Below are 63,914 nucleotides of genomic sequence, written 5' to 3' on the forward strand. Positions count from 1 at the left end.
ACCACGGGAGCAACTATCACAATCAGAAAACAACATCATTTACTAATCAGGAATATATCAGGCTCAAACAAATGCCGGACACCTTTCATGTTCAACCATCTAACAAGTTCTCATGACACACACACTGAAAATTAATAGGATTACCTGGCAATAGTAACGAGCCACATTCTGAGCTCTCAGAAACAGGAAGGAGGGACAGACAGGCCAAATCTTTGGATTCAGTCCCCACAAGTCTTTCTCCCAGTGGAATGGAAGTGTTCTGTACAAATTCAACCAGCAGCTGCAACCGAACAGAATACAAAGCTCAATGTGGAGAATAAAAACGGTAATAAACACAGCGGAGAGAGACGATCTAATGAGGGACGGGGGGAGAGACGATCTAAGGGGGGGGGAGAGGTGATCTAAGGAGGGGAGGGGGGAGATCTAGGGGGGGAGAGGCGATCTAATAAGGGGGAGATCTAATAAGGGGGAGAGGAGAGGGGAGATCTAATAAGGGGGTGAGAGGGAGATCTAATAAGGGGGTGAGGGGGATCTAATAAGGGGGTGAGAGGGGGATCTAATAAGGGGGTGAGAGGGGGATCTAATAAGGGGGTGAGGGGGATCTAATAAGGGGGTGAGAGGGGGATCTAATAAGGGGGTGAGAGGGGGATCTATTAAGGGGGTGAGAGGGGGATCTATTAAGGGGGTGAGGGGGATCTAATAAGGGGGTGAGAGGGGGATCTAATAAGGGGGTGAGAGGGGGATCTATTAAGGGGGTGAGAGGGGGATCTATTAAGGGGGTGAGGGGGATCTATTAAGGGGGTGAGGGGGATCTAATAAGGGGGTAGAGGGGGATCTAATAAGGGGGTAGAGGGGCATCTAATAAGGGGGTAGAGGGGCATCTAATAAGGGGGTAGAGGGGCATCTAATAAGGGGTAGAGGGGAATCTAATAAGGGGGGGGCGAGGGGAGAACTAATAAGGGGGGGCGAGGGGAGAACTAATAAGGGGGGGCGAGGGGAGAACTAATAAGGGGGGGCGAGGGGAGAACTAATAAGGGGGGGCGAGGGGAGAACTAATAAGGGGGGCGAGGGGAGAACTAATAAGGGAGGGCGAGGGGAGAACTAATAAGGGAGGGCGAGGGGAGAACTAATAAGGGAGGGCGAGGGGAGAACTAATAAGGGAGGGCGAGGGGAGAACTAATAAGGGAGGGCGAGGGGAGAACTAATAAGGGGGGGCGAGGGGAGAACTAATAAGGGGGGGCGAGGGGAGAACTAATAAGGGGGGGCGAGGGGAGAACTAATAAGGGGGGGCGAGGGGAGAACTAATAAGGGGGGGCGAGGGGAGAACTAATAAGGGGGGGCGAGGGGAGAACTAATAAGGGGGGGCGAGGGGAGAACTAATAAGGGGGGGCGAGGGGAGAACTAATAAGGGGGGGCGAGGGGAGAACTAATAAGGGGGGGCGAGGGGAGAACTAATAAGGGGGGGCGAGGGGAGAACTAATAAGGGGGGAGAGGGGAGAACTAATAAGGGGGGAGAGGGGAGATCTAATAAGGGGGGGAGAGGGGAGATCTAATAAGGGGGGGGAGAGGGGAGATCTAATAAGGGGGGGGAGAGGGGAGATCTAATAAGGGGGGGAGAGGGGAGATCTAATAAGGGGGGGGAGAGGGAAGATCTAATAAGGGGGGGGGGAGAGGGGAGATCGAATAAGGGGGGGGAGAGGGAAGATCTAATAAGGGGGGGGGGAGAGGGGAGATCGAATAAGGGGGGGAGAGGGGAGATCGAATAAGGGGGGGGGGGAGAGGGGAGATCTAATAAAAATGCATGTGGCAGAATGCAGCACTTACCTCTGGTTTGGACTGCAGCTCATCTGATAACATTGGCACAGCTCCGGCACACAGCAGATCATACAGCGGATCCCACAGATTACCTGATCCAGAAAAGGGAGAGGAATCACAGGAACCGAACGGAGATCGGCCAGTGTTACCCGCCCCCTCCGGGGCACCGGCCCCGTGTTACCCGCCCCCTCCGGGGCACCGGCCCCGTGTTACCCGCCCCCTCCGGGGCACCGGCCCCGTGTTATCCGCCCCTCAAACACACCTCAGCTGTAGGTACAGTGAGTAACCCCCGCCTGGTTCCGGGTCTTCCGTTACTGGCTTCACACTGACTATTTACATCGGCCCCGGCTGCAAACTTCTTATCTACGGAAGCCGGGAGAAGACAATCTTATCCTGCCTGTTTGTACGGAGACCGGAAGGCGACACTTCTCGTCTGTTGCTACGGCGGCCGGGGAGGGCCAGGTTTCCCTTTGCGTTCCGTACGGAAGCAGTCCTGTCCCGGGTGACTTTGCCGCGGTCACCATGCGCCTGTTCCCCGGTCTCCTTATCGCGCACGGCAGGGTCACCCGGCGGATCGGCCTCGGGCCCCGCTCCAGGCTGGATCTCCTGCGGAACCTGCTCACAGGGTTAGTCCGGCACGAGAGGATCGAGACCACGTGGGCCCGGGCGGACGAGCTGCAGGTGTATGCAGAGAAGGTAGGTGTGTGTGTCTCTGTCTGTAGAGAAGGTGTGTGTGTGTGTGTGTGTGTGTGTGTGTGTGTGTGTGTGTGTGTGTGTGTGTATATATATATATATATATATATGTGTATGCAGAGAAGGTAGGTGTGTGTGTCTCTGTCTGTAGAGAAGGGGTGTGTGTGTGTGTGTGTGTGTGCAGAGAAAGTGTGTGTGTGTGTGTGTGTGTGTGTGTGTGTGTATATATATATATATATATATATATATATATGTATATGTGTATGCAGAGAAGGTAGGTGTGTGTGTCTCTGTATGTATAGAAGGTGTGTTTGTGTGTGTGTGTGTGTGTGTGTGTATGCAGAGAAGGTAGGTGTGTGTGTCTGTCTGTAGAGAAGGGGTGTGTGTGTGTATGCAGAGAAGGTAGTGTGTGTGTGTATGTATTTGTATGCAGAGAAGGTGTGTGTATATCTCTATAGAGAAGGTGAGTGTGTATATCTATAGAGAAGGTGAGTGTGTGTATCTATAGAGAAGGTGAGTGTGTGTGTGTCTATAGAGAAGGTGAGTGTGTATGCAGAGAAGGTGTGTGTCTGTCTAAAGAGGTGTGTATGTGTGTCTATAGAGACAATCATGAACTAAAAGCCTATGTGACTACAGACCGCGGATACAGATACCGAATGATGGTTAAAACTTGTCCCCTAATGGAAACTTTCACTACTATTGTCACTCAGACAGGAGGCCCTAATGTGCAAAACTGCAGGATTACTGTTTGATACCGTACATTTAGAGTTTGAGTGCCTGTGTCCTGTTGCCAATACAGCTTTCATTGCAGCTGTAGGATGCCACTGCAAGGTGTTTTATAGTCCAAACATCTTGATGTCATTGACCCGAACTCAGTCTTCTGCTCCCTGCATTACCGTGTTCTGGCTATTTTCATACTGGGGGGAGTTATGCATGACCATAGACACTATGTATGTTGTCCCTATTCCATATATCGTACATGCAGCTACACACACTGTGCATATATTCTATACATACACCACGTGCGCACACATACATAAACTATATATCTCTATACATTACATTCATTACATACATGCATTATTTACACACATATACACGAGAGACACATGATTAGATGGTGTATGTGCTGTTGGGATTCCACCCCAGAGGTGGCTGCTGCTGACAATTGTAAAGTGCATTAGACTTGAAAGGTCCTTTGTTTTACTTAAACAGGAAGCTGTCCACATATTTGTAACTAGGCAAAAATGGGACATGCACCCCAAACTAGTGCTGAAGTACTGCTGGCACAATAAAGTCTTTAGATCCTTAAAAAAAATCAATTAGATGAGACAGAACAGAAAAGCTATATTTTCATATCAATAACCAAGTCCCATATGTTGGTGTGGACATGCAAACAGGCTGGGGGGAGGGGTAATAGATGAAGGAGGGAAATGGAGACACTGAAGTGCCCACCGTAAGTGAGGAGTCTAGTAAACCCCCACCCTCCCTACAATCCAAGCGCACTGACGCGTTTCGTTCCGATAGGAACTTTGTCAAATACGCTTTGACAAATTTCCTATCGGAACGAAACGCGTCAGTGCGCCTGGTTATTATACTTCAGTTTTTATAATTAAATTGCTTATTTTTAATTTTTTTTACAAGTTGCGTTTGGTAATTTGAATTAGCAGCGCGCCGCCTTCCGAGCGGTTTTGCCACATATTTGTAAGGATTACAATTTTATTTATAGCAATATATCATTTCTGCGACACCTGCCGACTTGTTCCCTATAGATTCTGCCTGTCCTGGCAGCTGCCCCTTCCACACCCGGCTCATACGGATCAGAAGCTGCTTTCTCTAGCGCTTGCTGCACCAGACGTAGGGTTACCAGATGCCCCGTTTTATCCACACATACTTTGTAGGGGCTGTGACGCCATCCCGGTGGATTTCTGACGAACAGGCTGGGGGTGCTCTCTCGCAGGCCCCGTTTAGGGGCATCTTCAGTAGTACTGTGAGGGAAGGTACTCTTTTCCCCACCCAAAGAGAAGTGCGGACGGGCTGCATCCTGCTTGGCTCCCTGTCTGTGAGATCGCTATGGAGGGAAGGAAAAGTCACCCAGGGTTGGGGATGTTTGAATGGGGACTCTGTGTGAGGGAGGGGTATGTTACAGAGTGGGAGGGGGGCTGAACTCCAAAAATGACCCCATTTGTTTGTGGGAGAAAATGCTGCTATGGAGCATATTCGGCCAATTCAACAACTACCTCAAATGTAACATGCCCATGTGGACGGGCCTCCCACCACTTGTCCCGATGGGGCCTTGTTCATATAAACTTCACTCGCCTCTCTCTGTGCCGCCATTGGTTATCAGAATGTTGGTACAAGGAATCTCTCCTCCTCCTTTGCTCCATGCTGAGCAATGAATGATAACTCCTCCTGGCTTCAGCATTTATAGTTCACCAACATTCAGCGTATTATGATGCCTTGGTGAGCTCACGTGATCTCACACTGCTGTGGTCCGCTGCCTGGCTATCTAAAGGCTGGCTGTGTTTTGGCCAATGTGTGTTGGCTACTCCACGCGAATGGCAGCAGGTGCAACTTAGCCACACCCTCCCATTCTGATGTCACTGATGATTTCACAATGTTCTGCTCGGTTGAATTCCTACTGTATTAATTAAATAGAAATAGCCGTGTTAGTCCAGTCCCGATAGTGCAGACTAAATGAGTGCGCCAGTATTGGGTGATGCCAATCGTTAATCCAAATAAGAGGTATCACCTTATACTGAAGTTCTCCTTTTCTGGACTATTCCTACATTAATAACACGGAGCCTGGGGGCTCTTGCAGGTGTCTGTATAAAGGGTTTTCTAAATAGACACAAGGTGGCTAGTTAGATAAATAAGAGGAGGGTAAGATGGTATTATTACCACAATACAAACCCCAATGGGGAATCCACAGTATTGCAAAGAGTGTAAGTAAACAAATCAGATAAACGGAGCCATTCCATGTTGGATATTTATAGCGTTTATTTGTAAAAATTAAAAATACCTTTTCATAGAGAAGGTAATAAACATAGAAAGGATAAAAAATACCTGAAGAGAAAATAAGTAAATGAACAAGTTACACAGTTGCGTGGACTAATAATAAGTCATGAAGCGGGTAGGTTGGCACCAAGCTGAGTAGTATTTTGTAGTAATCTTTACATATGATCAGTCTCGGTGTTGATTCACATACACACCATAGGCTGTTATTTCCGCGTAACGCCGCCTCCTGTGCCATCTGATTACTAGTACCTGTGGTTCAGCATTAACCTGTACAAGCGGTGTTCATGAATACACCAAGCTGACCACATACAGTTTCATTGCACAGCCAAGGAGTTTATTAATACACCTGGTAACTTCTCAACTAAGGTGCTCATAAAGACACCAGGTATTGACCGTGTAACTGCCAGCTGCCTATCCATGTGGCTATTTCGCTTTGGGTTTTAATAGCAACTTTAGTGCTTATTAACACCACGCTGACTATCTCAGCTGTTAACCCCTCAAGCCCTGGTGTCAATATACACACCCGTGCAGCTACCAAGAAAGTGCGACCTATCATTTAAATTGCCAGCTTTACTATCGTATTAAGCGACACGAAGCCATGCTGCTTGTTCCACGGTTTTATTAAAACTCTCGGGTAGGGGGTAAAACGGGCACCTCCACGGCGCTCCTGTGTTCACTTCTATGGACTTTACCATTCACTTACCTGGTAACGTTCTAGGTTAAGCAAACCATCGGTGTGTCTGTACAAGCTTTGGTACACCCGGAGCTGCCTAACCTACCAGGTTCCCTGTATGCAGACACGATCTCCCCCTGCGGCGAGTCTGGTCCTCGCTGGACATATTGGATTCACCGTTCACTGCTCATACACCCGTCTGGTACACAGACACTCGCCATAGTCGGGCCTATTAACCCTGTGCATACATCCTGGGTAGCCGACATTGTATAGCTGCCACTACCTTTACCTACCCCCATCTCTGGATAGAAGCCTGTCATGTATACCAATATATCCTGTACCAGAGTGAGAGTACCAGTTTAATCATCGTTTTATTACACATCACTCTACCAGGGATTAATCGTCCATGTGCTGTTTGTTATTTTGTTTTGTCCACTTATATTTTATCCCACATTAACCATTAAAAGTTGCGTTTCAACGTGCTCATATTTACATGTTGGCGAGTGCTGTACCACAGGGGCCTTTTTACTTGCTTTGGCAAGTTGTTTTGTTCCTCATATCTATACCACCGGCACCAGAAACTTGGCACAGAGCAAGAGCTCTCCCCTCCTCCCCCCCCCTCCTACTCCCCCTCCCCAACTCCCCCCCCCCCCCAACTCCCCCCTCCTTCATTAACACAATGTCAAGTCACGCCTGAAATCTCCCTCCTCAGCAGAGCGCTTGGTTAAGTAAGGCTGGGGCCATAGAGGGGTTGTCAGTGCTGGACCGCGCTGACGCTGAGGCTCGCCTGCTGAAATCTGCGCGATTTCATGCCCATGCAGGCGAGCCAGCGGGCGCGATCGGGAGACTGAGGGAGGCGGGGCAGTGACGTCGCTGGGCCAATGGCCCGCGACGCACCGACGTCAACGTCACGGCGCCGTGACGTTGACGCTGCTCCGCGCTGATTGGATGTTTTCAGCCGACAGCACTCTGAAAAACAGTTTGGCTGTCGGCTGAAAAATCCAGCGCCCCAGCACGCCTGCGGACGCTCGCGTGAGCCCCCTCTAAAGACATCCTCATGGAGGATGCAGGGGCTCAGCGCGGAGCGTCCGCACTGCTCAGCGCGGCTTGTCCTTCTATGGCCCCAGCCTTAGACTTGAGGCTTCTGCTCACCCTCCTGATCTATTTACTTGCGCCGTCAAATATGTTCTATACTGTACTCGCTCCTTTGGTTTCTATACGTGTCCTGTTACTCCATTTGGATTGTAAGCTCCGTAGATCAGGGACTCTATAATGCCTATTGTTTAACTTCCTGTTTAACGCACTTGTGAACCTTTTTGTATAGTATCTCCCTGTATTATAATTCTTTGAAGTGCTGCACACACGGTGGGGGTTTGTACATAGACACGCATGCACACACGGTGGGGGTTTGTACATAGACACGCATGCACACACGATGGGGGTTTGTACACGCATGCACACACGATGGGGGTTTGTACATAGACACGCATGCACACACGATGGGGGTTTGTACATGCATGCACACACGATGGGGGTTTGTACACGCATGCACACACGATGGGGGTTTGTACACGCATGCAGACACGATGGGGGTTTGTACATAGACACGCATGCACACACGGTGGGGGTTTGTACATAGACACTTATGCACACACGATGGGGGTTTGTACATAGACACTTATTCACACACGATGGGGGTTTGTACATAGACACTCATGCACACACGATGGGGGTTTGTACATAGACACGCATGCACACACGATGGGGGTTTGTACATAGACACGCATGCACACACGTGGGGGTTTGTACATAGACACGCATGCACACACGTGGGGGTTTGTACATAGACACGCATGCACACACGTGGGGGGTTGTACATAGACACGCATGCACACACGGTGGGGCTTTCTGCATTGTGTCTGTGGAGCATCTCTGACAATCTGCACAATTTGTATCTCTTCCAGATAATTGATTATGGGAAGAGCGGAGATACCAACGAGAAAGCGATGAGGATGGCTGACTTCTGGCTGACTGTATGTGGGAACGCCATTTATTAAGGACATTTGAGGAAATGCTTCTTGGCCAACACATCGTCATATACTAATTCCAGTTACCTTATTTAAAATGAATTAATCGTACATGCATGCGTACATACATACATAGTAATACCTTTTTATATGACCAGAGAGCGCCTCATACACTGAATTCCCATTCTAGTCACTACGAAAGCCCTATATTCTGTAACTCGTTGTTTAGGAGATATCAGTATAATGTTAAATAATCATGCCGTTCAATGTTGAATTACTTTATACATACACCTCCTTTTATAAATGCTATAAACCTTATTTCAGAAAACTATTCAGGGGTGTCAATCTCCAGTCCCCAAGGGCCACCAAGAGGCGGGGTTTTTGGGATATCCCTGCTTCAGCACAGGTGATTGAATCACTGACTGAGGCACCTGTGCTGAAGCAGGGATATCCCTAACACCTGACCTGATGGTGGCCCGTGAGGACTGGAGTTGGCCACCGCTGCTGTAATTATTCTCTCTTTCCAGAAACCGAAATTAACCCTTCATGGTACAGCTGAGCATCTTGTCATTTTTCTTCCAGGAGAAAGATCTGATTTACAAGCTCTTCCAGACGCTGGCGCCCCGCTTCAGTTCCCACACCCGTAATTACACCCGCATGTATCGGATACCCAACAGAGAGAATCTGGACCGCGCCAAGATGGCGGTGATTGAATACAAGGGGAATCCGTTACCCCCGCTAGTAGTCCGGAAGAGGGATAATGACAACACCCTCTTAAATCAGCTACTTAAGGGTTACAGTTTGGAAAAGGCCACCCAGGCCTCCCCAAAAACAGACGGTGGGACCCCAATCTGAATGTCTTCCAGAGAATACACGGACCCTGCTTCATGTATGTTACATGTAGCTGTACCTGAGATTGTGTCATTAGATCAGTGTTTCCCAAACCTCTGCTCGGACCCGCGACCACACCAGGTGTCTGAGACAACCGCCTGGCATTCTACTAATATGCGAGGGCGTTGGTCCTTCCCCAGACCCGGTGTCTGCGGCACGAGGAGAGGTTTGGGAAACGCTGCATTAGACTTTGGTTTCTGTCCGATTCTCCGGTATATTTTTTCCTTTGCACGCTTTGTTCTGCGTGACGGACCCTGGTAACCGCGCCGCAATCTTTGGCCGAGATCCGCAAAAATTGTACTTTGACTTTTGTACAATAACGTCGCTGGGCGTCCGGTGTGTGGTGTTTTTTATAATTCCCAATAAAGTATGTTACATGAAAGAAATGCATCTCCTCTTCCAGCAGCCTGTGCGTCCTGTGCAGCCTGTGCAGCCTGTGCATCCTGTGCATCCTGTGCGGCCTGTGCGGCCTGTGCATCCTGTGCATCCTGTGCATCCTGTGCGGGCTGTGCATCCTGTGCGTCCTGTGCATCCTGTGCGGCCTGCGCATCCTGTGCGGCCTGCGCATCCTGTGCGGCCTGCGCGGCCTGTGCATCCTGCGCGGCCTGTGCATCCTGCGCTGCCTGTGCATCCTGCGCGGCCTGTGCATCCTGCGCGGCCTGTGCGGCCTGTGCATCCTGTGCGGCCTGTGCGGCCTGTGCATCCTGTGCGGCCTGTGCGGCCTGTGCATCCTGTGCGGCCTGTGCGGCCTGTGCATCCTGTGCGGCCTGTGCATCCTGTGCGGCCTGTGCATCCTGTGCGGCCTGTGCATCCTGTGCGGCCTGAGCATCCTGTGCGGCCTGAGCATCCTGTGCGGCCTGTGCATCCTGTGCGGCCTGTGCGGCCTGTGCATCCTGTGCGGCCTGTGCGGCCTGTGCATCCTGTGCGGCCTGAGCATCCTGTGCAGCCTGTGCAGCCTGTGCATCCTCACTAATGTTTCAGGAGGACGCTATTCCTAAACCCTAATATGCAGCAGCAGAGAACCCAAACACTCGATGGAAAGGAAAGGTATAAAATCAGCACCGATGGGGGCGTGTAACCCGAGGACCCTCACCTTGCGTCTACTGCGCGGTTTGGGGCAATTGTAAAGTACATGGAAACAATGCTAGCGGTTCTGGATACCGACATGGGATCGAAACAACCACACATAGATAAATCAGATAGACAGAGAGATCACACCAACTTCTAATCTATCTGAAGAATGAATTGCAAATCGGTCTTAAAGGAGCAATCCAAGCAATGCCCTACATCTGTTTTATTTATTTGTTTTTTTTAATAAATCCGTTCTGTAGTATTAGGTAATACTGGCTACGTTAAAAAAAAAAACCTCTGCCATTTTTAATGAGGTTTAATATACTGAGCATCCTTTGATTTCTATGGCAGGCTTTACCCACCTCCCCAGCGGTGCAAGATCTTTGCAACACTTTCCTGTTTGTGATAATTTGTTGCCAATATTCCCAACAGTTTCAGCTGCAAACTGTAACAATAGATAATGTTCTCTTAGTAATAAGTTAGTCTGACTGAAGGATTAATTTGAAACTGAAAGTCGGCCATTTAGTGGACCCTGGCAAGCAGGATCTTTGCTGATGGATCACAGGAGAAGGAATCGATCAGTAGCTTGGGTAATTAGATTTCAAAAAAGGTAATCAAAGGCTGCATATATTGAAAAAACATATTTTTTAAAGTGCGGCTTTGATGGCGTCTTTAAATTCTAACCCATCCTTAATGAATGCTTTAGGTTTGAAAACACCCTCAGCAGTAAATTCCCTGGCCAAAGCACACAGGAAGTAACCGTGCAGGGTGGAGCTATAGACCTCGCCTATAGAAATGTAAATGAAACATTTTGTTGTTTTTTTTTTCTTTTAGGTTATAAAACATTTATTTTAAGGACCGGTTGCTATCATTCTGTCACTGCGGCACTCCTAATCTATCCGCAGCTCATTCAATCTCGAGCCTTTCTCCGGATACACCCTGGACCTGCCTAAGCACAGCTTCAGCATGCTGCTGTTCCCACACTGCACCACATAAAGGGGGCCTCTACTTTTCACACTCTGGACTTGCCCAAAGCAGTCTTGAGAGGCCCCCCACTGCACAGGGCCAGCAGAGCAGCATGCATAGGGTTAAGTCACACTGCCTGGATTAGTCAGCCCCCCAGCCACAAACTTGTTTTTCTCTCACATCTTTGGTAAATACATGGTTATAAATACATAGTTACATGAAGTGAGCAGAGTTATACATTATATACATTGCATGTGAGACAGCTTTTGTTTTGAAAGAACGTAGACTGGTGGCGTCTCCGGTAGACTGTTCCAGTTGTGAAGAGCAGATATTTTGTGGTGACATTACCAAACCCTGGTCCTACACATGACTACCATCACCTGCCCCAGAAGCACCTACATACCCTCGCACTTCCAACCAGTCTAACCTTATTCACATCCCCCGCCTCCCTTCCATTCTCCTGCTCACTATGAAATACCCGCTCTCTGCAATAAACACTGCTATTCACACCTGTTTTCTCTAACTCAACCTACTAGCCATTACTGAGATATGGCTCGCCTCCTCAAACTCCCTCGCCTACGGCACTGTCCTATGGTGGCATCTCCACTAGTCATGGCAGAGAAGTAGACAGTCTGCTTTCTACTCGGTTTACTTTTCAAGCTATACACCCTTGTCCCTCCCTCTCATTTGAAGCACACACTATCTGTATTTTATCTATCGTGCCCCATCACTTTACCCACCAATGGGGATTTGGCCCCTCCTACTTTGGGATAGGACCAGCCTTCCACCTTTTTAAAAATGCTTTGGTGGCCCTATCACCTGGGTTATTTTGGTCCTAGCTGCCTCGGTAACATGGTGCTACCTGTCTGGATGCCCCATAAGATGTCTCTTTCGAGTCACTCGCACAGCCGCCTGGTCTGTTCCCGGGGGCCACACTGCTGGTAGCTGGGGGAACGCTGCTGTGCTGGGCACATGGGGGTCACTACATGCTGGTGGGATTTCTTACTCTGCGAGGGCCTGCCAGGCGTGCGCGTGGATGGAGATTTAGGCCTCGCTTGGCCAAACCAGAAGTGCGGGGCCGTGCCCGGAAGTTCCTTCAGTGCCTTCAGCAGGAGAAGCTGAAAGTATTTATTTGGCTCGAGGGGTTCACCAAATTCTGTAGTTGTAAGGATTAAACCCTGAAAAGCTGTAAGTAAAACTGAGAACTGCAGCAGTTTTACCCTTTTTGTGATGGACAATTGCCCCCTAATTTACTCCAGGAAAGCATGTCCTGGTTGTGTAAAGAATATTTGGCACTACAATAGCGTGAGGTCTACCAAGAAACTATAATATTAAAACAAAATTATTATCGGGTAAGGGCTTAGGGTAGGGTAGGGGTGCACAAAGTTTTTGACCTGCGCCCCCCCCCCTGCCTCGCAGCCCCAGTGTTCGTGCCCCCCTCTCCTATGACTCAGTGTCAAATGACGCTGCGGGTCATGTCACGTGACCCGCAGCGTCATTTGACGTGCGTTGCCATGGCGATGCGTCGCTGATGACCCGGCTGGCAGCAAGTAAGGGATGTTACAGAGACATCCCCGGCATTTAATTTGAATGGCGCGGGGGCCTCTGTAACTGCCGCGCCCCCCCCTAGAAAATCTTGCGCCCCCCTAGTTTGCGCACCCAGGGGGTAGAGGGTTATAAGGTAAAGCAGTGGTGCGCAAACTGAGGGGCGGGAGATTTATCTGGGGGGCGCAGGCGGTTGCAGAGGTACCACGCTCCTCCCCAAGGCATTTACATAAAATGTCGGGGGACCGCGAGGGACCTCTGCAACAAAAAAACCTTACCGGTGACGCGTCTCCTTGGCAACGCGGCATCATGTGACGTAACAGGCGTCATGTAACCTGCTGATTCTCGGACAAGAAAAGGAGAATTCACGCTACAGGAGGCCCGGCAGATAAATGTTCCTATCAAAGATAAGCACGTGGAGATCAGTTCAAGGTCCAGTGATTATGCAACACTGACCCCCCTACTGATCGGAAACGATCTGTTCATGGAATAGATGAATAATGGAGATAAACTTCATGGTCAACAGCGACATCTACAGGAGTTTGTCTGCAAACAATATTGCTGACATCGAATAACCAATGTTGACTTGATTGGCTGCGACTGCTCTTGGGGTGTGAGCTCGGTGCAGCAGAAAATGTATGATTACCATAGATTTCAGTCTGTTATGTAGGTACACGTGTGTAAGAAGGCTGGTGTACGCACACAGTGCAGCATATATTCTGTGAGGCCTTACTAGCTGAAGGTTCTTTCCAAGACCCTATGGATCCCAGAATGGAAGGTGCTCTTAAAATACAGTATTCTAGTATTGGGTCAGCCTAAGGCCTGCATGTCCAGCGCCTTGAACATTTCAATGTCCAAAATTGAGGAGCACTTAGGCAGGAGGCATCAGGTAAAGGCTCCTGAAGGATTTCAACCCTAGAAGGGAAGTCAGAGATTTCCAGTCCGATGCGTCTTTTGATGCCATCCGACTTATGGCCAGGTCTACCGCCATCCGACTTATGGCCAGGTCTACCGCCATCCGACTTATGGCCAGGTCTACCGCCATCCGACTTATGGCCAGGTCTACCGCCATCCGACTTATGGCCAGGTCTACCGCCATCCGACTTATGGCCAGGTCTACCGCCATCCGACTTATGGCCAGGTCTACCGCCATCCGACTTATGGCCAGGTCTACCGCCATCCGACTTATGGCCAGGTCTACCGCGTTATCGGTGGGACATACTTGAAAACGGGTGGCAACTCTCAATGTATTAATGCCTGGTAAAACATGTTATAAATAAATCCAGGAGATCCCTATGGGCCTGTGATGCAGACGCAGCGTTCACAATAAGATAGTGTCGCTTCTTTTGTCAAGTGAAAATATGTTCGGTGCAGCACCTGACACCAATAAACACACACACACCACACACACCACACACCACACACATATAATCTAATAATCTATCAATCAGGTTCGAAGAACAACAGGCATCCAAAAGAAACCCATGTCCACCGCTCAGACCTGTTTTGCAATAAAAAAAAATGGGGTGTGTGCCGAGCACGGGCATATTAAGGGAAACTTCTTTGTCTTCTGTAAGTGAAATTGTGTGTTGATTTTAAAGTATGTAAATGCCATTACGTGTGTGTGTCCCAGTACCGAGAGAGAGAGAGAGAGAGAGTGTTTGTTTGAGAGAGGGGGTGTTTGAGAGAGAGAGAGTGTTAGAGAGAGAGAGGGTGTGTGAGAGAGAGAGAGAGAGAATCATCATTATGATCAAATGTGTGTGAGTGTGTGTATGTGTGAGAGAGAGAGGGTGTTTGAGAGAGAGAGAGAGTGTGTGTGTTAGAGAGAGAGTGTGTGTGTTAGAGAGAGAGAGAGAGAGAGAGGGTGTTTGAGAGAGTGTTAGAGAGAGAGAGAGAGAGAGAGAGAATCATCAATATCATATGTGTGTGAGTGTGAGTATGTGAGAGAGAGAGAGAGAGAGAGAGAGAGAGAGGGTGTTTGAGAGAGAGAGAGAGAGTGTGTTTGAGAGAGAGGGTGTGTGTGTGTGTGAGAGAGAGGATGTTTGAAAGAGAGAGGATGTTTGAGAGAGAGAGAGTGTGTTAGAGAGAGAGAGAGAGAGAGAGAGAGAGTTTGAGAGAGAGAGTGTTAGAGAGAGAGATGGTGTGTGAGAGAGAATCATCAATATCATGTGTGTGAGTGTGGGTGTGTGAGAGGGAGAGAGGGAGTGTTTAGTGTGTGTGTGTGGTATTTATCATATCATGGTGTGTGTGTGTGTGTGTGTGTGAGGGAGTGTTTAGTGTATGTGCGCGTGTGTGGTATTTATTATATCATGGTGTGTGTGTGTGTGTGTGTGTGTGTGTGAGAGAGAGGGTGTTTATCATGTGTGTGTTTATCATATCGTGTGTGTGTGTGTGTGTGTGTGTGTGTGTGTGTGTGTGTGTGTGTGTGTGTGTGTGTGTGTGTGTGTGTGTGTGTGTGTGTGTGTGTGTGTGTGTGTGTGTGTGTGTGTGTGTGTGTTTATCGTGTGTGTGTGTGGTTGTTTATAATTATAATTAATAATAACTACATATATGTGTGTTTATCATCATGGTGTGTGTGAGAGAGAGGGGGTGTTTATAATAATTATTATAATTAATACAGTAATTATTACATGTGTGTGTGTTTATCATATCATGGTGTGTGTGTGTGTGTGTGTGTGTGTTTATCATAGGTATGTGTGTTTATCATATCATTGTATGTGTGTGTGTGTTTATAATAATTATTATAATTAATAATAATTACATATGTGTGTGTTTATTATATCATGGTGTGTGTGTATCATAGGTGTGTGTTTGTTTATCATATCATTGTGTGTGTGTTTTGTTTTTTCTGCCATACTTTTGAAGCTGGGAAACTCTGTTAAACATAGGAGCGGCTCAGTGAGTAAAGAGCCTGGCTCTGATAACAATGACACTAAGTGTGACACAGGGGAACCTGGTTCAATTCCCGGTGACAGCGCTGTGTGACCTCGGGCAAGTCACTTTATCTCCCTGTGCCTCAGGCACCAAAAACATAGATTATAATCTCACCTGGGCCTATACACTCCTATGCGCTGCGCGCTGCGTCTGATTGGGAGAAAAGCGCTATATGGAATAAAGTTATTATTATTATTATAGACCCCAAGGCCTTTAAAGTAGGTGCAAAACCATCAACTTCAAACATTCGGAGTCTGGAACGTAGGGCCGCCAGGTGTCCTGTATTGAACTGGACTGTCCTGTATTAGGACACTGTGTCGAGTAAATAATGAGAGTTAATACTGGGTGTGTATGTGTCCGGTATTACCTCTCTGTGCGTGTATGTGTATACCGGTATTACCTCTCTGGGCGTGTATGTGTATACCGGTATTACCTCTCTGGGTGTGTATGTGTATACCGGTATTACCTCTCTGGGCGTGTATGTGTATACCGGTATTACCTCTCTGGGCATGTATGTGTATACCGGTATTACCTCTCTGGCGTGTATGTGTATACCGGTATTACCTCTCTGGGCGTGTATGTGTATACCGGTATTACCTCTCTGGGCGTGTATGAGTATACCGGTATTACCTCTCTGGCGTGTATGTGTATACCGGTATTACCTCTCTGGGCGTGTATGTGTATACCGGTATTACCTCTCTGGGCGTGTATGAGTATACCGGTATTACCTCTCTGGGCGTTTATGTGTATAGCGGTATTACCTCTCTGGGCGTGTATGTGTATACCGGTATTACCTCTCTGGGCGTGTATGTGTATGTGTATACTGGTATTACCTCTCTGGGCGTGTATGTGTATACCGGTATTACCTCTCTGGGCGTGTATGTGTATACCAGTATTACCTCTCTGGGTGTGTATGTGTGTACCGGTATTACCTCTCTGGGCGTGTATGTGTATACCGGTATTACCTCTCTGGGAGTGTATGGGTATACCGGTATTACCTCTCTGGGCGTGTATGTGTATACCGGTATTACCTCTCTGGGCGTGTATGTGTATACCGGTATTACCTCTCTGGGCGTGTATGTGTATACCGGTATTACCTCTCTGGGCGTGTATGTGTATACCGGTATTACCTCTCTGGGTGTGTACGTGTATACCGGTATTACCTCTCTGGGCGTGTATGTGTATACCGGTATTACCTCTCTGGGTGTGTACGTGTATACCGGTATTACCTCTCTGGGTGTGTACGTGTATACCGGTATTACCTCTCTGGGCGTGTATGTGTATACCGGTATTACCTCTCTGGGCGTGTATGAGTATACCGGTATTACCTCTCTGGGCGTGGCGTGTATGTGTATACCGGTATTACCTCTCTGGGCGTGTATGTGTATGTGTATACTGGTATTACCTCTCTGGGCGTGTATGTGTATACCGGTATTACCTCTCTGGGCGTGTATGTGTATACCGGTATTACCTCTCTGGGCGTGTATGTGTATACCGGTATTACCTCTCTGGGCGTGTATGTGTATACCGGTATTACCTCTCTGGGCGTGTATGTGTATACCGGTATTACCTCTCTGGGCGTGTATGTGTATACCGGTATTACCTCTCTGGGCGTGTATGTGTATACCGGTATTACCTCTCTGGGCGTGTATGTGTATACCGGTATTACCTCTCTGGGCGTGTATGTGTATACCGGTATTACTTCTCTGGGCGTGTATGTGTATACCGGTATTACCTCTCTGGGCGTGTATGTGTATACCGGTATTACTTCTCTGGGCGTGTATGTGTATACCGGTATTACCTCTCTGGACATAGTGACTGACTGGCTTGGGGGGTGCCGCAGGTTTCCCCGAGCTGTGAGAGAGGGGGGCTAGACAGCTTCCTCCATCCTGATTGGCTGCTGTGGGTAATGCAGCCAATCAGGAGGAGGTGTCAGGTGCCTGGGGGTGAGGTAAAGGAGAGGAGGAAACAGCATGGAGGTGAGAGGGGTGTGTGTGTCTCGAGCGCGTCACACTTTTCATCATTGTGCCCAGTATTTGTGGAGACCCGCCTGGCACCCTATGCACAGGGTGCAAACCTGTTTTAGTCTCTCAAAAATAATTTGAGGATAAAACAAAACAAAAAATCCAAAGAGGCAGTTTTCTGCTTTTTCTTTTTTTCTCTCTCAATGTAAAATCCACAACATGTAATTATGTACAGAAGTGTTTTTATTCTGCACGTGAGACGCCCCCACTCTTCTGCGGGGGAGACATTACGTACTTGTAGGCTGTAAATCAGACCGGTGGGAGTTCCCTGTACTGTGGGCGCCATTGGAATCTATGAGACTGCCTGTTGGTTTGTGAGACTAGCGGCAAGTCTGTGAGACTCACAGAAAATCAGTGAGTTGGCTCTTTGTACAGCAACGAACAGCCTGTGTATAGTGTGACTGCAGAAAGCACCCCCCCCCCCCCCATTCAACTGGTGGACATTGCATGTTGGGACGGTGTGGGTGTGGCCCGCTATTCATCCAGTAAAACCTGGCAGCGAATACGCTGAATGAGTCACACAGAGCAATGCGCTGAAAGGCAAGAAGTGCTTTTAAAGGAGAAATTCATACGCGGTTTTATTTATCTTTTTTTCGCATAGCGTTGAAGCAGGGGGTCTTCAGAGCTGAACCCCGACAATTTCAGCTCCGGGGACCCCCTGCTTCCCGAGATACTCACCTTCAAAGGGGCAGCAGGTATGTCAGCAAAGTTTAAAGCTCCCGCGTCACGCGGTCCAGTAGGAAGCCGCACCTGATGATGTCACGGCTTCCTATTGGCCCGCAGGACGCGTGAGCTTGGAAACGCTGCCATTACGTGAACCCTGCTAGCAGAGTGGCTGCCGGCACCCCCTTTGGGGGCAGGTATCTCCAGAAACAGGGGGTCCCCGGAGCTGAAATTAGCGGGGTTTCGTTCCGAAGACCGCCGGCTCCAATCCTATGTTATAATAATACAAATATAATGCTTGGATTGCTTTTTTTTTTAACTACATGTACATCAAACCATGGTCAGTATTTTTTATTTCAGTGGACTTGATGTGACATTTTATGAAGTCACAGTTGTGTTGTGCTGTGTTAATTCCCTCATAGCGTCCCAAATCAACAAGCAAACGGCCCCTCTGTGTGTCAGTACAGACTAACGGTGTGAGACTCGTTTCCTTAGTTCCAAAGTGGCAGATATTTGGCAGAAATCTCCCAGGAGCTGAACCATGCGAAGTTTTATTTGTTGCTCTGCACAAAAAGTTATTTATTTCCAGTCGGTTACCAAAAGTGAACTTCTGCAAGAGCATAAAAGTTGTGCCTATAACTGTTCTCTAAACAACCCCCAGAGTTACGTTGATACGACACTTCGTACAATAATCCTCTTCTAAGGTGTCGGTAGTTTTAGCAGAAAGGAAGGTACTTTTTTTACATTCATTATTATTCCTCACTATTATTAATTGTAGTTTATTTCAGTGTAGTTTACCTGCAGAACAGATAGGGTTTCCAAGCCGTCTTCAGCACTAACGATTCTTTATATTCCGTCACGAAAGGGAAGGTGTTACACGCATGGAGGAAAAACCACACTGCTGCTATCACCTTACGCCAGGGGTTCTCAAGACCCCCAACAGGCCAGGTGTTCTGGGTAGCTCTGCTTCAACACAAGTGGCTCAAACGGCCCCTGCTTCAGCACAGGTTGCTTCAATCAGTCCCTGCTTCAGCACAGTTGGCTCAATCACTGATTGAGCCAATTGTGCTGAAGCAGGGATATCCTTAAACCTGACCTGTTGGGGGGTCTTGAGATCTGGAGTTAAGGACCTCTGCCTTGCGCGTTTTGCAACATCATGTCGCTTCATCAGGGGTAGGGAGGGGGGTTGGCTAACCTTATTATAGTTTACCCGTATATACAATAACACTATTGTAATTCCAAATGGATAAGTCTTATCATATAGAACATAAAGGGCGATTTGGTACCTTACCTAATACCCACATACATGCATGCATAAGAGTAAATACTGAATTATATATGTACAAAACATATGTAATAAATACTGTGCTATTATTAAGAATATACAGTAATATAAGTGCAGCAATTAATATCGTTTTATAACAAAGGCACCCTTGTTCCTTGCATAAATGTGTTACGTGACGTGTATTCTTAATGAAGTACATTTTTACAACATAAAAACATTTTTATATATATATATTTTACCATGCATGCTGATAATATGCTTCAAGCAGCAACACGTGAAATCTTATGGTGGTTTTTTTTTTTTTTAATAAATCAGTTCCGTAGTATTTGATAATAGTGACAGTATTTAACAAAAATTATTATTCAAATTAATGCCATTTGTAATGAGTTTTAAAGCATCCTTTGATTTCTTAGGCTGCGCTTATAGTTCCGGCGACAGCGACGCGACATGGCGGTAAAACAAATGCATTGCCGTTGTTGCGTGCGCTTATAGTAAGCGCGACGCGACGGAGCGACGGATTGGTCGCGATTGCTGGAAGTCATCTCAATTTGATTTTCCAGCGACTGTCGCGTCGACGTCACCGGCACTATAAACGCAGCCTAAAGCAGGTTTTAACCACCTCCCCAGCAGTGCAAGATCTTTGCAACACTTTCCTGCTGGTGATAATTTGTTGCCAATGTTCCCAGCAGTTTGAGCTGCAGTATAAACTGTAATAATAATAAGAATGTTACCTTAGTAAAATCAGGCTACATTCCCACCAAGTGTGAGTACTTACACCTCAAGATACATTGTAGCTGTTGAGTTACACTGACTGAAGCAGCCATTACGTTAGTCACACAATCGGAATTTTGACAGATTTATAGCAGGGGCAGCGACCGCCAGCGTAGGTAAGAATGCAGAATGATGCATTGCCACAATGTCATGTACAATGCTTAAAAATAGTTTAAAAGAGATTATTATTGACGTTGAGATAATAACAATAACTTTTAGTCACATTATTCATCCCCAAAGGTTTTCGTACATTCAAATTGAAGATCCATTAAGACCGGTTTGAGATTGTGTCCCATCTCCCGTGTCCCGCGTCCAGCGTCCCATGTCCCAGTCCCGCGTCTCGCATCCCGCGTCCCAGTCCCGTGTCCAGCGTCCAGCCCCGCGTCCCGTGTCCAGCGTCCCAGTCCCGTGTCCAGTGTCTCAGTCCCGTGTCCCAGTCCCGCGCCCCGTGTCCCAGTCCCGCGTCCCAGTCCCGCGTCCCGTGTCCCAGGCTCGCGTCACAGTCCCGTGTCTCGCATTCCGCATCCAGCGTCCCAGGTCCCACGTCCAGCGTCCCAGTCCCGCGTCCCGTGTCTCGCATCCCAGGTCTGCGTCCCGTGTCTCGCATCCCGTGTCCCGCGTCCCAGTCCCGCGTCCCAGTCCCGCGTCCCGTGTCTCGCATCCCGCGTCCCAGGTCTGCGTCCCGTGTCTCGCATCCCGCGTCCCAGGTCTGCGTCCCGTGTCTCGCATCCCGTGTCTCGCATCCCGTGTCCCGCGTCCCAGTCCCGTGTCCCGCGTCTCGCATCCAGCGTCCCAGTCCCGTGTCCCGCGTCCCGTACAAAAGGGCCTATCGCAGTTGTGACCTTTTTTTAACCTCTGACTCACCAGTTTTACGATTTAACACTTCACATTTTCCTTCTGCCGGCCCTTCTGGCAGTGAAGGGGTTACCGCCTTTATCCCCCACCGCAGGGATCGCTGTCGGTTACCAACAACACTGTTTACTTTCCGTGCCACGCCCAGCGTTATTTTGGACCGGGGTTTAGATGAAACCAAACTTCTCTGTTCTGTTCCGGTTACGTAGAAGCTTCGGAGGGTCCCCCTAGGCTGGCGCAGTGTCACCCTGTGACGCGGCACAGTGTCACCCTGTGACGCGGAGCAGTGTCACCCTGTGATGCGGCGCAATGTCACCCTGTGATGCGGCGCAGTGTCACTCTGTGATGCGGCGCAATGTCACCCTGTGATGCGGCGCAGTGTCACCCTGTGATGCGGCTCAGTGTCACCCTGTGATGCGGCGCAGTGTCACCCTGTGATGCGGCACAGTGTCACCCTGTGATGCGGCGCAGTGTCACCCTGTGATGCGGCGCAGTGTCACCCTGTGATGCGGCGCAGTGTCACTCTGTGATGCGGCGCAGTGTCACCCTGTGACGCGGCGCAGTGTCACCCTGTGACGCGGCGCAGTGTCACCCTGTGACGCGGCGCAGTGTCACTCTGTGACGCGGCGCAGTGTCACCCTGTGACGCGGCGCAGTGTCACTCTGTGACGCGGCGCAGTGTCACTCTGTGACGCGCTTCAGTGTCACCCTGTGACGCGCTGCAGTGTCACTCTGTGACGCGGCGCAGTGTCACTCTGTGACGCGGCGCAGTGTCACCCTGTGACGCGGCGCAGTGTCACTCTGTGACGCGGCGCAGTGTCACTCTGTGATGCGGAGCAATGTCACTCTGTGATGCGCTGCAGTGTCACTCTGTGATGCGGCGCAGTGTCACTCTGTGATGCGCTGCAGTGTCACTCTGTGACGCGGCGCAGTGTCATTCTGTGACGCGGCGCAGTGTCACTCTGTGACGCGGCGCAGTGTCACTCTGTGACGCGGCGCAGTGTCACTCTGTGACGCGCTGCAGTGTCACTCTGTGATGCGCTGCAGTGAACGCGTCAGAGGTTTCATAGTCCACTTCTTGACTGGAAGGAGCCTGGGGAAGGGAGCTCAGCTCCTGTCCTGAAGCATATGAATAGCACTGTGGATTATACTGGACACATGACACATAAAGCTTGGCTCCTGCAGACGCACTTACCAGAACTCCCTCCTGCTGTCTCTGTACGTTCTCCCTACCAACCAATTAGATTGTAAGCTCCTCGGGGCAGGGACTCCTCTTCCTTAATGTTACTTTTATGTCTGAAGCACTTATTCCCATGATCTGTTATTTATATTATCTGTTATTTATTTGATTACTCCGTGTATTCCTACTGTGAAGCGCTGTGTACATTAATGGCGCTATATAAATAAAGAGATACAATACAATACCCCAGCAGGTCAGGTTTACAGGATATCCCTGCTTCAGCACAGGTGGCGCAGTCAAAGAGGGAGCCACTGATTGTGCCACCTGTGCTGAAGCAGGGATATCCTGTAAACCTGACCTGCTGAGGGGGTGTCTTGAGGACTGGATTTGAGAACCTCAGCCTTAGGGCAATGTATGAGATATAAGCCTCCCTGGCAGTCAAGAGGTTAAAAAACAGCAACCTTAAAACCTCCTTTCCTCCCATTAGAAGAATGTGAGGGGAGCAGCTTTCGGGCTCATCCAATGTCTGCCATTTGACAGTAGGGGCGTGGGTTGCTGATCAGGTTCTGCAGAGTGAGTTGCTGTAGGTGTGACACGGATGGGTGTGTGTGCTGCCCAGTGCCAGCTATCAAAGCAGCCTTGTTATCAGCTGACATTCTAGGGCTACCTTTCTGCAGACCAGCTCCTTCTCTCTTGTGGCGCCTGTCCCCATTCCCCCGTAAGTATTCTCTCTCTTCCTTCTCCCTTTCCCTAAGTATAGCGAGTAGGAGCATTTCCATGTCACCCATCGCTCCTGCGTCTGAATGTCTTGTTGTCTCGAATGTTTAAACTGGTTTTTTTTGTAGTGTTTATCGCTTGGCGGAGGCGTCCCCCTTTCTTATTATTTATTATTAATATCGCACTTTTTTTTATTGAGGGAAATCGGGTAACGCAGTTTTGTGCACGTGGAAAAAGTTTGGTTGGTGTTGCGTAGATTGCAATTGTGGGCACCCCCCCCCCCCCCCGATTACCCAGGAGAGCCACACTAACAATCTCCAAATGTAGCCACAGCTAGTGGGCTATTTTGGCGCCCGTACCGGTACTATTCACGGTTCAGGCTGGGTTGCGTGATCTCTGCGCCAACACAGGGGCTCATATCAACGCACAAAGTATTTTATTGAGCAGTAGCAGCCGGCAGCCGATTCCCCCGGCCTCCAACGACCAGGGGACAGGCTTGTGTTGGGGTGCGCTCATCAGGAGCAACACCGGCCTTTGGTGCAGGTGGACTAGGGCAGGGGTGGTCAACTACAGTCCTCAAGGGCCACCAACAGGCCAGGTATTGGGAATATATCCCTGCTTCAGCACAGGTGGCTCAGTGAGTCACCTGTGCTGAAGCAGGGATATCCTTAAAATCTAGCCTGTTGGTGGCCCTTGAGGACTGGAGTTGCCCACCCCCGGGCCAGGGTATCTCTCCCTTCTTGTAGAAGACCTTCCCTTACTGTCCTGGACACGTGTGCATCGCAGCTTCTGATCAGGGTCTCCAATTATCTGACGCCCTCCTGGTTTTTCCGGAACTGTGATCACTACCTGAGCTATTTATAACCTACTATGGACTATGGACACCCCCCCTCCTCCATCCAGGATGCACCCGAGAGCCCCATGGGGCAAAACTACTGTCAACCCATTCACTTTCTAACTGGCGACCACATCTGTTGAGAGCATGAATCCCACGCATTTTACCTATCGATTTTAATTGCATAATTAGACCAGGGGGAGGGGGATCCTCTGAAGCTGAACCACGCTATTCTTTAGCTTTGGGGACCCCAAGTTCCTAAGATGCTAATAGGATTGGTCTTTGGTGTTCCTGGCATTTCAAAGATTGCCGTTATCCTCAACTGGGAAGCTGCAACGTCACCCGTACGATAATGTTGAATTTGGGGATCCTTTATATATCCCCAGAGGGAGCAGACAAACCTAAGTATCACAGGAACCTGAGGCGGGGTCTCCGTAGCTACAAATAGCACGGTTAATCTCTGGAAGACCCCCTGGCTCAAATTATGTCAAATACATCAATTGAAAAAAATAAAAGTGCACAGGAGAGGGACTGCTGCTTTAACCACCTTGGCATGGAACAGGTTAATATCGGCCCTGCCAATGGTGTTTGCAAACAAAGTGTTGCTACAGTGGGCAGTGAAATCCCTCTGGCAGTGAAGAAGTTAATTTTCCGAGGGCAGCGGGTTACTTTTCGGTGCTGGCTTGCCACCGTTGCTGAATGATAGCCGGATCAGCTGCAGCACACATGAGAGCCTTAATGCGGTTTGATGTGGCGCGGTTGGGAACAGATGTGTGAAACTTTCGCAGGAGTTCCCAAACTCGGCACAGTGTCCCTGTTACCACTAACTCCTCTTCCCGTCGGCTAATTTCCCAGGCCTCTCGGGTGTGGTCACAGGTATCTCTCTGGGTGTTGTATAGAGGAGTGTTTGTGAAGGTATACGTCCGTGGGTTTGCTGCATGTAAGGGCACATCCCGACTGGAAACATATATACTTAGGGAAATGAGGAGAGTCAGGGCCGCTGACGGGTTTTCCCAGGTCCCAGGACTAGAGTTACCACCGGGCCTCTCTCTCATGCCGGTGTGCTGGGCCGCCAACCTGGGGGGAGAGCCGGGACAAGCGTCCCGGGCCAGGTGGCTGCAGGGGGCCCGGCTGTCGGTCCTGTCGTTGCTGTCGGGCCCCAGCTCTCCCCCAGCTGCGGGCCTCCCTCACTGACTGCCACGCCGAGCTTCTGATGCTGGCGCGCGCCGGAAGCAAGCTGGGCTCAGTTTCCGGCGCACACCTGCATGAGAGAGGCCCGGCGCGCGCCAGTGTCAGAAGATCGTGTAGGCCAGTCAGTGAGGGAGGCCCGCGGCTGGGGGAGAGCTGGGGCCCGAAGGTAACTAAAGGACCAGCAGTCGGCAAAGAAGTTGGGGGGAGAGCCGGGGAAGCAGAGGCCTGAGACCATCCCCAGGGTAAGTTTGTATTTATTTGTTATTTTTTAAAATGCATTTGGGGGGGGGGGGGTTACATTTGTGGGAGGGATTGTGTGAGGGGGGATTGAGTGAGAGTGGGGTAATTGATGGAGGGGGGAGTGAGAAAAAGAGCGAGTGAGACGGAGGGGAGAGAAATACATGCGAGGTGGGGGGGAGGGATTGAGTGAGAGTGGGGTAATTGATGGAGGGGGTAGAGTGAGAGGAGAGAGGGAGTGAGACAGAGGGGAGAGAAATACATGGGAAGAGGGTGGGAAATAGAGGGGGCTCGCGAGGTGTGAAATGGGGGAGGGGGCTCGCAATACCGCCGACACAGGGGGGGGGAGGGGCGGTCATAACTCTAGTCCTAGGCCCCGGGAAATCTGTCTGCTGCCATGCCGGTGTGTGCTGGAAGCTAGGCCCAGCCAGAGGTCGGACCCAACTTCCAATGCCAGCCGGCCCTCTGCAGCCACTGGACCCCCTGCAGCCACTGGGCCACCGGCAGCCACTGGGCCACCGGCAGCCACAGGACCCCCTGCAGCCACTGGGCCCGCTGCAGCCACAGGACCCCCTGCAGCCACTGGGCCCCCTGCAGCCACTGGACCCCCTGCAGCCACTGGGCCCCCTGCAGCCACTGGGCCCCCTGCAGCCACTGGGCCCCCTGCAGCCACTGGACCCCCTGCAGCCACTGGGCCCCCTGCAGCCACTGGGCCACCGGCAGCCACAGGACCCCCTGCAGCCACTGGGCCCCCTGCAGCCACTGGGCCCCCTGCAGCCACTGGACCCCCTGCAGCCACTGGGCCCCCTGCAGCCACTGGGCCCCCGGCAGCCACAGGACCCCCTGCAGCCACTGGTCCCCCTGCAGCCACTGGACCAGGGCCACTTGTACAACTCAGAGGAGAGCGCTTTTATCTATAAATGCTCGGTATGAAGCTCCTGAATGGGTTTATTTAAAGCACACTGTCATGAATGGCACACCTGTGAGTGCGTGACCTGTATATGTGACATGGGTTAAGGCACACCTGTGAGCGCGTGACCTGTATATGTGACACGGGTTAAGGCACACCTGTGAGTGCGTGACCTGTATATGTGACACGGGTTAAGGCACACCTGTGAGCGCATGACCTGTATATGTGACACGGGTTAAGGCACACCTGTGAGTGCGTAACCTGTATATGTGACACGGGTTAAGGCACACAGCTATCTCGCTGACTCACTTTTCACCTCTGCGACGTCCCTCAAATGACCAACCTCTCCCCTCATTCCGTTACTATATATCTTTCCTTCGCTGCCCCCACCAAAGGGATGTCACAAATTCATGTGCAGAGTCTTTGGTCCCTGCTTACTTAGAAAAACACTGTGAAACACGGGTAAACAAGGGTTAACCCACCACGTGCTCCAGAAGCAAATAGTCACTGAGTGTAGATAGTTATTAGAATATAAAGTAGGTCACGGCAAAACTTCCAAATAAATGATGTAAAGTCTCTCCCAGCAACTGGCTCTGCTATGAGCACAAATGATGTTGAGTTAGAGGGACTCACGGTTTTGAAGTTTGCGATGCCGAGCCTCATTGATCCTTCTGTTGATCGTGGCACCGCCAACCCTCTAGCAACTGTGGCGTCGCATGGGGCGGTCACATGACCGGCGGTGATGACGTAATCAGGAGTAACACACAGCAACCCGGCGTGCAATCCGGAGAGTGAAGCAAGACAGGAACTCCTCCCACAGGCCTGAGGGCTGAAACGCGTCAGAGGATCCGTCAGCTGTATACTCTGCTACAATAAAGTCTTTTTAGTCACCCTCTGAAGCCGTCCTCCGCTTTTTTATGGCTGTGCACCGTTTCCTGCCTCCTGTGGGAGGAGTTCCTGTTTTACTTAGAAAAACATGCACTTAACACACACACACACAACTCTATTGTAGCAAAGTGTGTCCGAAAAAGTAGCTTGTGGCCTACAAAGTGTGCAACAATGAGAGCCCAAGACATACTTATTACATTTTTAGATGTAATATGCAACAATAGTACAGAATACAAGAATAACTATACATGCAGACCGAAGTCCCTAACATCACTATATATTTGGGTTCTCTCCAGTTGTTGAGTGGGAAGATATGAGATTTCAGTTGTCTGACATAAGACATTCCCTTGGTTAAAATCTGATTTCATTCAAACATGGCATAACCCCCCTTCTGTGTGTGTCCTTAACACCCGCCTTTGCCCCCCCCGCTCCCCGCCAAACCTCCCCACCCCCCCATATCAAGCAGCCAGTGGCATTTTTATGACTTAAGAAAGAAAACTTCCTTTTATATTTTAAAAAGTTGCTGGGACATATAACATGTTCAATATCTCTATTCCTATTATACTTGGAATAACTCCTATTTCATATCAATATGTTCAGGTGAATTGGCCGCATATAACGGGACTATTGTTGACTGGCTTACTCCTAAGTTTGAGCGACAGATGGATATCTCGCATATGCATTCTCATAAACATGAAATATGTGCCATTGTTTGATTCGTATAATCGCATCTGTTACAAATATCTATTCTTTGTCAGACACAGGATATTTCACATTTTAGTAAATCTACACCATTCTGGAATGTCTTCTTGGTCACACCCCCTTTGTATTTTGCCTAACACCCAAAGGTGGACCGTTTTAGTTACACTAAAAGGTATTCCAAGTGATATGTTGGGAGACTAAGTGATATGTTGGGAGACTTTCAGAGACCGCAAGTGAGGGAATAAGTGCAGTAGGTGGCAGTGATTGGCCACAATGGTTGGTAGGAGTGACTGAGTGTGGATAGCAGCCATGAATCCAGGCTATGGGATACTTCTTTTGGGATGTGAGTTTTAAGGTTGGTCAGTATTAAATTAGATGGGTTAACACCATTAGCAGGGAAAGAGGTGGCAAGGATGTGTTGGTGAGAGCAGGTGTGTGTATGGCTGGGTCCATGATTAGGACAATTCACAGCTATTTAAGACACTTTGCAACTAACATTAATCTCTGTGTCAGGTTTATTAAAATGCTTAATAATTTGACATTTTCATTACACACACGTTTTTGTCCCCGCAGAATAATGCCTCCTTCATAAACATGCTGCACTATAATACAATAGCAGTGCTTTATACACTTACCCAAAGCCTTTCCCCTATAGGGATCATATATATTCATGTATTCTCTGCTACTGCGGCCTGCTGTACAATGCATGTCATGCTCTCCTGGCAGAGAAGGGGTTACCCAGGAGGCGTCAATCCCAAACTCATTGCTCTGGCAATGAGGAAAGCGTCTTAAACCAACAATCTAATGCAGGGACGCTCAACGCCAGTCCTCAAGGGCCACCAACGGGTCAGGTTTTCAGGATATCCCTGCTTCAGCACAGGTGGCTCAATCAGTGGCTCAGTCTTCGACTGTGCCACCTGTGCTGAAGTGGGGATATCCTTAAAACCTGCCCTGTTGGGGGGTCTTGAGGACTGAAGTTGAGCAGCCCTGCCTTAGCTCCTTCACCGGAGAGGTGAGGAACAGGTCAGATTTAACCTGGGACTTCCCTGTAAGACCGGGGTTGCCTGAGGCTGTACAGTAGCATTAATCCCCTTGTGATCAGCATTGATAATAGATGTGGGTGTGATTAGAACAATGCACCAGCGGAATGTTCTGTAACAATCGCTTTACAAATACCATCTAAGACCCACAAAAGCTTCCTGCCTTATTTATATGCAATCTGTTATTTGCTGGCAACACAAATACAAACATTTTTTTAATTGAATGCATCCCTTTGTGTTTGGGAACACGCATTAGTGATTTGTGCTGGAATTGGCACGCAACAAATCACACGTGTCAGACACTGTACCCATTCATGCAAATAACTGTCCGGGACGGTCCAATTATTTGCATTTTTGGTATCCGGTCCGGCTCCCAACAATGGGCAGCAATATCTTCCAGTGGAGTCATTTTATTGTGAATTCAAATATATTTGAACCGGTTTAACTCTACTTGTTATAAAGAATAATGACATCATACGTGAGCCTTTTTTCTCTGCGCTGCTAAGCGCAGCAATGAGTGGCGACTGCCACGTGAGATGCTGATATAATATGCTATGATGAACAAGAACGCAAAGCGTGACATGATTTGGGTGATACTTTATTTGTGAAGTGCTGCCTGTTTTCGAGCAGACAGACGTGTTCAGTCTTTAGATCTGTCTGTGCGCGGTGAGGGAAGCTCTTTGCCCCCAGGCTGAGCGACTTCTAGAATGAGTCACTATACCCACATAAGCTAACCGTGTACATGCACAGGCACCGGCACCGGCACCGGCTGGCTGAGTATGTATACGTGATAACATGTTTGCATTTATTTTTATTTTTGTTAATATAAACTGCTGCCTCTGGTAGTGACAGGAAGTGGGGCGCAGTTCAACATAATCCCTGACCGGATCCGCCTGGCATTTTCCATACTATGGCATATATACAGTTTAATATTGCGCTGATTTTAGCAAGCGAAATGAGCGCTCGTTTATGTACTTGGATATCATATGTAACCGGACGCTGACATGTTGTGATCGGATTAGTGTGTGTGCCTTCTAACCGCAAATACATGTATCACTTGTGAGCACACTCACAGGCACGCTCACAGGCATGCTCACAGGCACACTCACAGGCACTCGCACAGGCACGCGCACAGGCACGCGCACACTCACAGGCACGCTCACAGGCATGCTCACAGGCACGCTCACAGGCACGCGCACAGGCACACGCACGCGCACAGGCACGCGCACAGGCACGCTCACACTCACAGGCATGCGCACAGGAACACTCACACTCACAGGCACGCTCACAGGCACACTCACAGGCATGCTCACAGGCACACTCACAGGCCTACAATCCTGCCTTTCCCCATTATCTCTTAGCATAAGGGTGCTCAACTCCAGTCCTCACCCCCCCTTAACAGGTCAGGTTTTCAGGATATCCCAGCAATCAGAGACTCGGTCTATTGAGCCTCTGATTGAGCCACCTTAGCTGAAGCAGGGACTGATTGAGCCACTTGTGCTGAAGCTGGGATATCCTTTAAACCTGACCTGTTGGCAGGTTTGCCACCCTATTGAAGGCTAACCCAGAGACTTTTTGCAATGACATTTTTAACATTTGTTTATTTTAGTTATATATTTATTTCTCTGACCTGCAGCAGCATCTCCCCCTGCAAGGTCCAGTCAGCATAGCTCTGCGACGTCAAATGGCGCGCGTTGCCATGACAACTCAAAGTCTTATGGTGCCGAGGCGTCACGTAGCGTCCGGTTGTCATGGCGACGCCCTTTGATGGGATTTGCATGGGTAGATTCTTCCGCCGCCCAGAGTTTTTCCGGGAAACCCCATAGCCCGGAGTTACGTGGCCCAAAGCCGTGGTCAAGCCCGGAGTGATGGTAACCCTGCCTGTTGGGGGCGCTTTGGAGTGGAATTGAGCACCTGTGTCTTGGCATACACCGCTGCCACTGCAGCCGGGGCCTGCGCCTAACACTGCGCACCGACACCCCCTCCTACCGTTAGATGTTTCACGCCGTACCAGCGTACGTCTGTCGCAGAGCTGGCACAGGCTCGAGTCGCGGAAACGCCTGTGACGCCACGAAACTGCTCCCCCGTCGCTGCCGCGGCTGCATAGATTTCTGTTTCCTCGTTAAAGCCAGTGTAACGCGTTATATTGCGCGCACATCGCTCGTAGCCAGGTAAATGTTCTTCTGTGTGATGTTAAACTCACGGTTTCTATATGTTTGCAGGCGGCTAAACTTCTTATTTATTTTCCCCCAGGAAATGGCGGATGACGGTTTCAATGTAAGTGTGAAAAATGGGTTTGATTAACTTTGTTGTTTACCTGCCAGGAGCATCATTTTTCTTGGGGGGGGGGGGGGGGAGGGGAGTAGGAGGGGAGTAGGAGGGAGGGGGGGGGGGGGTGCTGTATATACAAATTCGGTAACAAGCCTACCATACCATAATGCCAAAATCCATAGCAGTTTTGTGTGTGTGTTCTGTTCTGTATTGTAGACACGGTTGGTCTCAACTCCAGTCCTCAAGATTGGCCAAGAACCACTCAACAGGTCATGTTTAAAGGATATCCCTGCTTCAGCACAGGTGGCTCAATCAGTCCCTGCTTCAGCACAGGTGGCTCGGTCGAAAAGCTGAAGCACAAACTGATTGAGCCACTTGTGCTGAAGCAGGGACTGATTGAGCAACCTGTGCTGAAGCAGGGACTGATTGAGCCACCTGTGCTGATGCTGAAATATCTTTTAAAACCTGACCTGTTGTTAGGGGGTGAGGGGTTTCTTGAGGACTGGCATTGAGCATCACTCTTTTAAACCACTGCTACACAACATTGTACATTAGTAAGAGTAATATTCAAATGTTTGTTTGAACACAAATCTCCAGGTCTGTTGGCCAGTGCTAATATAATCTGATATACCCCAAGATACTCAGCCCACCGGGCATGGGAGGTGGAATTTAGATAGAAGTACAAATCGAAATATAGTTTCAGCGTGTTACAATGTTTTATTCAAAAGACATTTATATCAAACATTTTAGGATTGAGGCATTTCCCAGGGTTGGCTTCACGTATTTATTTATTTTAAGGACTGTGTATAAGGGCATACGCCTGCGGTGTAATGTGTAAGGTCTACAGTGCCACGGTTACTATGCAGCGCTAAGCCATATGCCGGACCTTATGGGAGGGTACGGGACACTGGAAGACGCGCGCGATACCACTCTGTCCAGCGACAACCTCTCTCTCCCCCTTGTGAGCTCCTCTGCGTTGCTGTAGTTGGCGTAGTATAAGGAAAAGGGATGTGCACCCCCCCTCCCCCTCACATACTCTCCCCTCCATCTCTCAGTCCTTCCCCCCTCTCCCCCTCCATCTCTCAGCCCTTCCCCCCTCTCCCCCTCACATACTCTCCCCTCCATCTCTCAGCCCTTCCCCCCCCTCCCCCTCATATACTCTCCCCTCCATCTCCCAGCCCTTCCCCCCTCTCCCCCTCATATACTCTCCCCTCCATCTCTCAGCCCTTCCCCCCTCTCCCCCTCATATACTCTCCCCTCCATCTCCCAGCGCTTCCCCCCACTCCCCCTCACATACTCTCCCCTCCATCTCTCAGCCCTTCTCCCCTCTCCCCCGCACATACTCTCCCCTCCATCTCCCAGCCCTTCCCCCCACTCCCCCTCACATACTCTCCCCTCCATCTCTCAGCCCTTCCCCCCACTCCCAGTCACATACTCTCCCCTCCATCTCTCAGACCTCCTTCCCCCTCACATATTCTCTCCTCCCTCACATACTCTCCCCCACCCCCTCTCACATACTCTCCCCCACCACCTCTCACATTCTCTCCCCTGCATCTCTCAGCCCTCCTGCCCCTCCCACACACCCGTCCCTCACATACTCTCCCATGCATCTGTCAGCCCTCCTCTCCCCCTCTGTCACATACTCTTCCCTCCATCTCTCAGCCCTCCTCCCCCACACATACTCTTCCCTCCATCTCTCAGCCCTCCTGCCCCTCCCACACACCCCTCCCTCACATACTCTCCCCTGCATCTGTCAGCCCTCCTCCCCCCCTCCGTCACATACTCTCCCCTCCCCTCCATCTCTCAGCCCTCTGTCTTACCCGTAGTGTGGAGCGGAACCAGTCCTGGTGCCAAACACCGGAAGTTGTAATTAACTTCTGAGTTGGACCGCTGGTGCGATCACGACCAGCTTCATGGCGACTGCACCGGGCCCCTCCCTCTTCCCTCGGCCCAACTTCCGTTCCGTTTAAATGTTGTGGCGGTTAAATTGAAACCACCATAACAGTTAAACTGTGATTGCCGGGGGACAGCGCGGGGCCTTTAGGAGCCGGCATCTTCTCCTGCCACCACGCGACGCAACGTCACCTGACACAAGGGTGGTCAAGAGACCCTGCACGTCATGTGACGTTGCGTCATCAAGGCGACCCGTGGTAGCAGGAGGAGATGCCGTCTCCGGAGAAGGTAAGGGGCTCGCGCACTCCACGTACCGGGCCCTACCAAGCTCCGCAGGGGTGAGCTCCGCCCCTGCCCTCTGCCGTCATTGTCCTCCCCAGCTCTGCTGCAGCCCCCATCCCCCGCCTTCTCCTGCCCCCCAAAAATACGGGACATTTAAACATCCCGAGAGTCCATCTGTAAGCTCTAAAGGACATACTTGCAGCAAAAATGGCCTAATCCATAATAATGTAGAATATAACAGGAGCATAAATGGAGTTGTAATCTGCCTATTACGGAGGTACACTCCTTGAGAAGTAGCAGTTGTTGCTTGAAACGCGTGGGAGGAGGTCTCTCTCTTGTTTGTGGATCAGTATCCGTTTTAGGCAGTTTAATAAAAGTTTTTTTTATACTTTTTGCTGGCGAGTTTCAGTTTTTGGCAGGGGCGGATGGTCTTCGGATCATTCTATTTTTGTTACATTTAAACATCCCGACAGATTTCAGGGACAAGGAGGTGAAAAGTGGCCGATCCCGTATATACGGGGGCGCCTGGCAACCCTACTTTATGGCCCATTATAAGGCGTCTTATAGCTTGGCATTGCTTGGTAAAACCATATCTAACATTGTTACTAGAAGACAGATTTATCATTGTATCTCCTGTTTTCTTTCCTTAGCTGAACGATGCCTTAAGTGGTCCTGGCGGTGCAAACACTCAGCAGCAGCAGTCCCATGGCTTCCCATCTCCTTGGGGACCCCAGAACCCCGCAGCTGGCCAGCCACAGTACCCAGGTGCTCCAGGCCAGCCACAGTACCCAGGTGCTCCAGGCCAGCCGCAGTACCCAGGTGCTCCAGGCCAGCCGCAGTACCCAGGTGCTCCAGGCCAGCCGCAGTACCCAGGTGCTCCAGGCCAGCCGCAGTACCCAGGTGCTCCTGGACAGCCGCAGTACCCAGGTGCTCCTGGACAGCCGCAGTACCCAGGTGCTCCTGGTCCGGGCCAGCAGCAATTCCCAGGGTTCCCTGGACCAGGTCAACCATTCCCAGGGTTTCCTGGACCAGGTCAACCATTCCCAGGGTTCCCTGGGCCAGGCCAGCAAATCCCAGGGTTTCCTGGACAGCAATTCCCTGCTGCACCCGGTGCACCCACTCCAGGAGGGCCAGAACCTGGAAAACCAGCAGTGACTACTCCATCTGGACCTACACTTCCTCTGCCCACTGGCCCCCTGGTAAGTAGATCAAAGTATATGGCAGTACAGCTAAATCCATGGTGCAAAGAACTTGAAGCTGATTTGAGAGGAAATAGTGCAATTCTGGGCAAAATATCTGCACCATTGGTATTAACGGAAAGTCCTGAATTTTATCATTGGACTCAAGGTGGCGTTTGCGTGAAGGATTGTTCTAAAAAAATCAGTGAGACTATGTTCCTGACGCTTTTTGATTCTCCCTGTTATGTGACTGCTGTCACTCCTTTGTATATGTTGTTACACATGTAACTGCCTTCTGAGCCTGTTGCCTTGGCAACTCCCCTTTGCTCCTCTGTGAGTTGGGCTGCACTCTCCTTTCCCTGCTATTTTGTGTAGTTCCTGCTTGCACAGGTACACACTTCCTCTTTGAACCTTGCAGCCACTGTGAGTAGTCACACCTCATCTATCCCTTGATAAACTCAATGTTATTTACCTATACCTAGTACTATCCCATTTGCCATTCTAGTCCCACCTATTTCTCCATTGTTCCCATCCCACAGTGTTTCCTCAGTACCTTCCCCCCCCCCTTTTTTTTAATTTCTATGTTGTCCCTAATGAACTCTTAAGCAAATAAGAAGCTTCCCCTTGCTTGGTATATGGGATTGAGTCAAACTGCCTGTCAATGCTCACTTGCTACAGTGAGTTCGGGACTGAACAGACTATTTCCAAATTGGTAAAACACATGGAAAATCAGTGAGTGACATGCCTGTAATTTTAGGAAATGGACATGTTATTTGGTGTGCTGCAAGGTCAGCGAAATAAATTGGGGGCTGTTTGGGTCGTTGACGCATTCGCTGGTAACAATCCCGGCAAAGTATCGTGTTATTAGCCTTTTTGACCCCCAATGGGTTGGTTACGATAGTATTTGGTACTTTAAAAAAAATTAATTCATCAAAGTTGCTTTCCCAGATGCATTATCGTTAAATATGCTTATACTGAAAACTAACCGTTTATAAAATGGGGGCCATTTTATGGTTCCGTGTTTGCCTTTAAAGCTGCTGTTCTGTACTATGAGAAAATACTTGTAGTATTTAAAAAAAAAAAACAACAGAGAACAACTCTGAATGCCATTTTGAATGTATTCTAATGTAACAAGCCTTTTTATTTTTGATTGCAACCATTTACAAAGTCACATCCCCTTCCTCTTCTGAAACAGGCTCTGGCACCCCCCTTTTTGAGCCCTACCATCTCCCTAGCCAGTGCACCAATTGTATCTAGTGATTGCCTGGTCACATGATCTTCCCCACAGAACTTTGCATCTTTGGTCCTCTTCTGCTGCACTGACAGCATTTAGTGTTGAGTCAAATCTTCGCTGATCGGTCAGCAACTTAGCTAGTTATGTATCATTGTGTGGATTGTATTGAATATTTCCCTGGTTCTTTGTCTTGCAGAAGGTGCCGTGTGACATTCCCCTGCCGTGCGGACTTCTGCCCCGTCTCTTAATTACAATTCAAGGCGCAGTTAACAGAAAGCCAAAGAGGTAAACGAATAACGTGATCATGTTTATTAATACTAAACATCTTCATGAGTATGGCCCATATTCACAGTGGTCTATTTTCTATAATCTATATTGCCGCCCATTCACTTAAAAGGGATAATGCAAGTGAGAGTCCAGAATATGGGAGGTTATGAAGATGGAACAGCTATCAAACACAACTATCAAACATAACCACTGATACAAGATTACAATGTGAACGCCTTGGGCTGCCATGTATTGTATTGTATGTCTTTATTTATATAGTGCCATTAATGTACATAGCGCTTCACAGCAGTAATACACGCGGTAATCAAATAAACAACAGATAATATAAATAACAGATCATGGGAATAAGTGCTTCAGACATAAAAGTAACATTAAGGAAGAGGAGTCCCTGCCCCGAGGAGCTTACAGTCTAATTGGTAGGTAGGGAGAACGTACAGAGATAGTAGGAGGGAGTTCTGGTAAGTGCGTCTGCAGGGGGCCAAGCTTTATGTATCATGTGTTCAGAATATCCACAGTGCTATTCATATGGTCATATGGTCATATTTCACTGGTAGTAGAACACTGTGAGAGGATTTGAAAGTGAAAACATGTGCCATCTATCCCCCTTTAAAACCCGCCTGCTTAAGGAAGCATACGAGTAGCTCCGTGGCTGATACTATAAGCCTCATACATAAAGCTTGGCCCCCTGCAGACGCACTTACCAGCACACCCTCCTACTGTCTCTGTACGTTCTTCCTACCAACCAATTAAACTGTAAGCTCTTTGGAGCAGGGACTCCTTTTCCTAAATGTTACTTTTAAGTCTGAAGCGCTTCTTCCCTTTGTTTTATTTATATCTTATTATGTGTTATTTATATCTTATTATTTATGTGATTGTAACTATTACTTCTGTGAAGCACTATGTACATTAATGGCGTTATACAAATAAAGACATACATACATAGTGAGGCTAATAATAAGGATCATTTGGACTACTAATTATTGTTTTGACTTGTTTTTCTTTTGTTTAGTTAAAATATTTTTGTTCGTTTTGTTTGTCTTGTGACTGTATTTATTATTAATGCTGTCAGATAATGTTATTGTATATCTGGTATTCTACTATATAACTCACTATGCTATATATTATACAATATCTGAGTATTGCTGACTACAGACTGCAGAGTGGAAATCTTATATGTTTAATGTTATAAAAATGTGGCTTATAAAGAAAGAATTTACACAAAAAAAGGGCTAATGCAGGGGTGGGCAACTCCAGTCCTCAAGGGCCACCAACAGTACAGGTTTTAAGGATGTCCCTGCTTCAGCACAGGTGGCTCAGTCAAAGACCAGCCACTTCAGCACAGATGGCTCAATCAATGGCTCAGTCGAAGACAGGCATATCCTTAAAACCTGACTTGTTGGTGGCTCTTGAGGACTGAAGTTGGCCGCCCCTGGGCGACGGCGACACGATTTTCGGAAGCCGGGAATATTTGATTTTTCAGGGGCTGTCACCTCATGTGACAGCCTCTGAACCAATCAATGCCCGGGTCGCCGCAGCGGGTGACGTCACGCGTCGCGGTCACTATAGGCGGTCACTGTAGCAGAGTTTGTAACTTATGTTTTCCAAAGCATCAAAATATGAACTTTTTTATTTTTTCCCTCTGCAGATTTGTCATTGATTTGAAGAAAGGGCGAGATATCGCCCTGCACATTAACCCACGGTTTGAAGACTGGACCAAAATCGTCGTGCGCAATTCAATGATACGAGAGCAGTGGGGGGCAGAAGAAAGGCAAACTCCCAACTTTCCGTTTGAGGCCGGCCAGGCCTTTAAGGTACACAAAGACACACACACACAAAGACACACACACGTAACTTTGTTGCTGGAAATGGCATCAATCACCTGTTCATTTTACTACTTGCCATGAAAGTAGAAATCCTGCCTACTTTATTTTTTTCATGTATTTTGGACATCCATCCTTGGCTGCATCTTGGAGCCCGTGGAGGTTTCCGGAGCACAGCGACATCATTTTTAGCTCTGTGGATTGGCTCCACGAAGATACCGGTGTAATTGCCAATGCAGACTCCCTCCAGAGTAAGCAATATGGCAGACCCGGGGCCGGTTGGTAACATTGTGGGGCCCGGTGGCGGGGAACTGGTGCAGGGCCTCTTGCCTTCTCCTTCGCGATGTCAAATGGTGACGCGTTGCCATGACAACGGGACATCGTGGCAATGCGGCGCCACAGGGCGTCCCGTTGTCACAACAACGGGATGCTCCGTTGTCATGGCAACGCGATGCCATGATGGACACTGCAGCATAACATTGCCAAGGAGCAGGTAAGAGAGTTGCAGAGGCCCTGCGCTCTCCCGTGGCAATCAGTTTAATTGTTGCGGGGAAAGAGCGCAGGACTCGGTCCAGTGGCACCAATAGCACGCTGGCCCCGGCTGACCTCTTACTGTCCTGAAAGCCAATTGGTCGGCTGTTTAAGTCCAGAGGAAACTCTGGTAACTAAATCGGTAAGTTTCTCTGGAACCAGGGAGTCCCAAGAACTAAAAATAATAAGGTTCCGCTCCAGTGGACCCAGTTTCAGTTATTTTTTTGTGGTGGCTGCCGGTGACATTCAAACTATGATCAGATTGATGGTTAAAGGGGCCCTTAAAAAAAAAAAAAAAAAATACAATATAAAGGCCATGTTAAGATTTATTACAAAACCGAATTGTGCGTTTCATAGCGACTCCTACGCCAAAGGTAAATATCCTTGTTTGACCAGCGATTTGCTTCAATGAAAAATAAATGTTATTTCAAAGAAAACTAAACCAACCCAAGTCTTGCTCCTAAACCACATTACCGTGGAACCTGGCGGCATTACACAGCCGTCTTCAGACTGAACGGAGAAACTGATGTACCACGGAAATATTGTAGTCATATTATTTAGATTTTTTTTTTCTTCTTTTCTTCCAGATGCAAATTCTTTGTGAACCAAACGGTTATAAAGTGGGTGTGAACAATGAGAACCTGTTCCAGTTCAATCACCGCGTGAAAGACTTAAGCGAGATCAAAGGCCTGAGTTTCAGCGGCGACGTGACCATTTCTAACGTTACTGTAGTAATGGTGTGATTATTTTGAAAAGGCAAGTTCAAGCAAAATATTCAGAAGTATATAGTCTGACTGATCTTGGCTCTCGTATTCTGTAAATGTGACCACACATTTTTGTACCATTTTTATTACTCGATTTGCAAACATTAAAACCCTTTTTGTGCAGTTGCAATGTGCTCACGGTGAACATAAGGCTAAGGCCCCGCTCCCTCCGTCAGCGCACCAGCACTGCAGACAGGCGGGGCGCTGACAGACACAGACCGCGATATGCGGTCTGTAGGGAGCGGGAGCCAGAGAGGGGCGGGAGTGGGAGGGGGCGTGGTTTAAGCGGAGGGACCCGCGATAGCCCTGCCCCCTTCTCACAAGCAGCTGATTCCAAACAATGGTTGCTTCACCCGTTGGGCATACCGCATATGTCCGGCTGCAGTGTACCAGCGGCTGCACGAATGTTGACTAGATCGGCACAAATATTGAGATAAGATGCTTTCGCCTAAGCGTTGAGCTTTGAAATCACAGCTGCAAATGGAATATTTCAGATTAAAAGTGAGAATCTGCTTCCAACCGGCTTTGCCTTTCGCTAAAAGGGTTATTGGCCCTTTCAAACTTTATAGATTTTCTATTGCTTCTTTCTGGGAAATGACCCTAGTTTACTTCCCCAGCGGAATTTCAAAAATCCTACCGGGAAATATGCTTATAGGTACTTTCAAAAGAAGGCAATTTTCTGAGCTGGCAGTGTCATTTTGGACTGTAATGTGTCAAATCCAATTGCATTATTCATGTCACGCCCCCCCCCCCCCCCCGCGCCACGGGCTCGGGCTGCAGCTGAAGGAGGGAGCTGCTGCGGGCTGCCCTACTCACACGCTGACACTCAGGCACACACACACACGCAGGCACTCACATACACAAACACACATACACACACACAGACAGGCACTCACGCTGATTTCCCTCCACTCTCTCCTCCCCGCTCCCCGAAGCCTCCCCTCCTCATTGGCTCACAGCCACACCACGTGACGCGTCGACGCTTGGGATTACAATTCTCTTGAATCCCCTAGTGGCTGACGCGTCACAGCGTGTAGTGAGCTGTGCCGTGAGGGGGGACCGGCTCGGGAGGATTCCCCTGCTGGTGGGGAAAGCTTGTGCAGCCGCCCGCGCCGCGGGTCCCAGGCCTAAGTCTGCAGTAATCGTGCCACAGGAGGTGCTACCCATGCAAATAAACATTTACATTTTAAAAAAAATCAGTGGATTGCTTTTTTTTCGCGTCAAGCTCCTTAAAAGTACATATAATGCACCTTTTTATTTTTAATCCCGTTTTCTTTACAATGTTTAAAGACAGGAAATATCGATATTCCAATTGTGTTTCTTGTGACAATCCATTAGCCATTTTGTTCCATAATGGACTCACAACATGTATGGGCTCATGGCAGAAAGACAACACATCACTCAAGAGCAGGAAAAAGCCATTGGAAATGATAACATTCATTCAGTTTTCCATTGCGGATTGATTCAATAATCGTATTCCCAAGTATCACCGAGATTCCAATCAGTTCCTCCTAGCGGAAATAAACAAAAACTTATTCTGATAGTATGTGTTTTTTTTTTTTTTTTTTTTTTTAAATCCATCATTTGTCGAACTCCAACACACTATATTAAATATAGGGGGGGAAAAAATAAATATAAATATATATATATATTTTTTCCCCTGGTTGGAGTCCGGCATGCCCCATATTTATAAGAATAATCTCTAGAAGAACTACTGGGGTGGCTCGTTCAGCGTTTTGAGCTGAGAGTTTTGTATTCCATTTCCTATATACACTTGGTTATCACTCAGTTTTATATTGCCACCTGTTTCACGTTCACATTAATTTGCACTTGTATGATGTGATTATCACTTTGCTTCCATACACTCACATAGCCTGTAAGCAATGTGGCAGTAAGGTGTAATAATCTTGTGTCAGAGCCCTTCTTGGGTGTAATGCAGAGGTATAATCTCCGGGCAGGAAAGATTGAGACCGATAGTGTAGATCATGAATACTTTATATACTCTAATGGAATATAAAAATGTGCCAAACATTAAAGCATATAAAAATTAGGGAACAGGATAAACAAGCAGGTTTCAGACAGTTTGCGCATTTCTTGTCTGCGGTTCTCCGTTTCGTAACGACCACGCGTTTCGCTAGGGGCTTCAGCAGGAGTCATGCAGTAGCTCGTGCCACTCATACACTCCAGTTATAGGAAAATATTTAGACTGTGGTATTAAATACAGTAATAACACAAATACACAATTTTACATATCTTAAAAACAAGGGTATACAGAAAAAAATATGACATGAACATCTATTTAAGCGGCTCAAGTCCTTTTCCTGCCTTTCTCCAGTTTCTCAGAATGTGAAGGGTTAATTCTGCACGTGCTCTGTCTTTGTAAAGACTGCTGTTACCCGTGTGTAGCTGGGGTCCTGGTCTTTCAAGGACTGTGTTCCCTGCCGTGCAGGAAATCTATTTGTTCTGGTATTCAGAAGACAAGCTAGATACGCAGCACCTTCCACCTATGCAGTGTGTTATTTACGGTTATCTCTGGCTAAATAACCTCCAGTTTGTTGAATCCTTGTGTTCGGTCTGGTGATTCTACAATCCATGGTAGTCGGGTCAACACTCATGACCACATAGAATTAAATAATATCGGTCTAGGAGGTAGACAGCACACAGCCACAGAAATTCCGGCAAACAAACAGTATAGAGAAGTTGTTTGATTACTCAATTTATTCCTATAAAAATAAAAACATGCATCACAATACAAGCTGTTTGCAGATACATAAGCCTTTCCAATGGAAAAAAAAAGAAAAATATATATATATATATCTCAAGCTTTTGTTTTAGATATAACCATGCATCTTTACAAAAACAATGGCGCCCTAATTTTACAAGACTGATCCCAAATGACTTCCTCCATAAAATCATTGTTTGATTCACATGGCTCTAGGACAACCCGTAGCATTTAGAACTTTAGCAAAAACAGCCACAGGCGATTATATTGAAGAAAAGCCATCAACCCCCCATACTGCAGTATAACGTTAAAAAAGGTCCCAGCTAAATGTACAAGAGGGGGTCGGGAAGAACGCAAGAAGATATTTAGAAAAGTAAATGTGCATCTTTTTGCTTATATCTTGGTACATAATGGGTATTTATGTTTTCCTAAATGTATACACAATAATATACATCGGTGTACTTACCCCCTCCCTTCTTTTTGTTTTTTTTTGGGGGTGGTATATGGAGGGATCTTGCCCCTGAAGGTAAGCATCTTGAGATTACATAGAATTGCTTTTTTTGAACGCACCACAATTTTGAACTAGTCACATATAAGAGACCAAGTGAACTTCTCTTCACAACATTAAATGAATATATAACTGTAACCAATGTATAAGCCACACTGTCAATTCTTTATTTCACACTACAAAAACACTGTGCAGACTAATACCAATACAAAGATGAATATATCATTAAACGGTATAATTTCCCCATGATGCGCAAACCTTTTTGCCTGCACACAATTACGAAATTGAGGCACTATTACCTTCACATGATCTTACCCACAGAAGCAGAGCAGAGGGGTGACCATATTTTGTAACAGATCCTCAATTAGGCCGTCTTGTGAACTCAGCCAGAACACCCCCAAAATGTTACAAATGTTTGACAGCATATGGAAATATTCATGCGTGAAAATTAAAAACAGTAAATCCAAATAAAAACAGCTACACGCAAAATGATCACTTTAACCTTCACGAGGACATGGTGGCGCTCAGCTGATTCTTCCAGGTCCCGGGACCCCAATTGCCTGTAAAATTGATGTAACTTTCTGAAGTTTATTATTTTTTTTTTTGATAAACTAGAAATATGGCCACGAGGGCATCACCAATCGAAAGCAGCGGCATGTCACCATGAGGTTGAGCGTTTGTATTGGCCACCAGACATGGCTGTCCCTGGTGACCTTGTTCTCCAAGCACTTATTTTGCCCCTGTAAATTCTACATTCAGTTGACCGGCAGGTCCTTGCAGAGAACTGTAATGTTGCAGCACGCCACTGGACCCCCTTGAGCCAGTATGGTGAAGTAAACCTTCCCTGCCCAGGTCACCACCTCCCCCCCCAAAAAATGAATCTGATTTAACAAGGATGGGTATTACACAGAAGATATTAAAATTCTAAGTTTCCCCATACTGCCGAGTTTTGATATCTGGAAGCCAGTTGCTCCAGAACAAGATTTGTGGCTCTTTGCATTAGTGGACTGCCTCTTCCACAATGCATCCACTGGCACTAGAACAGCAACCGTGCCATGAGATAAAAGGCAATCACTACGTTTCACTTCTCCAATGGTGAAAACACAATCAAATCATTGGTTGAGGCAACCGCGCCAAACCTCAAGTCTTTCAGGGCCCCAGGGTGCACCTCGTTCTGTGGACAGAGGATGTTATACTTTCAGTTACAGACGCATGATAACAAATGGGGTTGGGCGATATTACTAAATATCATAACAGAATCTCCTGCTGTGCCGATATGGGAGATGACCTGTTATCGCGATATTACGGGATGCCAGTGCTCAGTGGTGCAGATCCCCTCCTGAATTTTGACTTAGAGGGAGAAGGAGCAACGGGCAGCATGAGGGCGCAAAAAGAGCAAGGCAGAAACTCCTCTCCTCACTTTCCTTTTGTAAGCCTGCCATTGCCCCACACTCCCCTGGGGCACTTAAGAATTGCCCCCCCCCCCCCCACACGCCCAGACCCTTAACCCTTTCCTCGCTTTCCCCCATGGGATCCTTAACCTCTGCCTCTTTCCCCTGAGACCCCTAATCCCACCCATCATGCCTATACTTCACCATTTCTCACCTACACGTCAGTTCCTAGACACAGTATTATACATATAATTATTATTATTAATAACCACATGTTCTTGTACAGCGCTGCTAGTTTTACGTAGCGCTTTACAGAGACATTTTCAAGACACAGGTCCCTGTGGAGCTTACAATTTATCTTTTTGGAGCCTGAGGCACAGAGAGAAAAGGACTTGCCCAAGGAGCCGACACCAGGTTCCCCTGCTTCAAACTCTCAATGCCAGTCAGCGTTTTTACTCACTGTGCCACTCCCACTAAGCAGCTAAAACCTTGTACACTAGGACTTCCTGGTCTTTCAAATAAAGGACGCTGGCCCGGTACGGATACAAGCGCAGAATGGGGGGCCGACATTGCCAAGACGTCTTCAAAAACATTGGTTCTGCGTTCAACATTTCAGACTGCCATGGAGAGTCAGAGTAAAGGAGTCAAGCAAAGACAAGAAGTAGAATCTACTCTAAGGCTCAGGAAAAAAGGGGGGCAGGTTTGTCTAGTCTGTTGCCAGCTTATGAACCAGAACATAGATATATTTCCTGTTAACACAATAAGCTTTCGGAAAACAAATGGTTGACGTACCAGATGTGAAGGTGTGTTGCATCCCAAGAAGTCAAGTGGATCACTGGCAGTCTTGGCTTCTAGAAATACAACAATGAAGTTAGAACAGAGCAAGACATTACCCAGTAGCAAAGAAACTCATGTACTTCCATGTTCCATGTTTTTTATTAAAAGATGACAAGCAGCACCTTCCACACAATTTTTTGGTATTCCAGAGACTCAAATGCTGAAACAAGCCATAAAATCACCACATTCAGCAAATAAGATTAAAAATGTACAATGTCAGTATTAAAATGGAAACAAACCTGCATCAGCGGGTATTGTAGAGTTTATGACCAAAGCAGAGTCGATTTTAAGCGAGTGCACAGCTTTCTCTGGGCTGCACATAAAAACATCATCCACAACTGGAGCAGTTAAAAGATCTTCATCCATGGACAAGTCTTCTGACTGTGACTGTCCAACGCCTGAACTGAAGCGCTCGGTCACAGCTACATATTTTCCAAAGTCGCTTACATTGAATGCCTAAGGGGGAAAAAATAAATCAATTACAGTTAATTATTTTAAAACATTTTGGCAAAGAGGTTTTCTACCACATCGAAATTCTAAGGACTCACATTGACAACCTCCCCATTGTCTGCATCTGGAACCATCGGACAGGTTTCTGTGTTACACACACTGAGGGGAGGGGGGAAAGAAAGCAGGTTATATATAGTGCATGATAATGTTTCAAAAAGCACTAAACAAAAAACACATTGTATTACAGCTCACTACATCACCAGGATAAACTATAGTTAGCTCCACTTTCCTCTAAACTTGCATGTTTACAAAAGGGAGCATGTCATGGCATTCAGCTGGGTTACTGAAAGGTGCTCAGCAGGTACTGGACAGTTCTAGTTATAATGGCAAACTGAACAAATGTGCTACAATAAAGGACCCAGGTGGGTGTTTCCCAAAATATTTTACCAACACAATGCTAGCCTAAAGCTACTGTAGGTAGAACCGTTTCAATACCATACGACAGAGCAGTTTCCCTGGCAGCTATAAACGTGCACTTACAATGCCCAACATGGCTAGCAATGAAACATTTAAATCCATGGACCGCATAATAGGTTAAAATATACACGTGTGATAATTACCCTTCTTCCTTCGTGGTGTCAAAGAGCACTTTCCTAACAGGGGACTTCACATCATTGGAGGTGCTTGGGGCCTGCAAGCTTTCCACCGCGTCAGCCAAGTCATTAGGGCAGGGATTCTCAGAATGCTGCAGAGCTTTAGTGGTGGATGTTTGAGAAAAGCCACGACTTGCTCGTACACCTGGAAACAGAAGCAGCATGATGTGATGTAAAAAAAGAAAGTAGTTCATGGAAGACCATAATGCTCCAAAGCACAAGTTGTATCGCTTTGCCAACATGGAGGGGGAGGAGAAAATAAATAATAAACAAATCTAGAAAGGCAACAGGAAGTATTAAAGCTTGTGGTCACATTGCATACTCGAGTTGCATTGAAGCAAGTGAGGAAATGACAGAAAACGAGTTAAAAAGGGATATGGTTGCATGAGAACCAGTGTTGGTTACTAAACTTTACCTTTTGCAGGGCTCTCAATACGAAAGAATCCTGCATCGAATAAGACAGTCTCCACTTGCATGGGCAGTTCTGGGGCAGAAACTTCTACCCCAGGCTCGCATTTATTTTTCAGGGCCAATTTGATAGCCGCAAGACGATTTCGAGCGGCTGCCCTTCCCTCGTCCCCCTGGCTCGGCTTAGATATTGCAGCTGGGACAGTTTTTCTCTTTAAAAAGAAATAAAGACATCAAGTGTTGAAGTCTAAAGTAATTTACTGACCCCAGATGCCGTACAGTCAAATTTCTCGGGCAGGATAGACACGTCACCAAACTATTGGTCAGGTTTGAAATCCAGTTGACATGAAGGGCGGTCTAGATTCATGGTCATTGAGGTTTACCGTATAACTACGAGACATTTAAAGTAAATAAACAAACTTTCTGAATAGATTAGTTGTATATAATGCAAGTACTACTCACCCGTACAACTTTCTTGGTCTGGGCACTACTTTGTTGCCATGATTTCTCCTCCAGCTTTCCAAGACCAGCAAACTTCTTATTCACATCCTCAATCTGAGCAAATAGAAACCAAAACGGTGGCATAAACAAAGGCAGGCTTCCGGCCTTCAGAGTACAACATTGCTACTTTCAAGCCGTAGCAACAATGGTTTCCTCTTTATTGCATCTGAACTGTGGAGTAATTCAACATTGACGATTCATAGGCACCTGACCTCAGAGTTCCCAAAACATTAGTGATTTCGGTCGATGTAGGACTTCTGTCCATACAGACACAGATGTGGGGTCACCAACAGAATCCCAATGTCATTTTCCCATTACGTTGCAGCTTTCCATTGGCTGCTGGAGCAAGGATTTCCCTGCAGCCCGTGTCCACCCGAGAAAACGCCTGCCTGATGGATAAACCTTGTTCTAGGTCAGGAACAGAAGGGGCCCCGGGAGGTCAAGGGATTGCAGATAAGGTGGGGGCAGGGGGAGGGAAAGGAAGAGAAGTGTGTGCGTCTTTCTGGCAATTTATTTCATTCAATGAATCCATGTGCTAGATTCAGAAATACGTATCTGCCAGTACATACCTGAAAATAGATCATATCCCAAAAGCCATCGAGATCTGTGCACGTGGTCTCCTTTTCACCGCGCTTAAATTCACAGTTATCCACAAGACCTTCAAACTGTTTAAACCGGTCATTTATAAGAAGCCTTGTCTGACCGACAGTAGTGCGTATCAGGTCCTTGGCTAGAAATAAAAACAAAAACTGGTGGGATCTAAAAACTAGGATGCTACCTGCAAACTGAACACATAACAAAATGAATAAAAGAGGCTGGGCTGTGGAAACAAGACACTCCCAGAGCCATCGCAAACTGGTAACCAAGTCAAGCTTTGCAATGCAAATATTTAATGTCGCACCCTTATATGTAGACTTTGTACATGGCTAACCTTAGCTTAATTATAAAGCTATAGATGCTCTATTGCAGCTGTATGGAATAGGCCAGAGATCCCGAATGTCAGAGCAGTTAAAACGTAGTTTGGTGCAGTCTATGGGAAGGATCACAGCTTTTCTGAGAGAAAACACAGATCCATGGCTGACCGCAGAGAGAGGGGAGGCTGGAACCGAATATAGATCGGATGCTGGGTATGTTATTACAAAGTGGGCCACAGCAGTGCAGGTTCTGACCTTTCATGTATTGGGAAAAGGTTTAGAGTAGTTGCAGGTGGGCTAATGGGTCCAGAATTAACCAGGTTTCCCCTTCCATGAAGGGTCCCCCCCACCCCAATATGGTTTTAGTTCTTAATGTCAAAATGATCATAGTTCCCCATGTTAATCTCTAAATAAAACAAAAAATGTTGGGGGAAAAAATAAATAAAACACAACACTACATGTCTTACCCTCCTCGGGAATATCCAGTTGAATTTTCACATCCCAGTGATTACACAGCACCGACAGCCTCTTAATCTCCCACTTCAGAACATCCCTGCAATAGGTTTGCAACATGTTAGGAAACATTCCCTTTACTAAATGTTACTTTTATGTCTGAAGCATTTCTTCCCTTTGCGTTATTTATATCTTATTATTTATATGATTGTAACTATTACTGCTGTTAAGCGCGATGTACATTAATGGCGCTATATAAATAAAGACATTCACTCATATGCAAGTCTCACATTTGTGACAAAATGCCCAAAGTAAGAACAGATTGAACATTTATTCAGAACTACAAAAATGTTTGTTCACATAACTAGGATGTTTAACATGTGAAAGCAGCAGTTACCTCTGCGCTCACCCCCCCCCCCCTTCACCCCCCACATATAGCAAGAGGGTCTCCAGAGCTGAACTTCGTTGTCAGCTCCAGCAGTCCCATCCTGTCAGAGATACCACATTGTTACATTTGTTAACCAAACCGTTTGTAGGGCCCCAATAACGGCAGCTATCCAAAGATGCATTGAATGATGGTGCATGTTCTTTGTGATGGGTTTCTGTATTCAATGAACACCTTTTCTATGCATTGCAGGCACTATGGACAGGTGTTTGAGCAGCAAGTTTCACCGCACTAACCTGAAATAAGGCACATCATGGTCGGGTCCCTCTGGTGTCACAGACTTATTTTCTCTCTGTGTCATTTCTGCACTTGGGACAAGCGGAGGAACAGTTGAAGGTACGACATCTGATGCAACGGGATTCACTGCAGTCATGCATTCGTCTGGGGCGAGAGAGGGAAAGAGCAAGGGTGAGAAGAGAAAGAATTCGCACAGAAGAAAAGAAAAAAGGTAAAGGGAATCAATTTTTTTTGTTTTTTGTTAAATGGCCGTTCAACACGGCAGCTTTAGCTCCAGGAAGTACCTTTTTGAGTGGCTAAAGTAATAGCCGTTTTTAATTCACAGGCGTCTGGATTATTATTTTGCTCAATGATGAGCATTTGGTCCAACTCCTTTTCCTCGGTGTCCGGCTTTAGAGATGCTGATGAATGAGTCCTACAAAAACAAAGCGCGTAACAAAGAAAGAAAAAAACGAAACAAGTTCAGTTTCTCCTTTGGTGTGAGGGGAAGAGACAGAGAGAGATAAGTGCCTGAGCAGAGAATGCTTATATGACTGAACGCAGGCTTACCTATCCAGTTTCATAGGGCTCCAGGTAAAGCAAGGACTCAGAAATGCATTTGCCCCGCGAGGGGTCATAGGCTGGAAGTTGAAGGCAGGCAAGCCATCCATGGGTTGGAACACAAAGTTCTGAGGAGCAAAGGAGATTTTCCTTTCCCTTACTGGGGCGTTAACCGGTTTCACGATTTCCAAAGCCGTATCTTTTAGGGGAACTTCTGGTTCTTTCAGTTCTAAACTGCACTGGTCAACGATTTGCTGCTTGTGAAAGAAAAACATGAAATGGATCTTGGAGTTAGCTTTTGTTTTTTTTGTTTTTAATCCAATGAAGGACGACAATTTATATTCATGGACAAACCTCTGACAAATGAAATTGTAATAGAAAGAACTTGGAATGTGACATTTTACAAAAACAGGGGCAGGAAAGAGGGACACCAATATTTAAGAAGTAACAAACCGAATCCCTAGTTCAAGAACAAAATACCAAGATAAATATAGCCCAAGGGTTCTGAGCCAGCCCCCCACAATTATCAGGATACCCCCCACTGCCGCACAGGCGGCTCAGTATGACTGGAGTGGAGAATCCCCGATATAGCCCAAACATTCACATTTCTTCAGAACCATCTTAAAATGAACAAATAAAAAGTAGACGTACCTCTATAATCTTGTTCTTCGCAGTCTCCTCTGCCTTGTTTTTCTTGGTAACCGCTACAGAGAGAGGGACAACTGCAAGGAACAAAGAACAAACAAAAAAGTAGTAAGATGGGTTACACTTTACTAAAAGCACCGATCCCTCTGCCGCAAGAGCCGGAGCGCCTGCCGGTAAACAAACATTCATGGTTAAAGACAGAAGGATGCACAATGTAAATGTTACCGTCCCTATGTCACGGGGGACAGGTATTTACACCTTTAAAACCGGGATCATATCGTAGCGCAAAGCCAACAAGTAAAATAAATTGTAATTTATTCCATAGAAACAGGCAAACACATTAAATTACAATAGACAGAAACAGATACAGCATACCCCGGTTTAAGGACACTCGCGAGTAAGTACATATCGCCCAATAGGCAAACGGCAGCTCACGCATGCGCCTGTCAGCAAGTCCTGAACAGCAATACCGGCTCCCTACCTGTACCGAAGCTGTGTGCAAGCGGGGAGACTATAGAGCCTGTTACACATGTGTTATTTACATCAGTTATGCACGTATATGACGATTGCAGTACAGTACATGCATCGATAAGTGGGAAAAGGTAGTGCTTCACTTTAAGTACATTTTCGCTTTACATACATGCTCCGGTCCCATTGCGTATGTTAATGTGGGGTATGCCTGTACACTTACTGCGGGTCTGGGGTTGACAAACTGACTTTCCTGGTTGAAATAAAGTCTTTAAATAGTCCGCTGGTTCACCAGGACTTAGCCCAAAAGGTTATGGAGCCCAAATCGGCATGAGTCCCCAGCAGCTCCCACACTTCTCAATCCAAATGGTACTGAAAGTGTGACTTAGAAGCTTCTCTGCTTAAAGTCCTGTAGCTGTTTCCTTGCAATCTCAGCTAGGAGTCTTTGGGTCCGGTCCGACCCGTTCTTGCCCTTATGGCAAATTGGACTTCTGGAAACACTTGGCACAAAACATTGAAATCACTGGGAAAAAAACCTCTTATGAATTTCTGGAGAATCTACTAAATCTGAGCTATGTCAGAGTTTTTAAAACCTCTGGTATTCATTCCCAGAAACCCTGCAACCCAATCAAAAAACCTTAGCAATTTCCCTAGCAACCAATCTGAGGCCACTAGACGGGGTTTCCCAAACACCTGCGTTTTCCCAGGGGCAGGCAACATTTTCTCTGCAGCTTTGCACCCCACGGTGCGAGGCTCCACTCTGCCTAGGCTGACCCTTTGAGCCGAGGATGTGGGTGCTCCACTTAGCCCTTCCTTGCTAACAAATGGTTCACACCTCTAGGATAAGTGTCACCTTGATCTAGGACCAAGGGTTAGCCTTCCCGGCACCAAGCTTAGTCACCAGCTGGGTTTTCCGGAATCCATGACTTAGAAAGCCCTCAGTACATATACAGGTTATCAATATCTATACACATAAAACTATACCCGTCTAATAAAAGATATGGTGTCCTTTTTCTGTGCTAAAAGTTATGGGTTGTTATTCTGGTGTCAGGGATGGAGCGAGTGTGTATATTCCCTACAATCACGAGCCTCATTTCGGGCAGACGTGAGAAAATAACTTTTAAAACCTGCTCAGCTTTATGATCTAGCTGGAGCAGCCCCTGAACCCCTATACTCGGCTCAGGGTACCTGGGCATGTATGTGGGTACCTCTGCTATACTGGGGAGTCCCTGCTATACTAAGGACTCCGTGTAGAGCTGCAGATATAGTTTAACCCCTTCATACCCATTTACCTTGTCTGGAAGACGCTGCCGCAGGGATCTTGGCGGTGAGTCGCAAGAACGCTTTTCATGGTAGAATTTTGACTGGAGCACTGCGCTTCAATGTAGCCGGGAATCTAACCTGAATCCCGGGTACATTTTTGGGGTCTCCAGTAACTTTGGAAGCCCACTAAATAGACGCAATCTGAAAGAAGTTTCTCCGTCAAACCTACCCTGAAACTCCGAGCCCAGAAATCTCCTGGTCCCAGCACCCCAGGAAAGGCAACACACAGAAATCTTTAATGTGGCATAATTTGCACACTGTCTCAGTAATGCATTTAGGACATCTGGGTCCAAGAGCTGACACTCTAGGACACCAACACACGGATCAGGGGTAACCAAGTTGGCTTGACCTTGATTGATGAGCCTGATTAACCCCTTCACCGTCACACCCTACTTCTAGCTGAACAAACTAATGCAGAGATTAATACTGTTGTACTTACCGGCAGTACTCTTTGTGGGTACCTTCGCTGCTGTAGCCACAGTTGCTCTTGTAGTTCTTAAAGGTGGAACGGCTGAGAAACCAATAAAAAGGGGGGGAGAAATGAGGTCACTGCTTTGCACTACAGAAGTTGCGTTGTGCGACTTACCGGGGGTACTACGCATTGCAGGTCACACATACAAACTTTTTCAAAAGGTTAGTACCAAGACCACAGCTATATCCCTGTAATCTAGTGAGACATTTCACAAAATCATTGGTGGTAAAACAGGGGGATGATTTTCCCAGGCACAGAGTGGTCGTTTTGCAAAGTGTAAATACCTCGATTCGCTTTTTCGTTCTTCTTTACAGTCGAACTCTGCCCGCGTCCTTTTGGGATGGCTCGTTCAGCTGTCACATGACTGCGGTTCTGCATGCCTGCCTGCAAAAGTGAACGGAAACGTTGCATTTTCGATCAGCATACTTCTGCGGGGTTCAACTTTTACAGCACAGTAAAAAAAATTAAAATGAGGAGTCATAACGTTGAATTAAACAGACTAAGAAGCCACCTAGAGAGAAATTGAAGACAGACCGTGACGCGCTGCGATCTGGCTGTCAGTTTGGTTGTAGGTTCTGCTTTGGCCATGGATCTGGTGATTCTGGTTACAGCAGGTGGAGCAGGCTGAAAATAAAAACCACAGCGCATGAACAGAATGTGCCAAGCAAAGAAGGCGCCTTTCGCATAAAATGAAGTGTCACTGGTGCTGGTAGTTTTTTTTAAAATTCTGTTATGAATGATAATCCTAAGGCTGTAATAAAATTGCAGTGAACAAAAACATTAAAATAGTTTGGAATCACTACAATTTTAGAAGGCGGGGGAATGCAGTTTGCATTTTACAGCAGTCTGATCAACTGTGCATCTCCAGACAGTATAAATAAGATAGTTGCCATGCATGGTAGTAAAAGATATCTCAATTTGATGGTTCCAGGTAGGAGGTATCGTCTAACAATAAGCCTTATTATATAGCTTTTATTATAAGTTCAAAAGGAGCACTGGAGCATATATAATCTATGCACCAAGCATTAGTTTGCGTGATTTTTCCCTGTGTCCCCAATACCTCGGTGCTCCAGAGTTCACCTGGGACTATAAATACAATCTAGGTATACAAAGAATTCCTACTTAGATTGTAGCAATATTAATACCTTTTCGTCTTGTTTAACTTTAATACTCGTAATCAGAGGGAAAGCCACGTCAGGCTTGTACAGGCCACACTTAAAAATCCCACGCTTGGCTTTTTCACGCTGTTCTTTTAATTTTCGAAGTTGTTTTTCTTCTTTGAATCGCTGCAGTCTAAGTAAATGTTCTGCCGCCGCAGTTACTTCTACAGCAAGGGGAAAAATACAACAACAAATGTGTTACCATCATGCAGACTTCGGAGGGTTCATATTCATTGCGGACGCGATGTGCAGGAATGTCTTATGGCGTCGCACAGCTAGGCGAGCAGCAGAATTGTAGACGATAAACCTCTTAAGGAGGTGCAAGGTTTATGTGAGCAAATACAAAAGAACATTGTAACTGCTTGCAAGACGTTTCAAGCTATATTTATCAAGTACTGCAAGGCCACATTTTACCAAGTAAAAAAGGTCTTCCAGCGACAGGTCATCTTATAGCTGATTCAAGTAAATGGGCAGCAAGAAGTCCGAGGCCGCGCTTATAGTGCCGTCGCTGGAAAAATCAAATTGAAGTGACTTCCAGCAATCACAACCAAGTCGTAAGCGCACAATACGTTTTGACGTGACGTTGCAGTCGCCGGCACTATAAGCGCAGCCCAACACAGCAATGCTTTGTAAATATGCTCCTTAATCATAGAAAACAGTCTGTGGGTCTGTCTATAGCGCAGACTTCCAGCACGAGCACAAAAGTGATAGATTGAAAGAAGCAATATAGAAAACGTATAAATTCTGTCGGTGGCCAAATTGCTGATCGATCCGTTCTCCAATGATCGATCGGCGAAGATTCGGCTCGGAGGTTCACTAGATGGCTGTCAGTGCAGCAGAAGAGGACCAAAGATGCAAAGTTCTGTGGGGAAGATCATGGGATCACTAGGTGCACTGCTAGAGAGAATGCGGGGCTCAAAAAGGGGTGTGCCAGAGCGTTTCAAAAGAGGAAGGGGATGTGACTTTGTAAATGATTGTTATAGAACCAAAAAGAATACAATAATACTAATATACTTGTTACATTATAATACATAAAAAATGTTTTAAAAAATGCTACAAGTATTTTCTCTCAGTACAGAACTGAATTATTATAAAACACGTAGGATATTGCTTGAACTACAGCTTTAATGGCCAAACAATATTCTTGTCATTCGGTATATATATATATATATATATATATATATATATATATATATATATATATATATATATATATATATATATATATATATATATATATATATATATATATATATATATATATATATATATATATATATATATATATATATATATATATATATATATATATATATATATAACAGAAGATTCGATGTTAAAGAATCATACTGCTGCACATCCAGGAATGTGGTATAAAATGATTTAATGCAGCAAATGGGCCCAAGGATGCTACATTGGTGAAAGCAGCCCAAAATGTTAAACCAGAATAAGCCTACACAGGCACAACAACAGCATGGAGGGAGATACTGAGCTCGTGGGTCAGCACTTCTCACAGCCCGATCATTCAATAAACTACTTAGAAATCCAAATCCTCAACAGAATGTTTAAAAGCCCTCAAGAACAGACATTTTTTTTTCTTCTTTTTTTAACTCAAAATAATCAGGCAGGAAAAAATTAAATGGATATATGTGAAGCTGGGATCGGTTTCAACCCCACATTATATAATATGTTAAACTTGTGGAATCTTTTGTAAATCTGTATTGCTGACCTGAGGAAGAGCGACAACTGCAAAAGCTTGTCCTACAATATCAATTGTTAGTCCGAATAAATAAATAATAAATAAATAAAAGTGTATCACCTAATAATGAAGTACTGTACTCATTTATTCTGCACTATCCTAACTGGACTAACACGGCTATTTCTATTTAATGCAGAAGAAAAATACACATTTCCTTGCTGTCCTGCATACCTTTACAACTGGTTTGCATGTATATATAAAATTGTATTTATATAGCACCAGTATACGCAGCACATCACAAGGTCAAAACTGCCACCACGAGATACACAATTGGCACATGCAAGAACCAGAACTTACTGGGTTTACTGTCATGTCCTTTTGGGAGGGACAGTTCCTCCACCTCCTCCAGCTGTGTAAGGTCATTCTCCTTCACTGTTGAGATATTAACATCAGCCAACGCAAGGCCCCGGCTTTTCCTAAACTCCTTGTGTCTGTTCTCCTTCTGACTCAAAGATTTACGCCGGGCAACTTTTGCTCGTAGGTTTTCCGTGCTCAGATCCTTTTTATATAGTCTGGTAAACTGCGATCTGACCTCCATTTTCTGCTGTATCTGTTCAGGGATTCAAAAGAATATATACTTTCTAATATAAAACATTTTATACTCAATCATACAATGAGCGTTAACGGTTATCGGGATGGACAACTACATTTAATTTACAAAAATAGTGGTTTGAAAGTCTAGTTTTTTCCCCATTCGGACACCACAGAACAAGGTCTACCCATCACTGAAAACCATTGTATCAGCGACTGACACTTTATCTTCCAGTTCATCAGTCCATGTGTTGATGGGTTGGCATTACACATACAATTAGCATACATCAATTGTGTATAGATGTAGTTACATTGTAGATAAAGACTGAACAAAAGCACATAGGTTGTACTATGCAACATGTAAATCATCCGAGACTCATGCTATATTTAAATACTTGGCGTATTCTCTTGGGCGCAGGTAGTGGATCTGGGTAATAAGCGGAACCAGGAAAAGAACATTATAGTGTAAAACGGTAAAATTAAATGTCACAACGCTTCGGTAGGACCCATGAAGTTTACACTCACGCTTTCGCTATCTTGAGCTTTGTGCATGAACCGCAAACAATGCGGAATTAAATGGTCACTCAGCTGTGTCCTTGCTTCAGGTCTGCATGTCAGGGAGACAAAATACAGAACAAAGCACATCAAGCAGTCTGTTTGTTTACCTATATACTTTTGGCTCCAATAACACTGGGGATACTTTAATCATGGACAATACCCATAAAGCACTCCCCTACAGGGAGATTATCAGTAACACTCAGACTTCATACCGTCAATACCCTTGGCTTTACTGCTAACCTTGAGGGCATGCCATTCAGGGGGAAAATACCCTCAGAGTAACAGCATACAGAGGAATTATCATCAACACCTATATGCTTTGAACCAAGACACTGGAAATGTGAGTACCCACTTTTTTTTATTAATACTCTATTTCCACTTATGATCAGACTGCGTGATGTGATGTGTTCCGTTTGTCTCCCTTCCTGACATGCAGACCTGAAGAAAGGACACAGCTGAGTGACCATTTAATTCCGCATCATAGGTCCTACCAATGACTTGTGCCATTTATTGTGAATGTATTGCATGTTCTTTTTCTGCATATTACCCGGATGCACTACCTGCTACGTATTGCATGTTCTTTTTCTGCATATTACCCGGATGCACTACCTGCTACCAAGAGAACCTACGTCAAGTATTTGTCTATATATGGTTGTTGGAGAGAAATCCCTTTTTTTAGGCTGCAGGACATTTAAAAATCAAGAGACTTTTTACGATTTTGGGATATTTAAGCACTTTATTTTGTGTTTATCTCTAATTATTGTAGAGGCACAGATAGATAGCATACAGAAATGTATGCTCTTTCACTTCATCCTAGATTTATATTCATGCAGAGATAGGCAAGCATATATTTTTTTTAAATGAAATATATAATCTATAATCTATGACGTCCTATAAGGGGATTTGCTTCCTTCCTGGCTCCAGCAATGAGAGGGCTCCCCATGAGTGAGTTGGTACCCATGCCACGCATACCATTGGGTATGGCAGAAATACAGAAACAAAATATTATATAGTGTTTGTAAGAGGGGTGACAGCAAAAACTTCCAAAGCGCAAACTCTCCTCATTAGGTAGGACACACACACACACAATTAAACAAGTGAATACATTTCTTAAATGTTCACTCACATGGTGGAGGTGAAATTCAAAGATATTGAATTTAGAAACGTCAGGTGGTATCTGATCTGCGTGGTGGGTTGAGAGATCAGGAACTCCAAGGTGATACAATAAGAGAAAATATAGTACAGGACAGTTTTTATAATTATAAACAAGGAGAGCAGTGAGCCCATACAAACTCACATGCGCCACGATAAAAGTGTTTTGACCACTCTGGGTCTACCATGCCGGCATCCAGCTAGCACACAGCTGGAGAATAGTGGCTGGTAAACCTCGGCTGTCCTTGGTCTTGCGGAAAGTCACACTTCCGGGTTATGGCCTCACTGCTCATCTTGTTTATAACTATATATATAAAAAAAAAAAACACACCTGTTCTGTACTATATATATTTTCTTTTATTGTATGACCTTGAGGAGTTCTTGATCTCTCAACCCACCACGCAGATCAGATACAATCTGACAACATTTCTAAAATTCAAGATCATTGAATTTATATACTGTGATAGAGAAGGATCCCCTTTTGCGGCACATTAACACCCAATAAATTAAAAGTAAATTTTATTATAATTAATTAAAATATAGGTGTTAAGGGATTGCGGACGAAACAAACAAACGAATAAACATGAAAATAACAAAATCGGAGAGGCTTCGCAAGGGTGAAGAGGTAACTGGACAACACTGGGTAAAATAAAACAATGTATCTATTACCCACACTAAGGTTATTGTGTTGAGACTCCTTATATCTTAAAACTGGTGTAATGTACCCTAAATAATGATGTATCTATGCAGTGATGTCTGGACTCTAGACTGTACAAGTACTAGACTTACTATGGAGGTATACGCTCTCTTAAGAAACTCTTGATGCCAATAAATAATGTCACTGTGTAACAGACTGTCTGGTTCTTAATGATGAGATAGTGGAATATCCCTAAAGACAGTAATGTAGGATGAAAACCAAGTGAAAATCCTGTAGGTAGGTTGAAACTAGCAACCCAGATGAGTGGGTGGGTATAGTAGACCCTCCACCACTGAGTAAAATATAGTTATTTGCTAAGTTGAGTAGTACTAGGAGAAACACTTCTTGCAAAGTTTAGAAGTGTTAAGTCCAGTACTCAGCTCAGTGGCTGTATACAAAAGAAAGCATGTGAGATCATAGCTATATCAATGTATCTTTAATTCATGCAGCGTATATGTCAGAGCGTTCTTGCTGTCCACAACCAGTGTCTCCGAAACGCTGACAGGTAGGACGCCCTTGCCTCTCCGAATTAGCAGACGTTGCTGGTTAGCCGACGTCACACGTACCCGACATACGTTTCACCAAAAGGCTTCATCGGGGCGGTTAACAAAGTGGTTTCCATATAAATTTATACCCCATGGAATATCAGGTAATGGGACAAAGAAGGCTTCCTATTGGTGCGTTCCAGTGTAATAATTGCAGTAGCACGTCATCGTTACACCCCTGCTCTTCTGATGGGGTGTTTCGCAGGGGTGTGTTAACATTCATAGAACTGAAAAGACGTAGTCCCACCCCCAGTCTCCTAATAGGATGTTGAACGGGGGCTAGTCAGCCCACGGAACCCGTAAAAAATTGCTCAACACACGCAAGTCACGCCCCCTGTTCTCTAATTGGGTGAGTAGCGAGCCCAGAGTGTATACATCAGCATGTATGACAGACATCCTGTTTATATGTATTAATGCATGATCTCCTGGTTAAATGTGCATTAAATAAACTCTTAGATGGTGTTCCTTAACTACAAACGATGCGCAGTACATGTAAGTTGCCATAATCCATTGCCTAAAGTTCCACACCAAGTATGTATATAGTGGTTACTATGGCAGCGCTAATAATAAAATTGACCTAAGAGAGTGTAACGGTACCCCCCCTATCATGTGATAGGATGTATAATGGGGGCACGTTGATCCGTGAAGCCAGCCATTGACTAGTAAATACATGAGTCACCGCCCCTTATATAGTGGTGTTGCGCTGGCTTATTAAAATAGCAATGGATAATATGTGAATAGAAGATCTTGTTTGACAAGCAGCTAAATCTATACAGAAACCTTATCTCCTGCCTATGCATCCATTAGGAGACGTCCGTCTTATTGGTTAATGTATATCCTAAATGAGGACAAACACTTAGTTGTTTAACTTTAGTAACGTGGTTATATAGAAGGCATATTATGGCTGCTATGACCATACTATTGGTACCCTATGACCGGTCAATGAGGACTTGGGTTTTGGCAGGTATTGACAGGTCATAGGGTACCAATAGTACGGTCATAGCAGCCATAATATGCATTCTATATAACCACGTTACTAAAGTAAACAACTAAGTGTTTGTCCTCATTTAGGATATACATTAACCAAAGTGACAAACATCTCCTAATGGATCCATTACATTAAGAAATGTATTCACTCAACACTATATTCATTTGCTTAATGATTTTTTATATATCTTAGCTATTAGGAGAGTTTGCACTTAAGTTTTTGCTGTGATTCTAATTAAGGGTGTTGAGGAACACCCTTTTACCAGCTGCACCTCTCCCCATATGGTGATTATCACCAACTCTTTATTTAATATTGTTCATTGTATTATTAATCACTCACTTAAGCATTTAAGTTTGTGCTTTCTTGCTGAATTTGTAAGAGGGGTATCTGATTGCAATAGATTTGTAGATAAACAACTTGTGGGTCAATAAAAGGGCGCATACCACCCTCTCCCTCCTTTGTTTCTATATTGATTCAGAGGAATGTATGTATGTACACAAAATATAACAGAATATTCAATGTTAAAGAATCATACTGCTGCACATCCAGGAATGTGGTATTAAATGATTCAATGCAGCAAATGTGCCCAAGGATGCTACATTGGTGAACCAGGCCAAAACGTTAAACCAGAATAAGCCTACACAATCACACAACATTGAAGGAAGATACTGAGCTCGTGGGTCAGCACTTCTCACAGCCCGATCATTCAATAAACTATTTAAAAATTCAAATCCTCAACAGAATGTTTAAAAGTATTAAAGAATGGACATTTTTATTTGTTTTAACTCAGTGATCATGCTGGCAATTTTAATGTTTTTTATTTTTAGAAGTGTTAGATGTGAAGCTGGGATCGGTTTAAACCACACCTTATAACACACCCCTCCACCAGTACTGGCAGTGTGAGGCCCCCACTGTGAGCGGGTGGCATATCTCAGCTCCCTGTGTGATTGTAATACCGGAACTCGTGCAAATAAACAATGACACAAAACGTAGCGCCGCGTGTCACACAGGCCCCAGCAGCGCTGCGGTTGCGCTCTCGCCGCCACTTACCTGCGCTCTTTATTCTCCCCACACCCGTAAAACCCGACCACAAGCCCGCTCCGCGCGCACGTTCAAATCGCCGGAAACTCGCGCCTATTGGATACCACCCAGCTCGCTGATTGGCTGAATCCCTTCAACCAATCGCTGACGGTATGCAATCCAAGCATGCGCGGTGCGGCTACACGACGTCAACCGCACAAACTGGGCGCGCGAAGCATGGCCTTGGCTGCGCATGCGCATGATCCTGTGCCGCCCATAAACATGGCCGCTGCCAGTAGCAAAATTACTGACATTCGGGTTTCTGGACCCAAAGTGGCATTCTCATGGGAAAAACATTGACTTTCATGAGCGGGCAGGCAATCACCTTCACAAATAGCTCAAATCAATGCATTTCACTGACACTTGGCAAGGGAATGTATTCATGCGGGGGGAGAAACGTCTTTTAAGGAACAATAAATGTAAATGAATGTTCATGGTGGTACTAACATGCACAGGGAACGCCACAGCTCAGGAATTCAGACGCCTGCATCATTTTACAAGAAAGTGTTACTGTAATACCTTCAGCAGCCTGTCTCATTACACTGTTAAATGAAGGCAGAGTGTGAAAAGTCACCTGGATTAAATTAATGCCTTTGTACTACCAGATGCAAGCAGGCGATCACACCCTCCTATTAGTACACACTTGTCTTCATAATTATTATGACCATTTCATGTCCTAAACATTTCTCCGGTGATTTATCATCTTAATTCCCATGTGACATCACTTACTCCATGTAGACATGCCTGATGACAACATCGTTGTAATTCTTTAATATGTAGCTCCTAGAAATAATTAACCAATGACAGCTAAAACAATGTGTGTATATTCTCTCTTGAATATTTCTCCTTTTTCCTCAGGGTGGGTGCTAGCATTGTTGACATCTATGTAATCACATTTAGATACACCCCTAGGACATTCACTGTGTGGGACAGTGATCCAGTTGGTCAAAATTAATCTTGTGTGCTGAGCTGTTACCTCCCCTCGATATGAAGTCACCTCAGCTTTTGTGTCTTTATCCTACTCACAGTTATTATGTTACTGCTTTCATATGAACTATAGTAGGTTTGCCTTCAGAGTAGAAAAGTATGATGGGTCCATAATCTGTGATGTGCTAATACTTGTTAAGGTGTGTCAGCATCTTGGAACTAAACAATACTAATAACCCTGATTTAAAGTGGCAAACGCTACAAAAGAAAATAAGTAAAAGAAGCCTTAAAAACTTGGGGGGAAGCTTTGGCAACCCATAGGTGATCTGAAAAATCTAGAACATTATGAACTAGGTAATTCTCCTTATTTACCACATTACATGACCAACCAGAGGTGGATTTAGACACAAAAATGTTTGAGGTCACACACAAATAGGTATTGTTATTATTATTATTGGCTTTTCTATTTTTTATTAGCTGGTCTTTGACTGCAAAGTTTCTTGAATTTAGGTTGCAGCTGTTCAACAAAATACCTTGAACATAGAAAGTTGCTTTACCTTGTGGTCTCAGATATGATGTCACCAGGTAACTGCTACCATGTGGTCAGCATTATAGGCATCTTGCCTTTAATGCCCTTCACGTGAAGGAGTGGATGTACCCAAAGAAAAGAAATGTTCACATGGAGAGCTTGATGAGCACTCTTAGTGATCTTCAATCCCCAATGCCCTTCCAGTGTCAATGATTTAGGAGGTCTACTGAGGGACACATAAGAATATATCCATACTTTTGTTTAACATTGAATTTTTTATGTACAATGGCAAATATACTGGCAGATCTATATCAAAATAAGTCATGATCGTTCTCATTCCCTGATAGCTGGGCATTACTCCGAGGAAACTAAGGCCGCGATCCACAATAGGGTGCTAAGATTTTGCATGCCTTGCCTCTCATGGGAGTCAAGGCTTGCTAAGCCTTAGGGATCTGGGTTTAAAATTTTTGTTTTGAAAATTCTTTTACTATGCAGCGAATCTTTACAACAAAATTATATCAATACATAAATCATTTTCCAAACGAAAAAAACTGTGACGCAAACAACGGCGCAGTGCATAACCCATACATCTCTCATACATTTTTATTACTGTTTCCCAAAAGTAAAAAAAAACTGTGATGTGCCCAACGGTGCAGTGCATTTATACATATGTTATAGTCTGTGACAAGACTACTAAAAGCTCAAAACAGAGATACAAAATGTATATAAAAAAATAGTTAATAGTGATGTGGACAACTGAGGAAAACTGTGAGGGAGAATGAAAACGTGGGTGTCAATAAATGTTGCTTGGAGAGGTGACCAGGGACAACATGAGGCAAGATCGGAGCTCCAATTGACACCGCTACCTGGGATGCATATAAACCGGAGACAAAAATGTAAATACCTCCGTGAATCCCTCTTGTAGTGCTCCGTTTTCAGTACCTCAGTCCAGCAAGCAGCATCGGCATCATTTGTCTCTAATTCAGCTACGTCTCCTCACACAAACTCTCTGGAGCTCCCGAGTGCCGGTAGTGCATGTGATCACTTCCGGTCCGTCCGGTGTAGGCTCCCTTCTCTCCGCTGTGTCCGTGGAAAAGTGCGATAGCACACACAGACTCCCATATGGCGTGCCCTCCTTCTCTCAGCGCGTCATTCCAATCAAAGGGCAATACAAGTAGAAAAATGGATTGGCAACAGACTGCAACGTCCAAGAAGCACCCTCAGCTCACCAGATGTGAAAAATTAAAATCCGTTTATTAGACTACATAAAAATGAAAAGGGACAAACAAAATACAAAAAACACACAACCTCCTATGCGTTTCAGGCTCTAAGAGCCCTTTCTCAAGGGGGATAGTGGGGACTGTGAGTTAAGCTCATTAATATAGCCCCTCCTGTGCACCTGAAACGCAGCTGTAATGGATAATCACGGATTGCAAAGACATTAATTGTAATTACAACATCACATACACTTGATCCAGAGTATTACAAATGTTAAAGATCTTAATAAGATACAAAAAGATACATGTATGTAATTCATATGAGGTGTAGAAATAGATAAACTATTGGATTTCCATAATTAAACACTTCAGCTATACAAATATATGGAAAGGATAGTGAAGTCCTATCAGATGGAAAAATTACACAAATGTATCATAGATGTAATAAATACCTTAGCAAAGTGTAAAAGGGATACACATTTTCTATAATATGATTGATTTATTTAGATCATCTACTTAGAAATGTGTATTGTTGATTCTTTATATCAATAGAACGATGCCATGAACAGTTCAATGGGTTGATGTTACTTTTACTGATCCACTATCTGATGCTAAT

The 63,914-nt window shown here is 46.2% G+C and overlaps 4 protein-coding genes across 8 annotated transcripts in view; 2 read left to right on the plus strand and 2 right to left on the minus strand.

The window, feature by feature from the left end:
- The window catches only part of ZNF410 (zinc finger protein 410), a 7,629-nt gene extending 5,164 nt beyond the window's left edge, over window positions 1–2,465 (minus strand). Inside the window, exons 1-4 of the mRNA XM_075614737.1 lie at window positions 2,078–2,465; window positions 1,825–1,907; window positions 145–280; window positions 1–13 (exon numbers count right to left, since the gene is read on the minus strand). The exon at window positions 1–13 is cut by the window's left edge and continues 200 nt beyond it. Of these exons, the coding sequence (XP_075470852.1) occupies window positions 1–13; window positions 145–280; window positions 1,825–1,857 (182 nt within the window). The 5' untranslated portion in view covers window positions 1,858–1,907; window positions 2,078–2,465. The remainder of the gene's footprint in view (window positions 14–144; window positions 281–1,824; window positions 1,908–2,077) is intronic.
- Window positions 2,238–9,503, plus strand: MRPL17 (mitochondrial ribosomal protein L17). Its single transcript, XM_075614740.1, has 3 exons — window positions 2,238–2,511; window positions 8,164–8,232; window positions 8,809–9,503. The coding sequence occupies exons 1-3, from the start codon at window positions 2,338–2,340 to the stop codon at window positions 9,079–9,081; spliced, it is 516 nt and encodes a 171-aa protein (XP_075470855.1). The 5' UTR covers window positions 2,238–2,337; the 3' UTR covers window positions 9,082–9,503.
- A 13,471-nt stretch (window positions 9,504–22,974) lies between these two features.
- LGALS3 (galectin 3) lies at window positions 22,975–39,314 on the plus strand. The gene is made up of 6 exons (XM_075614747.1): window positions 22,975–23,125; window positions 31,181–31,204; window positions 34,024–34,572; window positions 35,982–36,070; window positions 37,719–37,884; window positions 39,012–39,314. The coding sequence occupies exons 2-6, from the start codon at window positions 31,184–31,186 to the stop codon at window positions 39,165–39,167; spliced, it is 981 nt and encodes a 326-aa protein (XP_075470862.1). The 5' UTR covers window positions 22,975–23,125; window positions 31,181–31,183; the 3' UTR covers window positions 39,168–39,314.
- A 616-nt stretch (window positions 39,315–39,930) lies between these two features.
- DLGAP5 (DLG associated protein 5) lies at window positions 39,931–60,710 on the minus strand. Of its 5 annotated transcripts, none has more exons than XM_075614746.1 (20): window positions 60,596–60,669; window positions 56,131–56,212; window positions 55,372–55,624; window positions 53,301–53,479; window positions 52,690–52,779; window positions 52,440–52,539; window positions 52,123–52,194; window positions 49,899–49,969; window positions 49,257–49,504; window positions 48,992–49,122; window positions 48,707–48,851; window positions 48,040–48,125; window positions 47,228–47,388; window positions 46,620–46,712; window positions 46,165–46,369; window positions 45,717–45,894; window positions 45,195–45,255; window positions 44,886–45,102; window positions 44,602–44,660; window positions 39,931–41,911 (listed from the first exon to the last, which is right to left on the minus strand). In XM_075614746.1, exons 2-20 carry the CDS (start codon window positions 56,155–56,157, stop codon window positions 41,906–41,908), a joined length of 2,382 nt encoding a protein of 793 aa, XP_075470861.1. In that variant the 5' UTR covers window positions 56,158–56,212; window positions 60,596–60,669; the 3' UTR covers window positions 39,931–41,905. The 5 variants fall into 5 exon arrangements, with proteins under 5 accessions (XP_075470861.1, XP_075470856.1, XP_075470857.1 ...); XM_075614741.1 differs by lacking the exon at window positions 39,931–41,911 and adding an exon at window positions 42,563–43,592; XM_075614742.1 differs by lacking the exon at window positions 39,931–41,911 and adding an exon at window positions 42,563–43,592 and having other exon boundaries at window positions 49,257–49,501; window positions 60,596–60,668.
- Between the last annotated feature and the right edge of the window lie 3,204 nt (window positions 60,711–63,914).

This window comes from Ascaphus truei, chromosome 9 (assembly GCF_040206685.1).
Source record: "Ascaphus truei isolate aAscTru1 chromosome 9, aAscTru1.hap1, whole genome shotgun sequence".
NCBI lineage: Eukaryota > Metazoa > Chordata > Amphibia > Anura > Ascaphidae > Ascaphus > Ascaphus truei.

Excerpts from the sequence above, each read along its gene's own strand:
- DLGAP5 (XM_075614741.1), bottom strand. The coding sequence starts at position 56,157 with ATGCACAAAGCTCAAGATAGCGAAAGC. Across the intron at positions 49,970-52,122 it reads ACCCACAAAGAGTACTGCCG|TTGTCCCTCTCTCTGTAGCG; the intron begins GTAAGTACAACA and ends TGTTCCTTGCAG. Across the intron at positions 46,370-46,619 it reads AGACCAAGAAAGTTGTACGG|AGAAAAACTGTCCCAGCTGC; the intron begins GTGAGTAGTACT and ends TTCTTTTTAAAG.
- LGALS3 (XM_075614747.1), top strand. The coding sequence starts at position 31,184 with ATGGCGGATGACGGTTTCAAT. Across the intron at positions 31,205-34,023 it reads TGGCGGATGACGGTTTCAAT|CTGAACGATGCCTTAAGTGG; the intron begins GTAAGTGTGAAA and ends TTCTTTCCTTAG. Across the intron at positions 37,885-39,011 it reads AGGCCGGCCAGGCCTTTAAG|ATGCAAATTCTTTGTGAACC; the intron begins GTACACAAAGAC and ends CTTTTCTTCCAG.
- MRPL17 (XM_075614740.1), top strand. The coding sequence starts at position 2,338 with ATGCGCCTGTTCCCCGGTCTCCTTATCGCGCACGGCAGGGTCACCCGG. Across the intron at positions 2,512-8,163 it reads TGCAGGTGTATGCAGAGAAG|ATAATTGATTATGGGAAGAG; the intron begins GTAGGTGTGTGT and ends TATCTCTTCCAG. Across the intron at positions 8,233-8,808 it reads TGGCTGACTTCTGGCTGACT|GAGAAAGATCTGATTTACAA; the intron begins GTATGTGGGAAC and ends TTTTTCTTCCAG.